Source organism: Staurois parvus, unplaced genomic scaffold, assembly GCF_062004578.1.
Source record: "Staurois parvus isolate SC_StPar_1 unplaced genomic scaffold, SC_StPar_1.0 ptg001149l, whole genome shotgun sequence".
Classification (NCBI taxonomy): Eukaryota; Metazoa; Chordata; class Amphibia; order Anura; family Ranidae; genus Staurois; species Staurois parvus.
Genome location: NW_028318945.1, coordinates 240,957 through 313,045, shown reverse-complemented (window position 1 = coordinate 313,045; position 72,089 = coordinate 240,957). Strand labels below are relative to the sequence as shown.

Below are 72,089 nucleotides of genomic sequence, written 5' to 3'. Positions count from 1 at the left end.
CTATTCTCCAGTTCCCTGGTCTCCTCCTCCCATGCCCGCCTCCAGGACTTCTCCAGGGCATTGCCCATCCTCTGGAACTCCCTACCCCAACCCATCAGACTATCACCTACTCTCCTCTCCTTTAGGGGCACCCTGAAAACTCATCTCTTCAGGGAAGCCTACCCCGCCCCCTGCTAATTGCCGATCTCCTCCACTCTTCCTACCTCTCCAACCCCCACAGCTATCTCCTCCTGTACCATTATCCCCCCCTTCTAGATTGTAAGCTCCAAGGAGCAGGGCCCTCAAACCTCTCGTGTATCGCACTGTATTGTTATTTACTGTCTCATGTATTGTCTCCCTTTGTAATGTACAGCGCTGAGCGAACTATTGGAAATTTATTAATACTGTATGATAATAATAATAATATAGCGCCGTCAATTTACGCCGCGCTTTACATATATATTGTACATTCACATCAGTCCCTAACCCTCAAGGGGCGTACAATCTAAGGTCCCTAACTCACATTCATACATACACATACTAGGGACAATTTAGACAGGAGCCAATTCACCTACCAGCATGTCTTTGGAGTGTGGGAGGAAACTGGAGTACCCAGAGGAAACCCACGCAGGCACAGGGAGAACATGCAAACTGCAAGCAGGTGGTGCCGTGGTTGGGATTTGAACTGATGATCCTAGTACTGCCAGGCAGAGCTAACCATTTAGCCAGTGTGCTGCATTACAGTGCTGCCTTACTTTAACTGACAATTTCCCAGTCATGCAACGCTGCACCCAAATGAAATGTATGTCCTTTTTTTCTCACAAATTCAGTGGTATTGAATCGCCTGTGCGGTTTTTGTTTTTGGCACTATAAAAAAAGCGACAATTTTAAGAAGAAAACAATATTTGTGACTTTTTGCTGTTAAACATGTCCAATAAAAAAAATTAAAGAATCAAATTTCCTCAAAAAATTTAGGCCAAAATGTATTCTGCTCCATGTCTTAGCTAAAAAGAAAAATCCCAATACATGTAAATTAATTGGTTTACATGAAAGTTATAGCATTTACAAATGGTGGTATATATACTGGGCTTTTTTTGTTTTTTAATTTTTACTAGTAATGGTAGTGATCAGCGACTTATAGTGGGACTGCAGCGGGCATTCTGACACTGGGGGGAGCTGACTTGGTGTCACTGACATCCCCAGTGACACCAATACAGTGATCAGTGCTAATAAAAAGCACTGACACTGTACTATTGACACTGGGCATGAAGGGGTTAACATGTGGGGTGATCAAAGGGTTAACTGTGTGCTGTTTTACATCATGTTCTGTGTTTGTGCTTCACTGCAAGCACACTGATTTGCATGCCTGTGCTGTGCAGAGCCGTGCAAAGCAGTGTGCAGGAGCTAACAGGGGTGACAACAGTTTTGTTTACTAACAGTTCTCCCCCCCATCAGAGATCCTCAGCAATCACCGGGCGCCGGCGAGTATTCACCGGGCCCCTGGTGATTGATAGCCACGGCCGCAAAGAGAGGCAGAGGTAGGGCGCGCGCACGCCCTCTACCCGGAAGTACGAAATCAAGTATATATATGTGATTGTGCGCACAGCTGCAGCCTTGTAGCAGTATTTCTGCTATGGGGCGAAGCTAAAGCGGTTAACTGGCAATTGCTCAGTCATGCAACATTGTAAGAAAATGTAATTTATATAATTTTTTTTTCACACAAATAGAGCTTTCTTTTGATGGTATTTAATCACCAATGGGTTTTTCAATTTTTTTAATTATATTAAAAAAAAAAAAAATTTTGAAAAAAAAACTGTATTTTTTACTTTCTGTTATAAAACATATCCAATATATGACTGTATATGAGACATGTGCAAAGCAAAAAAATTAATTTTGTTTCATTTCGATTCGAAATCCAACAAATTTCATGCAGTTGGATTCGGTAAATTCGTTGAATTCGTTTTCGGCATTCGTATCGGTCATTCGTATTCTAATTCAATTCAAAAACATTTCGACCAAATTCGAAACGTCATTCACATTCGAAGTTTTTTCAGCCAAATTCAAAATTGATTCAACAACATTCGAAAAGTCGTTTGAAATCAAGAAGATTTCAACTGAATTTGAAAACATTTGACCGAATTCGAAAAGTTAAGCTGGCCATGCATGTGTAGATTTGAAAATAAACAAAATAAATAAAAGTCAGCAGCTACAAAAACTGTAGCTGCTGACTTTTAAAAAATGGACACTTACCTGTCCCTCGATCCCGCTGTGTCCCCCGTTAATTGTTTTTACTGGCAACCAATGTAAGGGGGGCATCAGTTCCACTGACCAACACTCTAAGGGTCACATTCTTCCCAATGAACATCATTGTAAGGGAGGCATTCTTCCCACGGACCACTAATGTAAGGAGCATTCTTCCCCACTGACCAGCGATGTAAGGGACACTCTTCCCACTGACCACCAATGTAAGGGACACTCTTCCCACTGACCACCAATGTAAGGAGCATTCTTCCCCACTGACCACCAATGTAAGGGACACTCTTCCCACTGACCACCAATGTAAGGAGCATTCTTCCCCACTGACCAGCGATGTAAGGGACATTCTTCCCACTGACCACCAATGTAAGGAGCATTCTTCCCACTGACCCCCAATGTAAGGATCATTCTTCCCACTGACCCCCAATGTAAGGATCATTCTTCCCACTGACCCCCAATGTAAGGAGCATTCTTCTCACTGACCACCAATGTAAAGAGCATTCTTCCCACTGACCACCAATGTAAGAGGTATTCTTCCCACTGATCATCAATGTAAGGATCATTCTTCCCACTGACCACCAATGTAAGGGACACTCTTCCAACGGACCACTAATGTAAGGAACATTCTTCCCATTGACCCCTAATGTAAGGAGCATTCTTCCCACTGACTACTAATGTAAGGGTTGCACTCTTCCCATTGACCCCCGGTATAAGGTACATTCTTCCCACTGACCACCAATGTAAGGAGCATTCTTCTTACAAACCACCAATGTAAGGAGCATTCTTCCCATTGACCACCAATGTAAGGAGCATTCTTCCCACTGACCACCAATGTAAGAAGCATTCTTCCCATTGACCCCCAATGTAAGGAGCATTCTTCCCATTGACCACCATTGTAAGGAGCATTCTTCCCATTGACCACCATTGTAAGGGTTGCACTCTTCCCACTGACCCCCGGTATAAGGGACATTCTTCCCACTGACCACCAATGTAAGGAGCATTCTTCCCACTGACCACCAATGTAAGAAGCATTCTTCCCATTGACCACCAATGTAAGGAGCATTCTTCCCATTGATCACCACTGTAAGGGTTGCACTCTTCCCACTGACCCCCCCCCCCCCCGGTATAAGAGACAATCTTCCCACAGACCACCAATGTAAGGGTTGCATTCTTCCAACTGACTACCAATGTAAGGATCATTTTTCCCACTGACCATCACTGTAAGGGTTGCATTATTTTCAATGACCTCTGATTAATTTATTGTAGTTGAGGTTCCCTGAGACTTGAAAATAATTTAAGGTGTCCTCTGGGTAAAAAAAATGAAAAAGCAAAATACTCCAAATATTAACAAATGTATAAAAATACAGGAATGAAATAGAGATTATTGATTCATTTTGTAAAGCGCTGCACAAGCTGTTGGCACTATATAAATCCTATATAATAATAATAATTTTTATCATGGGAAAAATAACATGTACACACAGCTACCAGAAATACAGTCTACTGGCTATATAGAGCAGGGGCGCACTGACCATTTGGAAACTCGGGCAGTGCCCGAGGGCCCGGGGTCAGTAGGGGGCCCCATGAGAGGCCCCTGGTAGCTTTTTCATAGGCTTTTTTTGAGTTTGGGCAAGGACACAGGGGCCCCATGATCCCCTATTGCCCGGGGGCCCCATGAGTTGTCAGTCCGCCCCTGATATAGAGTATAGTTTATTGTGGAGTGAGCTGGTCTACATCGATGGGGCAGAGACATTAGAATGTAGGTTTATTGGGGCAGGGGGTGATGTTCTCTGTATATGCTCTGCAGGAAAATGTTGTTATACATGTTAATACACGTAATTGTGTAAATCATTTTACTGCGATAACCTGACAACATGAGTGCTGGTTAGGTCTATCATAGAGGGTCAACAGGATCTCTGCTCCGTGCTCCGGCGAGCCCCGCTGCCTCATTCTGTCACATGGGGTTTTTGTCACTTTCTTACTCACCGGAATCTAATTGGATCTGCTTAGCAACTAAAGCAGCGATGGCTATGCAAAATCAAGGAGCACATTCATGCAAATGTATGCAGTACCCATGCATGAGAATTTCTGTTTCACCCATGTTTGGTTTTTTACACTGTACCATGCTGTTAAGTCAGGTAGGGTTTAGTCACAGAAGACACTGAAAACTCCCTATTGAGTGAAACAATTAAAAAAATGTGTTTGAAAACTATAGAAGAAAAATATTTTAGGGCAAGCCCAAGCAACAATGAAGTCAATCACTGAACTGCTGTTATCCAGGAAATATCGCAGCTTTCCTAAAGTAAAAAGATCCATTTAAGTTATTTTGTAGGTGAACCTTAACTCAAAAAGTGGAGTTTAGCCACCTTATAGGGAATATAAAGATTTAAAGGCAGCTTAATGTTGCCTAAGCAGTACCCTGCCCAACCCTGAGTAGGCATGTGCAGTCTAGTTTCTCCACTATATATCTCTATGGCTCCCTAGATCCTCTGGAGCAGCATTTTGGTTGGCTACACTGAATCCAGGTGACCCTGGTAGCCATCTTGGGTCTTCCCCTCTGCTTTTGGCGCTCTTTGGTAAAGTGGGTCTTTTTAAGTCTCTTCCCCTCTGGTTTGTGCACATTTTGGCAAAGTGGCTAGTGTAGAGACAGAACTAGCGACAGAGAGTCCTACCTCCTTGATAGGTGCTGTCTTCAGTTCAGGCCTACTCTCCACTGACTCTTTGCTCCATTGACTGTATGTTCCCAGTTGGGTGCATCCAGATGACCCTGGCCGCCATCTTGGGTCTTTATAAAGTCTCTTCCCTTCTGGTTTTGGCACACTTTGGCAAAGTGCCTAGTGTAGAGACAGAACTAGCGACAGGGAGTCCTACCTCTGCAACTCCAGTGAGCTCCTTTTTGGGTTGGGCCGCATTCCGTGCTCCTTGATAGGCGCTGTCTTCAGTTCAGGCGTACTCTCCACTGACTCTTTGCTCCATTGATTGTACATTCCCAGTTGGGTGCATCCAGGTGACCCTGGCCACCATCTTGGGTCTTTTTAAGTCTCTTCCCCTCTGGTTTTGGCACACTTTGGCAAAGTGCCTAGTGTAGAGACAGAAGTAGCGACAGGGAGTCCTACCTCTGCAACTCCAGTGAGCTCCTTTTTGGGTTGGGCCGCATTCCGTGCTCCTTGATAGGCATTGTCTTCAGGTCAGGCCTACTCTCCATGGACTGTTTGCTCCATTGACTGTACGTTCCCAGTTGGGTGCCTTCTCCCATCGGGCTGTTGTACTGTTGCAAGTTCTTCAATACATCAGTTACTGTACTCAGGGTCTCTGTGTGTTTACTGCCACCGCACCATGCTGCACCTACCCAACACCTGTAGCACCCTCCTAGGCTAAGAATGCAAGGCAAATTTATCATGGCTTGCTCTGTAATCAGAGGAGCTGTGACCTTGTTATGTTCTAGCTCCAAAGTCTGAGGATTTAACTGATTCCCCTTGGCTCTGTTAACAACCTTCCAGAGCTCAACATGGCAAATTCAAATATTCAGCCTGGGCTTTTACCACACTCTAGCAAATCCCCAGTGAGGTATGCCCAGATGGTGGGTGAGAGGCAAGTAATAAGCTGGGGGCCTGAGCAGATCTGTTCTTCCTTTGGAGGAAGGAGGCCATGTCTTTCAGGGGGCTGCTAACCCCTGAAGCCTTCCTGACTGGCTACTGGACGAATTCCTCTCTGGATCGAGCTCATGGACTTCCTTCTTCTGGGACTTATGAGCAGAGCCCAATCTCCTGAGCTGCAGTTTAGCTATGGTCCCAGCTATAGATGACACAAACTGCTACAGTATGTCTAGTGTGCTATCCTATCATGTGGTGTTCACCTGCAAGAACCCAGACTGTTCCAGTCTGCTCTTATAAGTGCCCAAACCTATCCTGTGATTGTCAGCTGCTGGAAACTTAGACTGTTGCAATCCACTTACATGTCCTACCAATAGTCTCCCTGGTATATAGCTGGGAGTGAAACAATGTGTTGCTATCACCTCGGGAAAGTGTCCTCTGCCAATTTATGCTTTGACATTTTGGAGTATTCCATGCCCCATAGTCCTCCCCAGTTTCAGCAATAAATACAAAAATGAAGATATCCCATGGACTGATCATTGAGCCAGAGAGAGTGAACTGTTGCTGTGTGTCTGGCTGTCTCTGTACCAGGGACGGACTGACAACTCATGGGGCCCCTGGGCAATAGGGGATCATGGGGCCCCTGTGTCCTTGCCCACACTCAAAGCACACCCAAAAAAGCCTATAAAAGGTACCAGGGGCATTTCTTGGGGCCCCCTACTGACCCTGGGCCCTGGGGCAGTGCCCGAGTGCTCGAATGGTCAGTCCGCCCCTGCTTTGTACTAACTTTGGGGGAAGAGCTGTGGAATCCTTGCGGGGGTGAGTGCTACATATCCATTGTCTACAATTCCTTCTGAAAAATATGACATGTGACTGTGCCTAGGCATATCTGTTCTTCAGCCAAATAGCAGTTTATCTGCAGTTTGAGATCATGCAAGGCACTGCTGCCTCTGACTGCCAATCTCAAGGGATTTAGACTGAGATTTGTTGACAGCAACTATTGTACTGCTCACTATTCTCCTAAGGCACTTCTGGAAAGGAAGCTGTAACTGAGGACCTGCAGTGCAAGGATGTCCCTACCTCTTCTTTGATCATTCTCTGGATCTGTAATTCTTCGACCTCTCCTGCTGTTTCTTGTTTTCGCCTTACCAGGCATCAGATCACCAGTCTTGAGAGAAGGGTAGCTCTGACATGAAGAAGCAGAGCCCTGGTCCTCTACTAATATGGCCACCTCCACACATAGACACAGGGCAGAACAAGGGTATCATAGGTCATCAATGATGAAAAGGTCAGCTAAAGGGAGACCACAGGCACATATTGATGACTGAACTCCCTAGGAAAAATCGGCAGGTAGGAGTTATTTTGGTAGTACCCTGAATTTGCACTCCAGGAAACCTAAAAATTCTCCCTTGGAGTGGGACCAGGCCCACATTGCAAGGGTTGCATGCTCGTTTCTGTCTATTTGTCTAAAGCAAATTTACTTACCTGCTCCGCCACTCCGACAGGCTCCTCTGCATTGCTAGACCAGTCTCCAGAGCTTCTATTGCTATAGGCTTCGGCCATCTAGTCCTCTGACATCATCAAGACAATTGAAAGGAGCACACTGGATGGAAGGACGGTTAAGGACAGACCACCACCGAGGCGTAGGGAACACTGTCTGCTGGGGGAGCGGAGGATTTAGTAAATAAAAGTGCTTCTTGCAGTTAACCCTTGCCATGTGGCTGCAGCCTAACTTTAAGGCTAGGTTCACACCTCTGTGGATGGTGCCACTGCAGGACCCACGTAAATACCTGCAGCCTCAACCCCCCATACAGAGAAATGCGAGACCCGCAGCAGGGTGCCATTAATACTGCACTGGGTATTGCACTTGTACTGGGAACCTATGTTCTGTGCAGGCTGCGACTTCAAAAATAGTGCAGGGACTTTTTTCCTGCCTTCAAATGAATGGGCTCTCATGCCTGCGCACAGCCTCACAGGTGTGAACCTAGCCTAAGGGAGATCTCCTGGATTTGGGCTTTGCAGAGAAGGCAGAACCAGGGGCGGACTGACAACTCATGGGGCCCCCGGGCAATAGGGGATCATGGGGCCCCTGTGTCCTTGCCCAAACTCAAAAAAGCCTATGAAAAAGGTACCAGGGGCATCTCATGGGGCCCCCTACTGTCCCTGGGCCCTCGGGCAGTGCCCGAGTTTCCAAATGGTCAGTCCGCCCCTGGGCAGAACGCTCTCTTTTGATGGCAACAAAACTTTGTTTCTTTTAATGATATTAATAAATGAGTTTGATATTTCTGTGTTATTGTTCATGAATGAATACACCTCATTTTTCAGTCTTGAATTGGTAAGTAGAACATAAAATAACCTTTTCCGATGATCATTATTTGGCAAACTGTAAAGCACTGTTCCTTTCGGCGTCTTTCTTTACCTTTTGTAAGAGGTGGTTTTTAAATTCCTTTTACCAAAAAGTAAAATTATCTTATATTTTTTAAATTCAGAGTTCAGCTGGCATTATATTTATTGCATGGTTGGGGAAGCAGCGTTTTTCCAATTTAGAAGATTAAACCTCCTGGCTTGAAAATGTTTGAGTCTGAACATAGTGTGACTATGAGTACATGGAACCAATTTGTTTAGGATCCCTAAGAGACAAACTTCCAGGGACTTTGGGGCCTAAAGACCCAAGTGGTTTCTATTATAGAATATTCCAGAAGGTGGTAATTTGTGAGCAGGACCAGAACATATGCAACGTATCCACTGGAGCAACCTCACTCCTGGGACAACAAGCAAGAGTCCCAATTCCCATCTGAAATAAGTTAGCTGAAAGTGAAGGGTTTGGGTGGATTTAAATTGAGTAAACTTGTCTTCAGTACTGATCACATCATGAAATTGCATATCATTAATGTCATCCTGTCCATCCTCCATGAGGTCTAGTATGTAGTGGAGCAGGGGCGGACTGACCATTTGGAAACTCGGGCACTGCCCGAGGGCCCGGGGTCAGTAGGGGGCCCCATGAGATGCCCCTGGTACCTTGTTCATAGGCTTTTTTGAGTTTGTGCAAGGACACAGGGGCCCCATGATCCCCTATTGCCCGGGGCCCCTATGAGTTGACAGTCCGCCCCTGTAGTGGAGCCTTTTCTGATAGGAGGCCTTGAATGGATCAGACTTTTTGGCTTGTAGACATTTGTAAAAGGTAGTGAGTTTGGTGTGGGTAAAGGCAGTGGTGTATTTTGGTTTTCAGGCAAGACTAAAATCTGAGCCCCTGCACCTCAAATAAATTTGCCCTACCCCTTCCTGTTTAAGATCCACCCCTTCAGGACAGGACAGTAGGGGGGCAGCGTGACAGGAGGGGGGTAGAATGAGGGGGGGGGGGGCGTGAGACAGGTGGGGGGCAGCGGGATAAGAGGGGGTCAGTGTGATGGGGGGCATGGGACAGAAGGGGGGCAGAGGGACAGAACGGGGACAGTGTGATGGGGGGCCACAGAACAGAAGGGTGGAGGGAAAGGAGGGGGCAGTGTGATGGGGGGTCAGTGTGACTGGGGGCAGTGGGACAGGTGGGGAGCAGTGGGAAAGGAGGGGGGCAACGGGACAAATGGGGAGCAGAGGGACAGAAGGGGGTAGCAGAAGAGGTGGGGGCAGCGGGAAAGGAGGGGGGCAGCATGACAGGTAGGGGACAGCATGAAAGGGGGCAGCATGACCGGGGGGATATTTTCTTTAAGTGTCTCAAAGGATATAGACTGGTATAGCCAGCAGCCATTTTCCCGAATAGTAAACTTTATTGAGCAAGTAAAATGTGCATATAAAATGGCTGATGCGTTTCGGCAGTCATTGCCATGATGGTTATCACTAATGCTTATTGCTGAAACGCGTAAGCCATTTTGTATGTACATTTTACTTGCTCAATCAAGTTTATTATTTGGGAAATGCCCACCTGCCGTGACCACCACCATTGGCCACTGCCTACCAACACCTCCCCTCCCAAACACAAGGGAATTGCAGCATGTGTTCAGCGGTGGTGAAGAGGGCAGCTCTGAGTTCTGGGTGAAGAGTGGCTCTGGAGAGAGAAGATGGGGCAGAGAGCAGTACCTACTCATGAAGGATGTGACTGTAAGAGCAGCCGGGTCCTCCTCAACTCCAACCAAGGGGATGGCTTGCTCCTGCTGGGGACAGGTGAATTGGCCTGGTGTGCAGGGGCAGAAGTGGGGAACATGCAGGAAAGTCGCCAGGGGAATCAGGAAGCTCAAATGAGCTTGTTGGGGAAGCCGCTGTCTTATGACAGCAGAGGGGGGATGGCACCACCCCTCTGAAAATTGCCACCCCAGGCAAACGCCTTGCTTGCCTCATGGTAAATACGCCGCTGATTTCTCAACAGTTGGAACTTACTGTTTATAGTACCCAAAGATATTTATTTTTCAATTTTATTAATTCTGACCAGATGAAGAGATGATCATCTTGTCTTTCTTCAACTATGGTTGAACCTTGTTGGGCAAATGGTTGACTCCCCTAATTAATTTTTTTGTGAGACTGCTATTACTGTAATTCTCCAGGATTGGCTCTTCAAATGTTTGGGTTCAGGGGCGGACTGACCATTTGGAAAGTCGGGCACTGCCTGAGGGCCAGGGGTCAGTAGGGGGCCCTATGAGATGCCCCTGGTACCTTTTTCATAAGCTTTTTTGAGTTTGGGCAAGGACACAGGGGCCCCATGATCCCCTATTGCCCGGGGGCCCCATGAGTTGTCAGTCCGCCCCTGTTCAGGTTTGATTGTTTATGGCTCGGTCACTTGACAAAATGGTTGTAGGATGGTCAAGTAGATCCAGGTCTTTCTGCCACCTCACGTCTATGGCTAACTTTAAATCTTGTCTAGAGGGAATCAAATATTTGTTTCTTCCTCCATCCTTTGATGTCAGGAACATTTGTAGTGCTTTAGATTACACAAGAGACACGGCGTCTTCCTAATATTCTGCAGCAATTCTTTCTGTGATCAAATGAGATGCCTTTGAACTAAGCTGAATGCTTAGCAAAGCAAGTCATGGTAATGAGACTGTGACAGGTATGGTGGAAATACTTTATTCTAGTGAAAGTTCTGCTAGTCTTCTCACCAGAATAATATGAACTGGTGTGTGGAAACATAAACAGGACTTAAAAAAATGAAATTCCAAGCAAAGCTTGTTGGTCCAGTCATCGTTTTTTCCCAGTGAGTTGGTGGCAATGCCACAGCGGCAGGGGCGGACTGACCATTTGGAAACTTGGGCACTGCCCAAGGGCCCGGGGTCAGTAGGGGGCCCCATGAGATGCCCCTGGTACCTTTTTCATAGGCTTTTTTTGAGTTTGGGCAAGGATTCAGGGGCCCCATGATCCCCTATTGCCCGGGGGCCCCATGAGTTGTCAGTCTGCCCCTGCGCAACAGGCATAACGATTGACAATGGATTTACAAAAGACATTTTTCTAGTTTTATTTTTTTAATTAAGTGCTCTAGGCAACAACTTTTTTTTGTGATTGAGTAGGGTTACTATGTACCCCATAACCATTTACATGGGGAAAGGAGGGGTGGCATCAGAGGATCCACTTATTATTAAATGGAGCTTTCAGATTGTGATAAGCCCCTCACTTGATGACCCCACAACAACTGGGGGAGGGTTGTGGGGAAGAGGCCATTGTCCTCACCAACATGGGGACAAAGTGCTTTGCCAGGGAGGATCCCCCTTGGAAAGGCAACTGTTCATATTGAGGGTATATGGCCTGGTATGGTTTAGGAGGGGGGCCACACACTTGGCTGAATACTGGGATTAAGGACCTTGTACGGATTTTTAGGTGGAACTCACGCTTTTTTTTCACATGATGTGCCCCCTTAGAATCCATACCAGAATCAAAGGGTCCAGTATGCATTTTTTTTAGGGGGGGGGGCTTTATTAAATTTTTTAAATTCTAGCTGTAAAATGTGCTACAGCAAACATGGCATTTAAAAAAAATGAGTTTACATTGCTGGCAAAGAAAACTTCATTGCAGGCTTAACAACAACAAAAAAAAACCACAGCACATAGACCACTCTAAGGTTTTCTCATGACCTTATAGGTCTGCTTCATCTTTTTGGGGACCTTTGGAGTTTGTGTGCTGCATTTTATTAATAATAAAAAAAAAAATAAAAGAAAAAAAGAAGCAAGTAGGAATTTGCTCGAAATATCATGTTTTTTTTTATTTGTGAATGTCAGTGTTAAAAAAAAATCACTTCTCTGCATAGAATTTGAAAAACTAAATTTTTTTCATTGGTACATGTTCTGCAGGGTAGTGCCCACCCACCTGCCCATGCAATTTTTGAATACCCCATTGCATATTGTCCCCAAAAATGGGTGTTTTCACAGGCTGGGGTCCCGTTGATTTCAATGGGGTTCAGGTGTGGCATCCAAAATTTTTTGAAGTTTGGCAAACCCCTGCCAAACCGAATCCAAGGCCAGTGAGGAGACACGAAGGACGGGGCCAAGCTGTGCTCTATGTGTCAATGGGCTCACGCAACCGGCTTGGGAGTGAGCCTACATGAGTGTGTCCACAGCAAGTGGCTTGCTCAAGGGGCACTAGGCAGAGGGGAAGAGCCAGGAGCACCAGCGGGGGACCTCAGAAGAGGAGGATCAGAGCTACTCCAAAACCATTGCAGGTAAGTTTAACATGCTTGTTATTTAAAATAATTAGGGTTTACAATAACTTTACCATGAAAGTCCACCCTTGCAGGAGGTATTAGTACACAACACACATCTTTAGTCTCCTAGCTGTTTGGTCAGCTCCCTCTCTAAAGTTGGCCATACACATCAAAATCTGGCCTGTTCAGTAGGGACAACCCAAATTTTGATCAGTGTGTAAAGAAATGGCAAACCCAAATACTCCTGCGCATAGGGATGGACTCCAAAAGGATGGGACCACATCGGGAATTTCTTGGAATACACACGTCTTGCTGCCCTCAAATGACCGGGGAAGTCCAAATATAATGAGTAGAGAAAAACAAAAAGAGGGTGCATCGGCCTAGTGCATTACCTTAAAAAATGTATTTATGAAATGATAAAAGTAGGTATTGTACTCACAAAATGGCAATACAGTCAAAGGTAGATTGTATAGGAACAGCTCGGTCCAATCCGCACTAAGTGTGCGTCCATGATGGCAACTCTGGACCTCCAACAGGCTGATGCATTTTGAGGACCTGCCTCTTAGGGCTCTGAGGAAGAGTTGGAGGTCCAGAGTTCCCATCACGGGCACACACTTTGTGCGGATCGGACCAAGCTGTTCCTATAAGATTGTCAAGGTCTTACCTTTCCTCAGGGCTTGTGCTGCTCCATGTGCTGGCATCCATCTTAGGTGTCTGCAAAGCATTGTGGGATCCTTTATGCTTTCAGCCCTCTGCGGCTCCTCCCCAGGAGGTGGCGGCTTATCACATATAAGTCTGCTGGTTGTAGCTGTCCATTGCATTCGTGTCCTGTCTGTTGCACAGCAGCAAGCTCCTGTTTAGTTTCTCATTGCTCTCCTGGATACCGACTCGGCTTTGGCAAGACTCCTTCCTGGCTTCTGACCCCGGCTCTGGCGACCATCCTTCCTGGCTTCTGACCCCGGCTCTGGCGACCATCCTTCCTTGCTTCTGACCCCGGCTCTGGCGACCATCCTTCCTGGCTTCTGACCCCGGCTCTGGCGACCATCCTTCCTGGCTTCTGAACCTGGCTCTGGCGATCATCCTTCCTGGCTTCTGACCCTGGCTCTGGCGACCATCCTTCCTGGCTTCTGAACCTGGCTCTGGCGATCATCCTTCCTGGCTTCTGACCCCGGCTCTGGCGATCATCCTTCCTGGCTTCTGACCCCGGCTCTGGCGATCATCCTTCCTGGCTTCTGACCCCGGCTCTGGCGACCATCCTTCCTGGCTTCTGACCCCGGCTCTGGTGACCATCCTTCCTGGCTTCTGACCCCGGCTCTGGCGACCATCCTTCCTGGCTTCTGAACCTAGCTCCGGCGATCATCCTTCCTGGCTTCTGACCCCGGCTCTGGCGATCATCCTTCCTGGCTTCTGACCCCGGCTCTGGCGATCATCCTTCCTGGCTTCTGACCCCGGCTCTGGCGACCATCCTTCCTGGCTTCTGACCCCGGCTCTGGTGACCATCCTTCCTGGCTACTGTTCTACCAAGTCATCTGCTGTTGCTGTTGGACTTGCATAGACTCTGTCTTGTTATTGTATAATAAACCTACCTTTAATTGCACCTTCTTGTGTTTGGCTCCTCGCTCCCTGACAAAGATGTACCTTGGTCTGTATTTTCATTATGTGAGTACAATACCTACTTTTATCATTTAATAAATACATTTTTTAAGGTAATGCACTAGGCCGGGGTGCCCTCTTTTTGTTTTTCTCTATTCAATTAGTGTGTGTCTGTCCTTGTTCGATACAAGTCAACCGTTTGATTGACCTCTGTTGAAAGGAAATGCTGGAAAACATTTCTTAATCAGTTTATTCTAACAGCAACGGATCCTGCTGTTGGAATACAAGGTCCCAGTGGGGTGGAATACCTACATCCACCTTGTTTGGGTGAATGGAGGAATCTGTTAGTAAATGGACCCCCTGCAGGTTTCACATCTACTGTAGTTGCCTAGTGGCCTAGTTGCCAACATCCCAATAGGTATGAAGCAAAGAGTTTTCCCCACTTGGAAAATGGGACTTTTTAGGCAACATACACACATGTAAAATATAAATTCATTTTTATTAGAGAAAAGATCAGATCAACAAATTTGGTACATACAGCCAAAACATGAATAAACATTGTATAGGCGATTTCAAAGAAACATGCTGTGAAGATAAACCTTCTGTCTGCGAGATGGTAAAGAGGGAACGACGGCAAGTGTTTCTTCAGCTAGAAGACCAAAAAGTAGAAATAATAATAGTAATAATAACCTTCTGGCTGTGAATCCTGCAGTGGTATAGTATCGGGGAAGAGGGTATTTTCTACCCTGGATCTGGAGTAAATGTACCCACCAGGGGTGGACTGACAACTCATGGGGCCCCCGGTCAATAGGGGATCATGGGGCCCCTGTGTCCTTGCCCAAACTCAAAAAAGCCTATGAAAAAGGTACCAGGGGCATCTCATGGGGCCCCCTACTGACCCCGGGCCCTCGGGCAGTGCCAGAGTTTCCAAATGGTCAGTCCGCACCTGGTACCCACTACAGGTTTCGCTGCCTAGTTGCCAACATCCCAATAGGTATGAACCAAAGAGTTTTCCCCACTTGGAAAATGAGGAATCTGTTAGTGTATGGGCAGTTTTAGCCTGGTCCAAGCAGAGTTAAAGTGATTGTAAACCCATATTTTCTTTATTAAATAACAACCATGTCATACTTACCTGCTATGTGTAATGGTTTTGCACAGAGCAGTTGTGATCTTCCACATCTCAGGTCCCCGGCCAATGCTCCTGGCTCCTCCCCCCGTCTAGTGTACTACATAGCAAGCTACTTGCTATGGGGGCACTCGTGCGGGCTTGCTCTGTCCATAGACTGGATGTGATTGACAGCAGGGGGGGTGGGCAATGGCTCTCACTGCTGTCCCTGAGCCAATGAGGAGAGAGGGAGCCAAATGAGCAGCTTCTCTCATGCACAGCGCTGGATAGAAATTGGGCTCAGGAAATTAAAAGGAGGGGCTGCACGCAAAGGGTTTTTTTTTTACCTTAATGCAGAGAATGCATTAAATTGAAAAAATCTTCAGCCTTTAGAACCACTTTAAGCCAGCCATACGTTATTAAAATTTTGTTAGAAAAGCAAATGAACGTTCTTAAAATTAAAGATTTCTAACTATTACATGGGTTGAATTGACATTAGTTTTTGACTGCAGTGATGAGAAAATTGGAAGGAGCCAGATGGACAATTTTTCTTGAGCTAATTACTACCAGTGAATGTGGCTTTTATTTGGGAAATTACGTTCATTCCAAAATTGAATTTTAACCTCTTCACGCCAGCCGAACACAAATGTGCGGCCTCCCGGAGTCTGGGCCTAGACGCCGAGCGGCCGCACATTTGCGTTCTATTAAAAAAAGAACATATGTGCTGAAAGCGTGTGCCCTGCGCGCTCCCAGCACACATTTCCGGTACTCACGGAAAGGTCCCGATCTCCTCTTTAGATCGGGACCTTTCCCGATCATGTGACCACCGTGACAGCGTGTCACGGCGGTCACATGACCCTAAACCCCGCCCTGCCTTCCGGCTTCTGAAACCCTTAAAGGGCCAGGAGGCGCCGGCGTGAAGGGGTTAAACCAGAGTTCCACTCACACTGTAAAAAAATAAAAGTCAGCAGCTACAAAAACTGTAGCTGCTGACTTTTAAAAAAACAGCCACTCACCTGTCCCTCGGTCCCGCGATATCCTCCACGCAGCCCGGTTCACCAGCTGTCTGGTGTTCCAGGCGCCGGCATCTTCAGTGGGGGCACCCGGCTGTGACAGCTTGCGGCTTCACAACCGGGTGCCCACTGCACATGTGTGAGAAGTGCTGGGCTTTGTGAATGGTCCCGCAGTCTTCTGGGACCTGTCACGTGTCCCAGAAGACTATGGGAAGGGAGGGATTGTGCTCGCAGCAGAAGACAGACCGGGTTCATGTCAATTTCGGGTGTCAATCCTTAATAGGGAATGGGGGACCAGTTTTTGGGGTTGAGCTCCGCTTTAAGAGCAAACAAAATTTTTAGATATTTTCAAATGATATTCCTTAAATATTGCCAAGTATTTTTGTACAAATGTTCGCTCGAACATCTGCTAGTATATGGCCAGATTGAGTCTCTCTATCTTCTCACTTCTACATTATGGGGTTGATTTTGTAAAACTAGAACGTGCAAAACTGGTGCAACTCTGCAGAGATACCAATCAGCTTCCAGGTTTTATGGCCAAAGCTTAACTGAACAAACTGCAGTTAGAAGCTGATTGGCTACCATGCACAGCTGCACCAGATTTTGCACTCTTTAGCTTTAGTACATCAACCCCTTTGTCTACTGCTAAACAGCCAGAAGACAGGGAGCCAACCTGTCTACCTGATAAAATGCAGAAGTCTGGGTGACACATACAGTACACTCCATCCCAGACCATGTCCCTAGAAAGCAGGGGCTGCCTGTCACACTAGCATTAAGCATCTATCAATGGAAACATGTCTTTATATCTTGCCTAACCTGCATTCCAGGCGTGATCAATACATATACCACTTAAGAGACATAATGCAACTCACAATCACATTCATAACTGTCTGTAACTCATAAAAAACATGCAACATTAATTAATTTAAAAAATTAATCTTTAATGCTCTGGGACTAGGAAACAGTATCGTATATTTAATGTCTATTGAGCTCTGGTCCCTCGCTCATGTCAGCGCTATGTATTTCATATTTCAGAATTTTAATACTTACCTTTCAACAGATGTACATAATTTATCTTCTGTTTTTGTATGATAGAATGATTTGGCCACTAGTTCTCATCTTAAAGTAGAATTCCAGCCTCAATGTTTTTTCCAGAGTAAGAAGTATTAGGACCTCTGTCATGTTTTATATTTGTCTCCCACATGGAAGAAAAATATATTTGAAATATATTTTTAGAAATATTCTCCCCAAATATATTGACATATATTTGAAATACTACAATTTTAGTCGTATTCAATATATTTAAAAAAAAAATAAAAATATATATATATTTCAACACATTTCAACATGTAATATATATATATATATATATATATATATATATACTACATGTTGAAATGTGTTTTTTATATATTACAAAATATATGATTGTAAGCTCGAAAGAGCAGGGCCCTCGAACCCCTCGTGTATTGTATTGTTACTGTATTGTCTCATGTTCTGTCCCCCTTGCTACTGTAAAGCGCTGAGCAAACCCTTTGGCGCTATATAAATACTGTATAATAATAATAATAATATGAAAAATATTTTTTAAAATATATATTTTTTAAATATATTCTTCAGATTTGTTTTAACATATAAAAAAGCCATTTTAACATATATTTTTACATATACTTGTAAATGCATTCCAAGAATGTAGATTAAATGTATTTTTAAAGACATTTTTCATATATTGTATATGTAATAAAAAGGCATTTCAACATTTTATATATCTATATCTATATCTATCTATATCTATCTATCTATCTATCTATCTATCTATCTATCTATCTATCTATCTATCTATCTATCTATCTATATATATGTGTATATATATATATATATATATATATTTATTTATATATATACTGTATATATTGTAGTATTTCAAATATATGTCAATATATTTGGGAAGAATATTTTTTAAATATATTTAAAATATATTTTTCTTCCATGTGGGCTGTAACCCCATTTGGGAAATTTCCAACTACTTTCTGTCTAAGAGATTAAAAAAAAAACACCTCTCAAAAGTGAAGAGAAATCCCACACTAACTGCTGTCCAGGGGCGTCCCTAGGGTTGGTGTCACCCGGTGTGATAACACTTAGTGACACCCCCTCCGACAATCCCCACAGAATGGATCGAATCTGCGGATTGAGCATAACGGATCGGAGTCCGATCCATTATGCTCCCCAATCCGCAGATCCGATCCATCCTGCGGGGATCATCAGCATGCAACCTATACGGGGTGAAACCGGACCCTCTCCACGAAAAGGTAAGTTGTAAAGCAAGCCGACGATCCTGCAGGATGGATCGGATCTGCGGATTGGGGAGCATAATAGATCGGAGTCCGATCCGTTATGCTCAATCCGCAGATCCGATCCATCCTGCAGGGATTGTCGACTTGCTTTACAACTTACCTTTTCGTGGAGCGGGTCTGGTGTCACCCCATGCAGCGCGCACCTCCCGCACCTGCCTAGGGATCAGGGGCGGACTGATCATTTGGAAACTCGGGCACTGCCCGAGGGCCCGGGGTCAGTAGGGGGCCCCATGAGATGCGCCTGGTACCTTTTTCATAGGCTTTTTGAGTTTGGGCAAGGACACAGGGGCCCCATGATCCCCTATTGCCTGGGGGCCCCATGAGTTGTCAGTCCGCCCCTGCTAGGGAGGCCACTGCTGTCACCTGGACAGGTGTTCCCATCAGAAAAATTTTATTTTTCTCCTACATGAAGTGGAACTTAACTTCCAACTGCTTAACTCCTAGCACATGAATGTATTGATGTCTTATGTCTGAAAACAGAGAAGCCCTACATAGTTTAATCACTAATCATTGGCTATGTTCTAGTAATGCTATCTAGACTAAAATGTCCATAATGAAGATCTTTCGGTGGCTGTTGGTGACACTGGGGATTTATTGCTGTCAATGCAATACTGATATTTGCTGAGTGTGTAGAATAGCACATATGGGCTCATGCTACTGTGGACAATTGCATTACCTCCCCTTGCATTTGTGTTTTATTGGGGGGGGGGAAAAAATCTTAACATGACCCTGTCACCACAGGGTCACTTTTCTAAAAAAAAAAAAAAAAGGTCACTTACAAAAGAAGTGTTTATCTGCTCACCTTTCTTGTGGCCCTGATATTGAAAAGCTGCCGCATCTTCACTCCAAATCTGCTGCTAAATTGAATGCGCTGCTTGCAATGGGGATTTGTTTTACATAACCTCTACCGTTATGTTAACTATTGTGTTTCACTTGATCCAAGCATACTCATGTCCCATTCAGAGGCATTTATCAGAAGATATACAGGAGGTGGACAAAAATATGGAAAAACGACATGATTTACCAAGATGACCATGCTCCGATTCACAGAGCTGGTGTTGTGAAATCGTGGTTTGATGAGCATGCAGATGAAGTCTTGCACCTTCCCGGGTACCGCAGTCGCTGGACCTCAATATCATAGAGCCACTATGGTCCATTTCGGAGACCAAGTTTTAGGCTTTTTTTCCACCTCTGGCATCTCGGCGAGCACTGGAATGGATTTTGCATGAAGAATGGCATACTTATGTTCCATTCAGGGGCATTTATCAGAAGATATACAGGAGGTGGACAAAAATATGTAAAAAAACTACATGATTTACCAAGATGACCATGCTCCGATTCACAGAGCTGGTGATGTCAAATCGTGGTTTGATGAGCATGCAGACGAAGTCTCACACCTTCCTGGGCACCGCAGTCTCTGGACCTCAATATCATAATAAAATTCACTCCCTTGTCATATCACGCCTCGAATATTGTAACTCCCTCCTCATTGGTCTACTTCATCGCAGGCTATCCCCCCTCCAGTCTATCATGAATGCTGCTGCCAGACTCATCCACCTCACTAACCGTTCTGTATCCGCCACCCCTCTCTGCCAATCCCTCCACTGACCTCCACTCAGTGTCCTCCACCCCTCTCTGCCAATCCCTCCACTGACCTCCACTCAGTGTCCTCCACCCCTCTCTGCCAATCCCTCCACTGATCTCCACTCAGTGTCCTCCACCCCTCTCTGCCAATCCCTCCACTGACCTCCACTCAGTGTCCACCACCCCTCTCTGCCAATCCCTCCACTGGCCTCCACTCAGTGTCCTCCACCCCTCTCTGCCAATCCCTCCACTGACCTCCACTCAGTGTCCTCCACCCCTCTCTGCCAATCCCTCCACTGACCTCCACTCAGTGTCCTCCACCCCTCTCTGCCAATCCCTCTACTGGCCTCCACTCAGTGTCCTCCACCCCTCTCTGCCAGTCCCTCCATTGGCTCCCAGTTGCTCAACGGATAAAATTCAAAACTCTAACAATGACATATAAAGCCATCCACAACACTTCCCCCAACTTACATAACCGATCTTATCTCTAAATATCACCCAAACCGTACACCCAGACCTCTTACTCTCTAGCTCCCTTATCTCCTCCTCCCATGCTCATCTCCAAGACTTCTCCAGGGCGTCACCCATCCTCTGGAACTCTCTACTCCAATCTATCACACTATCACCTACTCTACTTGCCTTTCGGCGATCACTGAAAACCTTTCTCTTCAGGGAAGCCTATCCTACCCTCTGCTAATTCTGGAATCCTCCACTCTTCCAACCACAGTGACTACCTACTGTACCATTCACCCCTCCCTCCTAGATTGTAAGCTCCAAGGATCAGGCCCTCAAATCCCTCTTGTATTGAACTGTATTGTTACTGTATTGTCTCCCACTATAATGTAAAGCGCTGAGCAAACTGTTGGCGCTATATAAATCCTGTATAATAATAATAATAATCATAGAGCCACTATGGTCCATTTTGGAGTACAAGTTTTGGGCTTTTTTTCCACCTCGGCATCTCGGCGAGCACTGGAACGATTTTGCCTGAAGAGTATTAGATTCCATTATCCACCATCCAAAGGCTTAAATTTGTAAATTCCCAGGAGAATTCAGGTCGTATCGGATGCCAAAGGCGGTCCAACACCATATCCGTTAATGATTTTGTTCTTCTACCTGGTTTTTCCATAATTTCATCCAGCCCCTGTATGTATTAGTGCGTTCTGCACCGGCATTCAAAAATATAGAAAAAATATCTTCAAAGAAGCGCACAAGGAACAAACAAATGCAATGCAATCACAATGCAGTCTGGCTAGCCGCATGCACCTTCTCTATGGCTACCTTAAGCCAATATGAACCTAAACCAACTTCAGCGTCTCTGAAGGCATCTTTGTCCACCATTTGCTATATTCCACAGTGGATGCAGGTCAGACTAGGAGTCCACACTGACTCCATGTACTCCCCAGAAAAAAGAGAGACATCTCAGCCACAGCACACCATACCTCCATAATGGACCTCCATGCATCCATCATGGACTCCCCTGACTAGAGGGTGTGAACTGGATGGAGTTAGACTGAGGTTGCTATCACCTATTGTACCCTGAGCTTGCATGGTGTGCGGAGGCTGAGATTTCTCTCCTTGTTCTACCTTAAGTCAATAGTTACGATGTCCTGTATATAAGAATTTTTGGAGAATTAAACAGAGAATGATTTATGAAAGTAGACTTTATTTAATGCATGCAAAGCCTGAATTAGAGGAAGCCTCTTTTGACACTATTAGACTTATTTGTTACAATTTGCTCCAAAGAGCTTACAATTAATTTTTAATGCCTAGCATCTATTTGTATTTTCAGAGGGTTACATGAAAGCAGCTTGGTTATTTAAAATATTTTTGCAAAGGGTCTGCAGCAGTCATTATTTTATTTATTTCATTTGAGTCATTTGCCATTGACGAATTCAACATAAGCAAGCTTATTATATCTCTACTTGAATCTCTGATACATGCCTCCATGTTGCCCACTTCTTCATCTTGTCTTCTATTTTTTCATACAATTTTTCCACCAACTTCTTTTTTTTGGTTTGTAGACCATGTGAGCACTTCCTTAGATTTCCATTTTCAAGTACCGCTGTAAGCACCCTTTTTCCTTTTCTTTCCATTTTAGGAGAAGTCAAACAGGAAGCAGCATGACCTGTGATGTCAAATAAAGTGAACCTGACCTGTACTTGACTTTTCACAGATGAAGATTAAACCTCCCCTCATGGAACCAGTTCCAACTTCTTTTATTAAATGGTTGAATGTCAAAACATTAGAAGCAGCAAAGGTTCTGGCAGTTAACATTGGAATAACAGAAGGTGTTGCTTAGCATCCAGAGGGGCATGCTTACGTAGTCCCAACTTTGAGAGAAATTCAGACCTTGCATATAGCCTGCAGCTAGAATACCAGGGCATGCAAAAGGAAACAAGGATGGATGTGAGGACAAATATAAGTTCCTGTGGGCTCTTCAGAACTGTTATTTCCTTAGGAACCTTGTAGACCAGGTCAGTTCACTTTAAGGTAGTGGGATATCTGATTGGACTCATACGCTAAATGATATATAGATACCTGTGGGCTCTTCAGAACTGTTATTTCCTTAGGAACCTTGTAGACCAGGTCAGGTCACTTTAAGGTATTGGGATATCTGATTGGTAAATGATATATAGGTACCTGTGGGCTCTTCAGAACTGTTATTTCCTTAGGAACCTTGTAGACCAGGTCAGTTCACTTTAAGGTAGTGGGATATCTGATTGGACTCAAACGTTAAATGATATATAGGTACCTGTGGGCTCTTCAGAACTGTTATTTCCTTAGGAACTTTATAGACCAGGTCAGTTCATTTTAAGGTAGTGGGATATCTGATTGGACTCATACATTAAATGATATAGAACTGATAGGAGAGGACTTATAGAAAACTGAGCAAAGCTTCCAAAGCTTGCAGCTTCCTTTCAATTTCCTTAATGTTCAGATTACTTTCCATGGTTGTCTATTTCCAATTACGAATCTTTGGGATCTAGATATGGACATGGAGCTTCTGGGGCTCTGGCAACTAGGGATTGGTCACTTCCCAGAAGTTCTAATGTAAAATGGCAACTAAAGAAGGTCCTGAACCATAACTTTTCATTAGGGTCTGAACTACTGTATTCATGGAGGTATTAATGCTATGGAAAAAAACTGAAGTATTAATACATCTATGATCAGAGACACCAAAACATGGAAGTAGGGGCTCACACAAAATAAAAATCCAAGTAAATAGCTAAAGGGGTCTGGATTAGGAAGGAAAACCGTATTCTGAAACTGAATATTTTGTACCTGGTTGCCATGCCACTACTTTGGTCAGATGGACAAAACATAAGACAGTTCCAGTTGTCTTCCATTCTGTCCATTGTCAGCACAGTAGGCATTAAGCTTTCATTTTTCCAACCAAGCTCATTATCCTCTTGATCTTGCAAAGCCAACCTGATTGGTGTCTCGGTCAAACACTGTGTAGTATCTCCCAATAAAGACATCCCCAATAATCCAGAATGGTCCTGCAGGTGTGGGGATGTCCAATCCCATGAATCCGCTGAGACACAAATTTCTGCCCATCTTTGATATCTATATGGAAAAAAGAATTATTAGTGATAAAAACATCACAGAAGATCAAACAGAGATCCAATATCTATAAACTAAGCTACAAGCTGGGGTGACTATTCTAAAAATACATTTTTTGTTATTGTTAAATAAAATGTTTTTGTTCATTTTAAAATCTTTTAAAAGTTACAATTTAAAAGTTACAATTTTTACAGAAAATTTAGGTAAAAAATACTAAAAACACAACAAAGCTAGAAAAACATCTTAAAGTATTCTGTATATTTATATGTAACCATGTTACAATTTTTACAGAAAATTTAGGTAAAAAATACTAAAAACACAACAAAGCTAGAAAAACATCTTAAAGTATTCTGTATATTTTTATGTAACCATGTTACAATTTTTACAGAAAATTTAGGTAAAAAATACTAAAAACACAACAAAGCTAGAAAAACATCTTAAAGTATTCTGTATATTTATATGTAACCATGTTACAATTTTTACAGAACATTTAGGTAAAAAATACTAAAAACACAACAAAGCTAGAAAAACATCTTAACGTATTCTGTATATTCATATGTAACCATGTTACAATTTTTACAGAAAATTTAGGTAAAAAATACTAAAAACACAACAAAGCTAGAAAAACATCTTAAAGAATTCTGTATATTCATATGTAACCATGTACATGTGATGTTACCAGCACTGAACAATTGGGTCAAGGGCACACAAGATGCACAGATACAGAATTTAAAATTTTACCCGGTGATTGTTAATAGGCCCCGAAACGTTCACTGCATGACAATTTTGATAATATAGTGTTACTACTGCTAGTATCACCATGATACTATTTATCTTAATAAAATGATAGTATTATCAGAAAATCTCGCTTGAGGTGAAGTCAAGGGGTTTATCGGGGGTGATAAATAAATCAATTTTTTGTTTTTTAAATATTTGATAGACATGTCCACACCGGAAATCTTCATTTTGTTTTGATTGCATTTGTTCATTGAAGAATTTGGTTTTGTAATATTCGTTATATTGAATTCATTTGCAGAATTTGATTCATATCTTCAGCTTTTGTTTCGTATATTTGTTGGCCCAAGAGGATTCCAAAAATTTTGGAGTTTTCCAGGCGCTTGCTTTATATATTATCAAATAGGACAAATTTGACATTTTCGGAAGCTAGTCTAAATCAGTGTTTCTCAACCTTTTTTCAGGCAAGGCACCCTTGCCTGAACAGTCCTGAGGCACCCTTTAAAATTATGGACAGTCTTGAGGCACCCCATTTTGAAATGGGGTGCCTCTAGACTGTCCTTCATTTTAAAAGGGCACCTCATTCTAAAATTCTAAAAACAAATAACTGTGTTACTTAAACTGACAATTGCGCGGTCATGCAACGCCGCACCAAGATGAAATGTACGTCCTTTTTCCCCCACAAATTGAGCTTTCTCTCGGTGGTATTTGATTGCCTCTGTGTTTTTTATTTTTTGAGACAAAAACAATATTTTTGCTATTAAACATGTCCAGTAAAAAAATAGAAAAAATCAAATTTCATCATAAATTTAGACCAAAATGTATTCTGCGACATGTCTTTACTAAAAAAAATCCCAATACGTGTAAATTAATTGGTTTACGTGAACGTTATAGCGTTTACAAATAGCGGTATAGATACTGGGATTTTTTTTTCCTACTAGTAATGGCGGCAATCAGCGACTTTTAGCGGGACTGCAGCGGGCATTCTGACACTGGGGGGAACTAACGTGGTGTCACTGACATTCCCAGTGACACCAATACAGTGATCAGTGCTAAAAAAAAACAGCACTGACACTGTACTAATGACACTGGGCAGGAAGGGGTTAATGTAAGAGACGATCAAAGGGTTAACTGTGTGTAGGGAGTGATTTACTAGGGGGTGTGTGCTTCACTGTAATCACACTGCTGTGCACAGCCATCCCGAGCAGTGTGCCCAAGCGGACAGGGAGGAAGACTGTTTGTAAAAAAACCAGTCTTCCTCCCCATCAGTGATTGTTGGTAATCACCAGGTGCCAGCGGGTAATCACTAGCTGGGACCCGGTGATTGACATATGCGCCTGTGAACGGCGGCGCGGGTAGGGCACGCATGTACCCTACCTAGAAATGCAAAATCACGTATATATATACAAAACAGTCTTCCTCCCCATCAGTGATTGTTGGTAATCACCAGGTGCCAGCGGGTGATCACTAGTTGGGACCCAGTGATTGACATCCGTGCCTGCGAATGGCAGCATAGGTAAAGCACGCACACTCCCTACCTGGAAATGCAAAATCACGTGATTTTGTGCACCCATGCAGCCGTGTAGCAGTATATCTGCTATACGGCGGCAGGTAAGTGGTTAATGATTTATCTCATGGTTTTTTTTTCTAGTATTTATCTCACTATTTTAACAAATGTACAGCATTTACCTTACATTCCATATTTTGCTATGATGAATTGACTCTTAAATTATCTCATGCGATATTTCTGAAAAATGAGTCACGTGACCTTCATAACGCATGCAGTAACCTTTAGTGAATTGACCCCACTTTGCTGAAAAGAGCTATGAGTTATTTTATCTCAGATTTTAGGAGGAAAATAACTCTTCGAGAATTGAGCCCCTTTTGTGCGCCAGTTTTGAAGATGACAAGCCAGTTTCAATGACTGGGATACCACCAATACCTAAGCAGTGCACCATCGGTTGTTGTTGGTTGGATAGTTGGTCTAATAATCCCTGTTTCACAATATCACATTTTCAATTTTTGGCCAGCATGCATGTTCCTCTCATAGACCAGCATGGCCAGGATGCAGATTTGTATTAATGCTCCAGTGGCGCACACCCACGGCAAAAGCCAGATATCCAACCCCAGAGGCAACAGTTATAAAACATGCAGGATATATACCTTTAGGACATATTCTTCTCCTGTAAGGTTGTATTGCACTCCTCCCAGAATGAAAGAAATAACAGGCAGCGATTGTATTTTACTGCAGTTCACCATATACTAAAAAAAAACCACACAACATAGTTAAGTAACACAAATGGGCAACAGAAATAATCTAAAGAGTCAGCAGAGGCAGGAAGTGCTCAGATCTCCCTGATGAAGCCACGTCACCCTGTGGCGTAACGCGTAGGGTAGGGGCTTACTGACGTCACAACACTTGAAATCCTAGGTGGTGTTTGGTAACTATGCACTGGAAACAGCGATGTCAATGTAAATACTGTATACAACTGTGTGGAATAGTGTGGTGTGCTGAGGCACTGTATAAATGTGAGTGTAATACCGAAAGAATGTTTTTATGGTGAATAAACGTTTTTTATAAGGATAAAGCACTATGTTTGGCGATTTCTCACTCTATATGTAAGACTGAGGAGAAGTGGAGCGCTAAATGGAGAAGGAATTACAGAGGAGTGTATAACATCTAAAGAAGTGGATACATCTGATCCGTTGGGGAATTATTATGTGAGTCCTGTGAGAGAGGACACAAGTGCTATATGACGGTTCGGTCATGTACCCCAGGGGAGAGCACATCTGGTGGAGGGCTTCACTATAACAGCATTTGTGGCACAGAGTGGTGATGATAACATGTGAAGAAGCAATGTCAGATGTGTTTCACTATTGAAACTAAAGATATACATCTAAGATTATTGTTGGACTGAACAATCACATTCATATTTTTTTATTTTACTTTTTTTTTTTAGATTGGATGCTGATATTATGAAAAAAAGGTTTGTTTAAAGTGAAGGATGGATTTTTCTCCCCAGCTTCTAAGTGCTACAGGGCTGAGGATGGGTCTTTATTTATTATAATAAATGTAATATATATATATATATATTACATTTATTATAATAAATATATATAAAATATATATAAAATATATACATATATATATATATATATATATATATATATATATATACACACACACACACACACACTCTATTGCCAAAGGTATTGGGCCGCAGGCCTTTCCACACACATGAAGTTTAATGACATCCCAGTCTTAGTCCGTAGGGTTCAATATTGAGTTGGCCCCGCCCTTTGCAGCTCTAACAGCTTCAACTCTTCTGGGAAGGCCGTCCACAAGGTTTAGGAGGGTGTCTATGGGAAGGTTGGACCATTCTTCCAGAATCACATTTGTGAGGTCAGGCACTGATGTCGGGGGAGGAGGCCTGGCTCACAGTCTCCGCTCTAATTCATCCCAAAGGTGTTCTGTCGGGTTGAGGTCAGGACTCTGTGCAGGCCAGTCAAGTTCCTCCACCCCAAACTCACTCATCCATGTCTTTATGGACCTTGCTTTGTGCACTGGTGCGCAGTCATGTTGGAACAGGAAGGGGCCATCCCCAAACTCTTCCCACAAAGTTGGGAGCATGAAATTGTCCAAAATGTCTTGGTATGCTGACGCCTTAAGAGTTCCCTTCACTGAAACTAGGGGGCCAAGCCCAACCCCTGAAAAACAACTCCACACCATAATCCCCCCTCCACCAAACTTTACACTTGGCACAATGCAGTCACGCAAGTACCGTTCTCCTGGCAACCATCAAACCCAGATACATCCATCGGATTGCCAGACAGAGAAGCGTGATTGGTCACTCTAGAGAACATGTGTCCACTGCTCTAGAGTCCAGTGGCGGCGTGCTTTACACAACTGCATCCAACGCTTTGCATTGCACTTGGTGATGTAAGGCTTGGATGCAGCTGCTTGGCCATGGAAACCCATTCCATAAAGCTCTCTACACACTGTTATGCTAATCTGAAGGCCACACCAAGTTGGGAGGTCTTTGGCTATTGACTCTGCAGACAGTTGGTGACTTCTGCGCACTGTGCGCTTCAGCATGCGCTGACCCTGCTCTGTCATGTGATGTGGCCTACCACTTGGTGGCTGAGTTGCTGTTGTTCCCAGTTGCTTCCACTTTGTTATAATCCCACTAACAGTTGAGCGTGGAATATTTAGTAGCCAGGAAATGTCACGGTTGGACTTATTGCACAGGTGGCCACCTATCACGGGACCACGCTTGGAGTCACTGAGCTCCTGAGAGCGACCCATTCTTTCACCAATGTTTGTAGAAGCAGTCTGCATGCCTAGGGGCTTGATTTTATACACCTGTGGCCATGGAGGTGATTGGAACACCTGAATCCAACGATTTGTAGGGGAGTCCCAATACTTTTGGCAATATAGTATATATATATACCTGTATACCCATTTTCATTTCTCTCTGAAGCCAGCTATAAAGCTGCCATTGAAGTCAACAGTTGTTCACTTCCAACTATGGTGTCCTGGGGCATTCTGGAGCATTAGAGGTGCTCCACTCAGCCCTACTGCCGCCAGCCCATCAAGCTCTATATATGAGACTCCCTAGGCTGAATGGTGTACCTAGTGATAGTAATGTTTAAGGCAGTATGCACACAAGGATGAATGCTCAGAACACAAGCTGTCTGCACATACATGCACAGGGCCTTAAAGGATTCCAAGGCTATTTTTCTCACACTACATAAGTGGTTATAATGAAGGCAGACTTGTCCTCGGTCAAGCAGAGGAGAGAGAATAAATCTCCTTAGTCATCTCTTCCAGGAATGGCAGCCAAAAGGTTGACTATTTGCTCAAGTAGGGATCTGAATGTGCAAGGAGGAAAGCATCAAAAGCAGGACATACAAAGTCCAGATTAAATTTTATTCATTTTTATGTCATAAAATTCCAAAATATTTTTTAGGAATCAAAGAGTCACCGTTCATAAGTACTGGACTGCTTGGCACTGGACTGGTAAAATTGGAAGGATTATGGAGGGTAACTAGTATGACTGCACCAGGCACCCATCTTTTTTTTTAGTTCTGCCCCCTATGGGTAGTACCAGGGGCGGACTGACAACTCATGGGGCCCCCAGGCAATAGGGGATCATGGGGCCCCTGTGTCCTTGCCCAAACTCACAAAAGCCTATGAAAAAGGTACCAGGGGCATCTTATGGGGCCCCCTACTGACTGTGGGCCCTCGGGCAGTGTCCGAGTTTCTAAATGGTCAGTCCGCCCTTGCGTAGTACTTTGTCCCATGTTTCTATCCTTAGTTATGAAGTCCGACCTGCACTCTCTCCCCTCCTGCCAAGGATAACCCAATAACAGCTATGAAGGAGATGGATGATTCATAGGTTCAAGCTGTGAACATTTTTTTTTAGACAAGTAATGGCAAGAGGAATGCAGAGACTGGAATGCACCCCATCCACCTGAATTCCTCTTGTGGTTTCTTGATCAGCGCTGTACATTACAAAGGGGGACAGAACAATAACAATACAATGCAATACACAAGAGGTTTGAGGGCCCTGCTCTTTCGAGCTTACAATCTTGGAGGGAAGGGATGGTGGCACAGGAGGAGATAGCTGTGGGGGATGGAGTGGTAGGAAGAGTGGAGGAGGTCGGGAATTAGCAGGGGTGGGGTAGGCTTCCCTGAAGCTATGAATCAGCTGTCTCCTTCATAGCTGTTTTCGAATGCAGCAGGAAAGGAGAGGTGCAAGTTGGGCTTCATGACTAGGATTGGAAAAAACTTAAAATTGGGGCAAATTATCACATGTACTTTGTCCCATAAATAAAATTATGATGGATCTTTTTTTGGTGCTTTCCTTCTTGCTCACCATTTTCCCACTTAGCAGTCAATTTCAAAGAGCCTACAGAGCCTATCAATTGTTACAGACCTGAGAAAGGTAAAAATTTGCAATAAAGTTTGCTAAAATATTTGCAACCCTTTCCATGTATATTGTACACCTATGGAGTACATTAACTATAGTCCTTACCTCACCACCCAAAAGTGGAAAAGCACCCATTGCTCTGTGGAGAGCACTTATTTCTGCAGTCGGTCCTGTAATCAGAGAAGTCCCAGTGTCTACTATGGCTTGGCAACCACCTTTGCAGAGGGTGAGTTGACTACCGACTCTGACCCTGAGGAGAGGAAAGAAAAATCTTCAGCCTTGAGGTCTTTTTCACAGTGCAGTTGAAAGTAGAAGATAAAGAATAAGTCCATCCAAAACTAACATTTCATTTTCTCAAAGCTCAAAGCTACCTTTTATATACAGTATATCTTGGTAAGTCTGGTGAAAATCTCTGTGATTTCGTTTCAAGGTCTGCTCATTCACCATGATAAGGGGTGGACTGACAACTCATGCGGCAATAGGGGATCATGGGGCCCCTGTGTCCTCTCCCACAACCAAAAAAGCCTATGAAAAAGCCAATGAAAGGTACCAGGGGTATCTCATGGGGCCCCCTACAGAGCCTGGGCCCTCGGGCAGTGCCTGAGTGCTTGAATGGTCAATCCGCCCCTGACCAGGATCGTTATAAGAGGTCCTCAGAACTTTCCTGTAGAAGTTTTATCAAATTTTTATAAAGAATCCAAAAGGAAGAGTGACAATCTACCACCTCCTTTACTGCTGAAGGAGAACTGAGATTCCAACCTAGAGGTGCTGGAAACCATGGTGGACATCAAGCGGTCTTTAGATATCACACCTGAATTAGAATGTTTTTTTGTAAAAGCGCCACCCATTGTGCAATACACATAAATATCTTAGTAAAAACTACTTTTACTACCAACCCCTACAGCTCACTCCCGAACCCCGCTCCCTTTGTATATAGACACAGACAGCGGGGCCTTGCCCTGATCTCTGCTCCCCCATCATAGGATTTGATTGACAGCAGCAGGAGCTGATGGCTGCCCTGTGAGGAGGACAAGAGTGTAGAGGATGCAGTAAGGTAAAAAAAAAAGCCTTAAAGCAGAGTTCCACTCACCCTGTCAAAAAATAAAAGTCAGCAGCTACAAAAACTGTAGCTGCTGACTGTTAAAAAACAGCCACTCACTTGTCCCTCGTTCCCGTGGTGTGTCCCCCGCAGCCCGTTTCACCGGCTGTCCTGTATTCCAGGAGGCCGGCATCTTCAGCGTGGGCACCCGTCTGTGATAGCTTGCGGCTTCACAGCCGGGTACCCACCGCGCATGCGCGAGTAGCTCTGCGCTTCATGAATGGTCCTGTAGTCTTCTGGCACCTGTCACGTGCTCCCAAAAGACTACAGGGAGGGAGGACACCTTCCGCTAGGCGATCGGACTGGAAGTGGGAGCGGGTACCCGTCAAATTCAGGGTACCCGTCAAATTCAGGGTACCCATCAAATTCAGGTGCCAATCCCTAATGGGGAGCAGGAGAGCAGTCCTTAAAGCAGAACATCCCCTTTTGGGTGGAGCTCCGCTTTAAGGATTTAGAACCACTTTGACCAATAAATGATAGCCATTGGACTCTTACATACTGAGGGTGATTTACTAAAACTGGAGCACACACAATCTAGTGCATCTGTCCATGGTAGCCAATCGGCTTCCAGGTTTTATTGCCGAAGCTTAATTGAACAATCTGAAGTTAGAAGCTGATTGGCTCCCATGCACAGCTGCACCAGATTCTGAGTGCTTCAGTTTTAGTAAATCATGTTGTAAAGCGTTGCACAAACTTCTTGGCACCCCGCGCGGGCGTTGGGGAAAACTAGGAGCTCAGTTTTGGAAAGATTTAGTTTGAGGAAGTGAAGTGACATCCAATCTGATATGTCGCTCAGTAGGCTTGTATGTACTAATGTGTTATCCCTGGATCATACAGCCAAAATAACATGAAGGGGTGATATGGATCTGCTAATCACAAAGGGTAAGGAGTAACTGTCAACTGGTATCTCCGCACATTTCCCAGCCAGCGGCACGGACACTGTCCCGGGGTTCCCAGGGTAGTTCCCAGAAAAGCATGGGCAATGAATGGCACCTGTAGTTGCCCCCCACCCCCACACTTTTACATTTCCGACACCATGTATCTTGAGACGAAGATACTATATAATGCAAGGGATTATCGGATGATCAGTGAGACACTTACTCGTCAGTCTTGATTTGCCAGTATCCCATACGGGTCACATTTAAATAGTGAAAATCTCCAGTGAAGTATTTTGGGTCTGTGCCTCCCAAGAGAAGTTCTCCTCCAACTGCGGCACTAGGATCTCTTTAAGTAAAACACATGACATACCAATAGAATTTATTTCGTTCTGTGGGACTTTTCGTATTGCGAAACATTTGTAAACTGAAACGCGGTTTCCCATAGGAATGCATTGAAAACCAATTAATCTGTTCTGGAGGTCAGAAAAAAAGTTAAAAAAAAGTCTTTTATCTGTTCAAAACTCTTTATAAAGTGAACATTAAAGGCATAAATACTGTACAGGGACATGATTAAAAAGAAATTTGTGAATGCATTGAAAACCAATTAATCCATTCCGGACATCAGAAAAAAGTAAAAAAAAGTTTTATCTGTGCAAAACCCTTTATAAAGTGCACTTTAAAGGCATAAAGGGACACGATTAAAAAAAAAATTGTAAATGCATTGAAAACCAATTAATCCGTTCCACAGGTCACAAAGAGTAAAACAAAAAATGTATCTGTTCAAAACTCTTTATAAAGTGCACTTTAATAGCATAAATACTGTACAGGGACATGATTAAAAATTAATTCGTAATTGCATTGAAAACCAAAAGTAAGAAAAAAGTTTATCTGTTCAAAACTCTTTATAAAGTGCACTTTAAAGGCACACAATTAAAAAAAAAATGTAAATTGAAAACCAATTAATCTGTTCCAGAGGTCAGAAAAAAAGTAAAAAAAATGTTATTTGTTCAAAACTCTTTATAAAGTGCACTTTAAAGACATAAATACTGTACAGGGACACGATTAAAAATGAATTCGTAAATGCATTGAAAACCAATTAATCAATTCTGGAGGCCAGAGAAAAGTAAGAAAAAGTCTTTTATCCGTTCAAAACTCTTTATTTAGTGCACTTTAAAGGCATAAAGGGACATGAGTAAAAATGACTTCGTAATTGCATTGAAAACCAATTAATCCGTTCTGGAGGTCAGAAAAAAGTTAAAAAATTTTTATCTGTTCAAAACTCTTTATAAAGTGCACTTTAAAGGCATAAAGGGACACGATTAAAAAAAAAAATTGTAAATGCATTGAAAACCAATTAATCCGTTCTGGAGATCAGAAACAAGTCAAAAAAATTCTTATCTGTTCAAACCTCTTTATAAAGTGCTCTTTAAAGGCATAGTACTGTACAGGGACATGATTAAAAAAAATCATAAATGCATTGAAAACCAATTAATTCTTTCATAGTGTGAAAAAAATATGTAAACCGAGCCATTATTTTCAATGGATTTTCATTAATAAACCGAAAATTACGTAAACCGTTACGTTTCATTCGTAAACCGAGGATCGCCTGTACTGTGAAAGGGCAAAGATGGAAACTGGTAGACTACCATTAACTCACTAGTACTTCTATTCCAAGACTTTCTTCTCTTGATGTGTGTTGTCAACAATTCATGTTTTAGTTGATATAAGCAGCTAGGGGATGATTTACTAAAACTGGAGCGTGCAAAATCTGGTGTAGCTCTGTATAGAAACCAATCGGCTTCTTTTTCAAACTCACAGATTCGCAATGCAGGCTAGATATTATGTGTTCCTATTGAGTTGGTTCACACAGATACAATCCACATGCATTGTGTTTTGAGTGGCATTATGAAAATGCTCCTGTGTGAGTTTGTAGCAGAGCCTCCAGAGTCACAAGTGATAAAGTAGAGTAGCATGCAGACTTTTTCCACTGAAGTCAATGGGAGGTGTTTTTGCATTGAAGTCAATGGAAGGCAATTTTGCACTGAAGTCAATAGGAGGCATTTTTGCATTGACGTCAATGGGACATTATTTTGCCTTGAAGTCAGTGGGACGTGATTTTGCATTGAAGTCAATGGGATGCAGTTTGCAAATCCTCGATTTGTCGGGTTCTGTCATACTGCAGCAGCTTGATGTAATATGTTGCTGCTGGCATATGGAATATAGATCTGCAGCGTCATATAATATACTGCTGCTGGATAATATACTTTTATACTATTACCTAATATAGGATGCTTTTGCTGCTGCTAGTTGTTGCTGTTGAAAATTATTTTTAGGATGGTAGAGATAGAGAATAGATAGATAGATAGATAGATAGATAGATAGATAATAGATAGATAGATAGATAGATAGATAGATAGATAGATAGATAGATAGACAGACAGACAGACAGACAGATAGATAGATAGATAGATAGATAGATAGATAGATAGATAGATAGACAGACAGACAGACAGACAGACAGACAGACAGACAGATAGATAGATAGATAGATAGATAGATAGATAGATAGATAGATAGATAGATAGATAGATAGATAGATAGAAAGATAATAGATAGATAGATAGATAGATAGATAGATGATAGATAGATAGATAGATAGATAGATAGATAGATAGATAGATAGACAGATAGATAGATAGATAGATAATAGATAGATAGATAGATAGATAGATAGATAGATAGATAATAGATAGATAGATAGATAGATAGATAGATAGATAGATAGATAGATAGATAGACAGATAGATAGACAGGCAGGTCTGTTACATAAAGTTGACTAACCTATTCAAGTAAAATGAGAAGACATTCTTTTCCAGTAGTTTCTGCTGCATCATATTGTCAAACAAGGGAAGAACCCCATCCACAGATATACTGGGATACCCCAGTCCAAGAATGCCATCAAATCGGGCAGCAAGAAATACGATCCCAGGCTGCTTCAGTGCCTCTGCGAATGTTTGGTTCTGGATACGCAGACCACCAATCTGTGGGAATACAGCATGATGACGTCACATTGATAATGCAATACTACACAATGAACTCAGGATTAAAGGAGTACGGGTCAGGGACAGGTATATATTTTAAAATTTATGAACCTTAAAGTATATTGTTTCTCATATAAAGGATTTCATAAGTGTGTAGAATATCTGTGGGAATACAGCATGATGACGTCACATTGATAATAGAAAACTAGACAATGAACTCAGGATTAAAGGTGTACGGGTCAGGGACAGGTATGTATTTTAGAATTTATGAACCTTAGAGTATATTGTTTCTCATATAAAGGATTTAATAAGTGTAGCTTTTTGGATTTTTTTTTTTTTTTAGTTGAACTTAGGACCAGATGCCCCACCTATTCATAGGCAAACAAGCCTTAAAAAAGGCTGCCATACATGGTTCAAATTTTGTTTTCAGGTGAAATTCAAGATGTGGGTGCTCCTGTTGCACATTGGTGTCAGTAATTATAGCCCATTGTTGGTGTCAGTGGGAGGAATAGTACCCCATCATTGGTGTCAGTTGATGGAATAATTAATGGAATGATGCCCCATCATTGGTGTCAGTGGTAGTAATTATACCCCATTGTTGGTGTCAGTGGGAGGAATAGTACCCCATCATTGGGGTCAACTGATAGAATAGTTAATGGAATGATGCCCCATCATTGGTGTCAGTGGAAGTAATTATACCCCATTGTTGGTGTCAGTGGGAGGAATAGTACCCCATCATTGGTGTCAGCTCATGGAATAGTTAATGGAATGATGCCCCATCATTGGTGTCATTGGCAGTAATTATGCCAAATTGTTGGTGTCAGTGGGAGGAATAGTACCCCATCATTGGTGTCAGCTGATGGAATAGTTAATGAAATGATGCCCCATCATTGGTGTCAGTGGCAGTAATTATGCCCCATTGTTGGGGTCAGTGGGAGGAATAGTGCCCCATCATTGGTGTCAGCTGGTGGAATAATTAATGGAATGATGCCTCATCATTGGTGTCAGTGGCAGTAATTATGCCAAATTGTTGGTGTCAGTGGGAGGAATAGTACCCCATCATTGGTGTCAGCTGGTGGAATAATTAATGGAATGATGCCTCATCACTGGTGTCATTGGCAGTAATTATGCCAAATTGTTGGTGTCAGTGGGAGGAATAGTACCCCATCATTGGTGTCAGCTGATGGAATAGTTAATGGAATGATGCCCCATCATTGTGTCATTGGCAGTAATTATGCCAAATTGTTGGTGTCAGTGGGAGGAATAGTACCCCATCATTGGTGTCAGCTGGTGGAATAATTAATGGAATGATGCCTCATCATTGGTGTCATTGGCAGTAATTATGCCAAATTGTTGGTGTCAGTGGGAGGAATAGTACCCCATCATTGGTGTCAGCTGATGGAATAGTTAATGGAATGATGCCCCATCATTGGTGTCAGTGGCAGTAATTATGCCCCATTGTTGGGGTCAGTGGGAGGAATAGTACCCCATCATTGGTGTCAGCTGATGGAATAGTTAATGGAATGATGCCCCATCATTGGTGTCAGTGGCAGTAATTATGCCCCATTGTTGGGGTCAGTGGGAGGAATAGTACCCCATCTTTGGTGTCAACTGATAGAATAGTTAATGGAATGATGCCCCATCATTGGTGTCATTGGCAGTAATTATGCCAAATTGATGGTGTCAGTGGGAGGAATAGTACCCCATCATTGGTGTCAGCTGATGGAATAGTTAATGGAATGATGCCCCATCATTGGTGTCAGTGGCAGTAATTATGCCCCATTGTTGGGGTCAGTGGGAGGAATAGTACCCCATCATTGGTGTCAGCTGGTGGAAAAATTAATGGAATGATGCCCCATCATTGGTGTCAGTGGCAGTAATTATGCCCCATTGTTGGGGTCAGTGGGAGGAATAGTACCCCATCATTGGTGTCAGCTGATGGAATAGTTAATGGAATGATGCCCCATCATAGGTGTCAGTAATTATACCCCATTGTTAAGAGAAATAGTTCCTTGTATTGTTGGTGTCAGTCATTATGGTTAATATTTGGTGTCAGTGGGAGGAATAGTTCCTTGTAAAAGGGTTAGAAATGGTGCCCAAGGTTCAGATAAAGTCAAGCAATGGGGCACATCTGGCTCCCGGGCTGCAGTTTGGAGACCACTGGTCTACAGGATGTGAAACTAAGCCTTCCCTCCTAAAAACCTTCCGTATTCCTGGCTAATCTAATCTTTCAGTAGGAGGAATGTGCCCCATCATTGCTGTCAGTGGCAGGAATTATGCCCCATTGTTGGTGTCAGTGGGAGGAATAGTACACCATCATTGGTATCAACTGATGGAATAGTTAATGGAATGATGCCCCATCATTGGTGTCATTGGCAGTAATTATACCCCATTGTTGGGGTCAGTGGGAGGAATAGTACCCCATCATTGGTGTCAACTGATGGAATAGTTAATGGAATGATGCCCCATCATTGGTGTCAGTGGCAGTAATTATGCCCCGTTGTTGGGGTCAGTGGGAGGAATAGTACCCCATCATTGGTGTCAGCTGGAGGAAAAATTAATGGAATGATGCCCCATCATTGGTGTCAGTAATTATACCCCATTGTTGGTGTCAGTAAGAGAAATAGTTCCTTGTATTGTTGGTGTCAGTCATTATGGCCAATATTTGGTGTCAGTGGGAGGAATAGTTCCTTGTAAAAGGGTTAGAAATGGTGCCCAAGGTCCAGATAAAGTCAAGCAATGTGGCACATCTGGCTCCCGGGCTGCAGTTTGGAGACCACTGGTCTACAGGATGTGAAACTAAGCCTTCCCTCCTAAAAACCGTCCATATTCCTGGCTAATCTAATCTTTCATGGGAGTTATGCATTTAAAGGTGCAACGTCCCCTCCTAGTTTGCTCATTTAACAACATTTCTTCACCAGTGTTTATTCTAAATAGCTTCTTGGCTAAAAAGCAAGGTTTCAAGCCGTGTTTTATTCTGAAGCTGCTAAAGCATATCATGTAGCATAATCATTACAATTAATAATGCATGACAGGCAGCCGACCATTGTAATTTTCACCACCTCAGCCTTGGAAGAAAATATCCATCTTTATTTAATTATGGGAAACTAGCATCGGCCACAGAGACCAGCGCCGTACCGCAGAGGTCTTCGGTGCTGCAGCTGAAGCTCCGGTTTGGATAAAATACACCAATTATTATTATTATTATTATTATTATTATACAGTATTTATATAGCGCCAAAGGGTTTGCTCAGCGCTGTACAGTAGCAAGGGGGACAGAACATGAGACAAGACAGTAACAATACAATACACGAGGGGTTCGAGGGCCCTGCTCTTTCGAGCTTACAATCTAGGAGGGAGGGGAAGGTGGTACAGGAGGAAGTGGCTGTGGGGGATGGAGTGGTGGGAGAAGTGGAGGAGATCAGTTGTTAGGTGAGGGTGGGGAAGGTGGTACAGGAGGAGATGGCTGTGGGGGATGGAGTGGTGGGAGGAGTGGAGGAGGTTAGTTGTTAGGTGAGGTTGGGGTAGGCTTCCCTGAAGAGGTGGGTTTTCAGGGTGCGCCTGAAGGTGAGGAGGGTAGGTGATAGTCTGATAGATTGGGGTAGGGAGTTCCAGAGGATGGGGGAAGTCCTGGAGAAATCCTGCAATTGGGCATGGGAGGAGGAGACCAGGGAGCTAGAGAGTAGGAGGTCCTGTGAGGAGCGAAGGGCACGGGTAGGGTAGTATTTGGGTATTGGGTTGGTTAGATAGTTTGGGGCGGCGTTGTGAATGGCTTTGTAGGTCAGGGTTAGCAGTTTGAATTTGATGCGTTGGGCAATCGGGAGCCAGTGAAGGGATTGGCAGAGGGGGGAGGCAGAGGTGGAGAGCTTGGTGAGGTGGATGAGTCTCGCTGCGGAGTTCAGGATCGACAGGAGCGGGAATAGCGTTTGTTTGAGTAGGCCGGTGAGAAGGGAGTTGCAGTAGTCCAGAGGTGAGATGATGAGGGAGTGTACGAGTTGTTTGGTGGTGTCTGGGGTGAGGAACGTACGTATCTTGGAGATGTTGCGGAGGTGGAGCCTGCAAGATCTTGATAGTAATTGGACATGAGGTTGGAAGGAAAGGTTTGAGTCCAGGGGGACACCCAGGACTTTGGCATGTGGGGTGGGAGTGATGGTGGCGTTGTTAGTGGTGATGGAGATAAACTCACAAAATAGCAGGTTGTGTTTACTGGTTTTTGGAAGCTGCAGCACTACCTACACACGGCATTTTATTGAATTATATTTTCTAAGTGTTAGTAGTGGAAAGGTTCAGTTCCTGATGGAAGTAGTTTGTGCCATGGACAGTATGTTGCCTAAATCCTAAGCACCTGGTGATGGTGTCAGGGGTGTATTTAGGTTTTGTGCTGCCCTAGGCAACACAAAAAGTGGCTTCCCCCGCTTCTCAGAGAGACCCTGACACCGACCAACACCTCCCTCCCCCACAAAGGGAGCCTGACATTGACCAAAAACACCCCAGCCCCCCCAAGGAGAGCCTTCCATTACCACTGCTCCCCATACAGTGGCAATCTCCCCCTATCCTGGGGAGAGAGAAGAAACTCCCAATCACAGCTCTGGACATCCCCAGGAACAAGAGTCAGGCTCTGCATACACCATCAAGCAGCCCGCAGCCCCTTTCAGATACCACCTGGTCCCCATGCTGCATTTGTCCCATCTTCCATCCCTTCTTTTGGGGGGTGGTGCTGCCCCCCTGAAAAATGCTGCTGCCCCCCTGAAAAATGCCATCCTAGGCAAATTCCTTGTTTGCCTTGTGGTAAATACGCCCAGGGGCGGACTGACTATTTGGAAACTCGGGCACTGCCCGAGGGCCCAGGGTCAGTAGGGGGCCCCATGAGATGCCCCTGGTACCTTTTTCATAACCTTTTTTGAGTTTGGGCAAGGACACAGGGGCCCCTTGATCCCCTATTGCCCGGGGGCCCCATGAGTTGTCATTCCGCCCCTGAATACGCCCCTGGATGGTGTGCTGGATAGGGGCAGCATGGTGCAGCAGCAGTAATCACATGGAGGCCATGACTGTAGTAACCAATGTATCGCAGATCTTGTACAACAGCTCAGAAGAGGAGCCACCCAACAGGGGACTTACAGTCAATGGAGCCAGGGGTGTATTTACCAGAAGGCAAACAAGGCATTTGCCTAGGGCGGCATTTTTCAGGGGGGCAGCAGCATCTTTCAGGGGGGCAACGCTGCCCTCCCGAAAGAAGGGATAGAAGAAGGGACACGCAGCATGGGGACCAGGTGGGATCTGAGAGAGGCTGCGGACTGCTTGATGGTGTATGTAGAGCCTGACTCTTGTTCCCGAGTATGTCCGGAGCTGTGAAGGTGAATGTCTTCTCTCTCATAGAGGTTGTGGGGGTTGCCAGTGTATGGGGGGAGGTGGTAGTGGAAGGCTCTCTCGAATGTGGGTGGAGGGGGCTGGGGTGTTGTTGACCAATGTCAGGCTCTCTTTGTGGGGGTGTTTGTCGGTGTCAGGGTCTCTCCGTGGGTGGGGGATCTGATTTCTGTGTTGCCTAGGGCAGCACGAAACCTAAATTACTACTGAATGGAGCAAAGAATCATCAGAAAGTAGGCTGAACCAAGGACGGACTGACAACTTGTGGGGCCCCCGGGCAATAGGGGATCATGGGGCCCCTGTATCCTCACTCACACTCAAACCACACCCAAAAAAGCCTATGAAAGGTACCAGGGGCATCTCATGGGGTCCCCTACTGACCCCAATGGTCAGTCTGCCCCTGGACTGAACTGAACACAACACCTGTCGAGAAGGGCGGATTGCAGCCTGGCTGGACCAACCCAAGCAGGAGCTCATTGGTGTTGCAGATGTAGGATCTGAGCTTTCCCTACTCCTCGGGGACCTCTTCCTGTTGCTGGTGCTGTCCCTGACAGACAGGTGTGCTCTCCCTACACCAATTTTTTTGACAAAAACAGGGAGACTTAAATAGACTCTGCGTGGCCCAAGATGGCTACCAGGATCACCTGGATGCAACGTAGCCAACCGGAATGCTTCTCTTGGGAACCAACGGAATCATAGAGAAACCCAGTTTCTCTTGAATTCCCCCTCCAGCTGCACTGCTGCTCCTGACGAGCGCCACCTACAGTGGAGAAACTAGAGTGCACCTGCCTACAGGTGTGTGATAACTTGTCTGCCACAAGCCCAAACGTTTATGGAACATTATTTTTTCTTCCAAAAAGACTTAGGCAGCAGGTGCTAGTAAATGAGAATTCTCTGCACCTGAAATGTTTTAAGACCAATAGCACCTTCTTGGACAACCCCAAGGTACCCCACGTGGAAGAAAAATATATTTTAAATACATTTTAAAACTATTCTTCCCAAATATATTGACATATATCTGAAATTCTACCATTTTGGCCATATTCAATATATTTCAAAAATATATTTCAATTTATATACAGTATACTAGATGTTGAAATGCATTTTTTATATATTAAAAAATATATGAAAAATATTTTTTAAAATACATTTTCAAATATATGTCTTTGCAAATACATTTAATACATTTTTGGAATGCATTTACAAATATATGTAAAAATATGTTAAAATTAATTTTTTAGATGTTAAAAAAAATCTTAAGAATATATTTTAAAAAAATATATTTTTAAATACGCCTTTTAGATAATACATTAAAAAATTTTTAGGATACATGTTAAAATATATTAGCGTAGGCCAATATATTGTAAATATATGTCACATATATAATTTTTTTTCTAAATATATTGAAAATATACATCTCTTCCATTTTTTTCATCATCAGAGATGCATGCAAAGCATTTTCCATGTATTCAAATGGACCCGGTACACCAGTGCAGTCAGTTCCAGGTTTTGCGTGAAGGAAAAAATGGTAGAACGTGACGCATTATGCTCATGATGGAATCCATAGTGAATACAACCAGAAAAGACAAGTCATCTCAACACATACTGCTCTCTCTCTGCTTCTGCTCTCTCTATTTCTTTCAAAATGTTTGAAATAGTTAATTGTTTACTATTTTTCAGTGCATTCTGGGCATTTGGAAGGTCTCCTGAGGTTATCTTTTAAAAAACGCAAACGCTCATAAACGCGGTATGCAAACGTGGCTAAACTGACTTTTTTAACCTACGTTTTCCAGCAGTCAGTTTCCATCAGTCAGAAGAGTTTTCCAAATGCCCCGTGTAAATGAGCCCTTAACCACTTCCCGACTGGCCGTTGTATATAAACGGCCGGACGGTGGCACTGCAGGGTCGGGTGGCCGTCTATAAACGGCCTCCCCGCACCCTGCTTGTGCGCGCTCCCTGGGAGCGCGCAGCACCGCGATCCGGTGCCCGCTGTGTCCTCCGGACACAGTGAAACACCGATACTCGGACGGGACCTCTGTACGAGGTCCCGATCATGTGATCACTGATTGGCGAATCAGTGATCACATGCAAAGTAGTAAGCAAGATGTCACTTGTGACATCATTGCTTACTATGTGTGAAATCTGTGAATGATCACAGAGGTCACATGGTACAAGGCTATTCACAAAAGCCTTGTACCATGTGACAAGCTGTGACCAATCACAGCTCACTCTGTATTTCTCAATGAGTGCAGGAATGCACACAGAGAGAAAGAGAAATGATTGCTTTTACATCCTATATGGGTGTAAAAGCAATCAGTGTAAAAAAAAAAAAAAAAATCTTTATCACCCCCCCACAAGTAGTACAGTGTCACCATGGTGACACTGTACTGCTAGGGTGACAGTATGTAAAAAAAAAAAATAAAAATAAAAAATAATAATATAAAAAAATAAAATAAAAATGTAAAAAATTTTTTTAAAAATTATAATTTTTGCTTATAAACTAATTTGGTTTTTTTTTTTTTTTACTAAAAAAATAACGGAATAAATTTTGGCTAAGATTTATGATGAAATATTATTTATTTGCAAAATTTTATATAAAAAAAACACTTTTTTAAAAAAATTTTTGACATTTCATTTACATAGCAAAAAAAATACAAATTCCAGTGGTGAATAAATACCACCAAAATAAAGCTTTATCTATCTAAAAAAAATGGTAAAAAATTCATTTGGGTACAGTGTTGCATGACCGTGCAATTGTCATTCAAAGTGTGATAGCGCTAAAAGCTGAAAATTGCCCTGGTCAGGAAGGGGGTAAAAGTGTCCGGTCTGGAAGTGGTTAAAGGCACGAGGAATCTTGTGAAAATTGATGGCAAGGTAAATGCAGCCTGTTATCAGAAAATACTGGAAGGACAATTTCCATTCTTCTGCATGAAAGCTGTACATGGGACGCTCTTGAACTTTCCAGCACAACAGTGACCCTAAGCACAAGACTAAGTTGACCCTCCATTGGTTACAGCAGAAAAAGGTGAAGGTTCTGGAGTGGCCATCACAGTCTACTGACCTTAATATCACCGAGCCACTCTGGGGAGATCTCAAATGAGCGCTTTATGAAAAACAATTAAAGACTTTGCATGGCCTGGAGGCATTTTGCCAAGATGAATGGGCAGCTCTACCACCTGCAAGAATTCAGGGCCTCATAGACAAGTATTACAAAAGAATGCACACTGTCATTGATGGTAAAGGGGGCAATACACAGGGTTAAGAACTAAGGGGATGCAGACTTTTGAACAGTGGGGTGTTTCATTGGTTTACATTTTTATTTTATGATGGTTCCATTCTATTATGACCTACAATTAAATATGAATCTCATGAGAAATAAAGGAAATGGGTTTTGCCGGCTCACTCATATTTTCTTTAAAAATGGCACATACTGTATATTACCAATCCTCCAAGGGGATGCAAACTTTTAAGTACAACTGTATGTTTCTGTTGCACAGAAGGCATCTAACTATGGGTGTGCGGTGGGGGTTGTTTGAGGCGGTCAGCAGTTTATTTATTTATTTCAGGTACATATATAGTGCTGTCAATTTACACAGTGCTTTACATATATATAGTGTACATTTACATCAGTCCCTAAAACAGTCCCTAAAACAGAGCCTTTGCTGTGCTGAGGTGCCCCTAGGTGGCAGTGCACCCTATGTAGCCGCCCAGTTTGCCTAGTGGAAGCAGCAACCCTGATTGTACAATCAAATACATCCCTGCCTTCAAGGGGCGTACAATCTAAGGTCTCTAACTCACATCCATACATACACATACTAGGGACAATTTAGACAGGAGTCAAATAACCAGCATGTCTTTGGAGTGTGGAAGGAACCGGTGTACCTAGAGGAAACCCACTCAGGCACAGGGAGAACATGCAAACTCCAGGCAGGTGGTGCCATGGTTGGTATTTGAACCAACTACCCTAGTACTGCCAGGTGGAAGTGCTAACCATTTAGCCACTGTGCTGCCCAGTTAAGAAGTTAAAGCAGAGCTCCACCCAAAAGGGGAGGTTCCGCTTTAAGGACTGCTCCCCCGCTCCCCATTAAGGACTGGCACCTTTAGGGGGTGGGGGGGGGGGACGGGTATCTGAATTTGACAGGTACCCGCTCCCACTTCCAGTCCGATCTTCTAGGCGATCGGAAGTGGAAGGTGTCCTCCCTGTAGTCTTTTTGGGACACGTGACAGGTTCCAGAAGACTACAGGACCATTTAAGAAGCGCAGCGCTTCTCGCGCATGCGCAGTGGGTACCCGGCTGTGAAGCCGCAAGCTATCACAGCCGGGTGCCCACACTGAAGATGCCTGGAATACATCCATGGAATACAGGATGCCCAATGAAACGGGCTGCGTGGGACACACCGTGGGACCGAGGGACAGGTAAGTGGCTGTTTTGTACAATTTTTGTAGCTTCTGACTTTTATTTTTTGACAGTGTGAGTGGAACTCCGCTTTAAGAAGCTTAACTGTGGGACATTCCCAGACATACTGAACTAAAAACCTGAGATTGTTTGTGTATCTTGGCTTCTATTACAATGGGTAGGGCTTCTACTTGCATCAAAATTCCATTTTAGTTTAGTACAAAAAAAAAAAAAGAATTTATTGCACAATCTCTAATACAGACATGAGTGTAAACTTACAGTGACTGTATCTTGGCTTAAGAATCCTTCAAGACTCCCGCTTCCATAGTGGATTGAGAACGCGGTCCCATTCTTTTTGAAGGTGCTGGATGCCCCGGAGTTGTATTTTTTGTGAAACCCTAAAAGATGCAACAGAAAAACACCAACATTCCAACATGACAAACTTTGAAGGTGCAATAACCCATCATAAGCAGTCTGCATTCCATGTTCTGAGACCTAAGGGCTTTAGAAGGACAAAAGGTGATAGCTGGTTGGTAGCGGCACAATCTGTCACTGGCTGTGTCCACGGGACACAGCCGATGACATATCACTACACCGGCCCGTTGCCAGTGCAGGGACGGACTGACAACTCATGGGACCCTCGGGCAATAGGGGATCATGGGCCCCTGTGTCTTTGCCCAAACTCAAAAAAGCCTATGAAAAAGGTACCAGGGGCATCTCATGGGGCCCCCTACTGACCCCGGGCCCTCGGCCAGTGCCCGAGTTTCCAAATGGTCACTCCGCCCCTGTGCCAGTGTCATGTGACCACTGTGACCAATCACAGCAGATTATGTCAAAGTGCAGCATTTATACAGATTTTCAAGGTTCAAAAAAAGTGGGCGGAGAGCTGAAATTACACACTGCAGAGCTCAGTGAGAAAGGCTTTGAGAGCTGATTGGAGAGAAAAGACAACCCCCCACCTTCACACACCACACAAGTGAGAGAGGTTATGACCTTAAAGGGACTTGTCCTTAGTACTGTCCCTGAATTTTAAAGCTTGTCTGAAAATTCAGAAAAAAGTGGGCGGAGAGCTAAAATTACACTCTGCAGAGCTCAGTGAGAAAGGCTTTGAGAGCTAATTGGAGGGAATAGACAACCCCCCCCCCCCCCCTCCTTCACACACTACACAAGTGAGAGAGGTTATGACCTCAAAGGGACTTGTCCTTAGAATTGTCCTTGGATTTTAAAGCTTGTCAGAGAGTTCAGAAAAAAGGGGATAGAGAGCTAAATTTACACTCTGCAGAGCTCAGTGAGAAAGGTTTGAGAGCTAATTGGAGGGAAAAGACAACCCCCCCCACCACCACGACCACACAAGTGGGAGGGGTTATTATCTCAAAGGGACTTGTCCTTAGTATTGTCCCTGAGTTTTAAAGCTTGTCTGAGAGTTCAAATAAAGGGGGCGGAGAGCTGAAATTACACTCTGCAGAGCTCAGTGGGGAGAGCTCTGAGAGCTGATTGGAACGAAGACACACCCCCCCCTCCACGCAGAACATTGGAACAGAGCTGAGGCTGTCAATCTAGTGGAGATCCCTCCCCTGTCACCATTTTTCTCTTGGTGTCAGAAAAATGTGTCAGAAGTGATTCATGCTGACAACAGAGGAAGGAAGCAGCAGACAGAAATGACACTTAGTGCTCTTAACTGAGACAAGTACACACTATAGAGGGATATGCTTTGTTCATATTTCATGTCTGAGCTTCACAACCACTGAAAGGCCAGGTAAGAAAATACAGGTTAGTTACACCCAGGGATGTCCCTAGGGTTGGTGTCACCCGGTGCCGGAACACTTGGTGACACCTCCTCTGACAATCCCCACAGGATGGATCGGATCTGCAGATTGAGCATCCTGCGGGGATCATTGGCTTGCAACCTACTGTATATGGGGTTAACTGATCTCTCCATGAGCTCCACGAAAAGGTAAGTTTTAAAGCAAGCCGACAATCCCCGCAGGATATATAGGATCTGCAGGATTGGGGAGCATAATGGATCGGACTTCGATCCATTATGCTCAATCTGCAGATCCGATCCATCCTGCGGGAATCGTTGGCTTGCAACCAATACGGGGTTAACTCATCTCTCCACGAGCTCCACGAAAAGGTGAGTTTTTTAAAGCGAGCCGACGATCCCAGCAAGATGGTTCGGATCTGCGGAATTGGGGAGCATAATAGATCGGACTCCGATCCATTTTGCTCAATCTGCAGATCCGATCCATCCTGCGGGGATCGTCGGCTTGCATCCTATACGGGGTTAACTGATCTCTCCATGAAAAGGTCAGTTTTAAAGCAAGCCAGCGATCCCCGCATGATGGATCAGATCTGCAGATTGAGCATAATGGATCAGAGTCCAATCCATTATGCTCCCCAATCCCGCAGATCCGATCCATCTTGTGGGGATCGTCAGCTTGCTTTAAAACAGATCTTTTCGTGGAGCTCCTGGAGAGATCAGTTAACCCCGTATAGGTTGCAAGCCAACGATCCCCGCAGGATGGATCGGATCTGCAGGATTGGGGAGCATAATGGATCGGACTCCGATCCATTATGCTCAATCTGCAGATCCGATCCATCCTGCGGGAATTGGCTTGCATCCTATACGGGGTTAACTGATCTCTCCACAAAAAGGTCAGTTTTAAAGCAAGCCAACGATCCCCGCAGGATGGATCGGATCTGCAGATTGAGCATAATGGATTGTAGTCCGATCCATTATGCTCCCCAATCCGCAGATCCAATCCATCCTGCAGGGATCGTCAGCTTGCTTTAAAACTTACCTTTTCGTGGAGCTCATGGAGAGATCAGTTAACCCCATATAGGTTGCAAGCCAACGATCCCCGCAGGATGGATCGAATCTGCGGATTGGGGAGGATAATGGATCGGACTCCGATCCATTATACTCAATCTGCAGATCCGATCCATCCTGCGGGAATCGTCGGCTTGCAACCTATACGGGGTTAACTGATCGTTCCACGAAAAGGTAAGTTTTAAAGCAAGCCGATGATCCCCGCAGGATGGATTGGATCTGCGGGATTGGGGAGCATAATGGATCAGACTCTGATTCATTATGCTCAATCTGCAGATCCGATCCATCCTGCAGGGATCGTCGGCTTGTTTTAAAACTTACCTTTTCGTGGCGCGGGTCCGGTGTCACCCGGTGCAATAGGTGTCACCCGGTGCGGCACGCCTGCCTAGGGACGCCCCTAGTTACACCTCCAAGTTTCCCCTGACAGGAGCTATATAGTTTCTGACTGCTAGATGAATTTTTATTATAGAGCTTACTAAGGAGAATTTAAAACTAAGTGCTAAAGGATTATACTGCTTTGATATCCTGAGTTCCCTTCAATATTTTTTATTTTTTTGCAGAGGCTGCACCATTGAAATGGAATTTAAATGAACCTCCGGATAGTATCTGATTAATATATCTAAACAATCATAGATCAGACAGGGAGAGATGCAAGGCCAAGTTCCAGACTGAAGCCTACGCTGGCTCTGTGAAGTGGCCCCTGTGGCTCCTACAGATGATCTATTCCCCCGCAGACTTGTAAGATCATAATAATATGCAGAGTAACTCATATGAAGGTGAATACCTCCTAAGTGTTTCTACGGCAAGATCGGGTTTAATTGGCCCCTGGAGATGCCAGGCATTCCTAAGAACAATTGATGGCACTGATTAAGCTCGGTAAATAGATAATTCATTAATAAATGAAGGCATCAGAGGAGAGAATTACAATACTAAGCATGACCCAAAAGGTGCCGGGGAGGGTTCGTTCTGATACTCACAACAGGCGATGTCAAAGAAGGAGCAGTGGATGGACGGCACCCAGAGGTTGGAGGAACCGGTGTCAAAAATCACAGTAAAATTCTGTGGAGGGGTCCCGACGGAGATTTCCCCATAGTATTGGGCCTGTAAGGGGACACAATACACACGTCTTCAACAAGGCTCTCAGTTTGAACGTATTTGCAGAAAACTGGATATTTAAAAAAAATATATATTTTTAAATTTGAAACCTAATTCTCACACCTGTCTCTCTCTTTAAAGTGTTACTAAACCCACAACAGTATGAATGGCAGGCATGTCCAGACAGAGGGTCAGGGGCTCTGCATCCTACTAGAGCAGAATGAAATCTCCTCCTGCAAGCTTTAACCAGTGCTCTGCTAGACACTGATAATTATTAAAGTGTTACTAAACCCACAACAGTATGAATGGCAGGCATGTCCAGACAGAGGGTCAGGGGCTCTGCATCCTACTAGAGCAGAATGAAAACTCCTCCTGCAAGCTTTAACCAGTGCTCTGCTAGACACTGATAATTATTAAAGTGTTACTAAACCCACAACAGTATGAATGGTAGGCATTTTACACATGCTCACTTTGGTGTGTATTGCTAGAGAGTTTTGTTTTTTGGTTTTTTTCTTGGCAGAGTGCATGTGATTAGCACAGGGACAATCAGCGCTGTCCAGACCAGATATAGTGAATGGAGGGTCCAGGGAGAGCAGATATAGTGAATGGAGGGATCCAGGGAGACCGGATATAGTGAATGCAGGGTCCGGGGAGAGCAGATATAGTGAATGGAGGGATCCGGGGAGAGCGGATATAGTGAATGCAGGGTCCTGGGAGACCAGATATAGTGAATGCAGGGTCCGGGGAGGGTAGATATAGTGAATGCAGGGTCCGGGGAGACCGGATATAGTGAATGCGGGGTCCGGGGAGACCAGATATAGTGAATGCAGGGTCCGGGGAGAGCAGATATAGTGAATGCGGGGTCCGGGGAGACCAGATATAGTGAATGCAGGGTCCGGGGAGAGAAGATATAGTGAATGCGGGGTCCGGGGAGAGCAGATATAGTGAATGCGGGGTCCGGGGAGACCAGATATAGTGAATGCAGGGTCCGGGGAGAGCAGATATAGTGAATGCGGGGTCCGGGGAGAGCAGATATAGTGAATGCGGGGTCCTGGGAGACCAGATATAGTGAATGGAGGGATCCGGGGAGACCAGATATAGTGAATGCAGGGTCCTGGGAGACCAGATATAGTGAATGGAGGGATCCGGGGAGACCAGATATAGTGAATGCAGGGTCCAGGGAGATGGCATATAGTGAATGGAGGGATCCGGGGAGACCAGATATAGTGAATGCAGGGTCCTGGGAGACCAGATATAGTGAATGGAGGGATCCGAGGAGACCAGATATAGTGAATGCGGGGTCCGGGGAGAGCAGATATAGTGAATGCAGGGTCCTGGGAGATGGGATATAGTGATTGCAGGGTCCGGGGAGAGCAGATATAGTGAATGCAGGGTCTGGGGTGACCAGATATAGTGAATGCAGGGTCCGGGGAGAGCAGATATAGTGAATGCAGGGTCCTGGGAGACGGGATATAGTGATTGCAGGGTCCGGGGAGAGCAGATATAGTGAATGCAGGGTCCGGGGAGACCAGATATAGCTAATGCAGGGTCTGGGGAGAGCGGATATAGTGAATGCAGGGTCCGGGGAGACCGGATATAGTGAATGCGGGGTCCGGGGAGACCGGATATAGTGAATTCAGGGTCCAGGGACACCAGATATAGTGAATGCAGGGTCCGGGGAGACCAGATATAGTGAATGCAGGGTCCGGGGAGGGCAGATATAGTGAATGCAGGGTCCGGGGAGGGCAGATATAGTGAATGCAGGGTCCGGGGAGACCGGATATAGTGAATGCAGGGTCCAGGGAGACCGGATATAGTGAATGCAGGGTCCAGGGAGACCAGATATAGTGAATGCAGGGTCCGGGGAGACCAGATATAGTGAATGCAGGGTCCTGGGAGACCAGATATAGTGAATGCAGGGTCCGGGGAGACCAGATATAGTGAATGGAGGGATCCTGGGAGACCAGATATAGTGAATGGAGGGATCCGGGGAGACCTGATATAGTGAATGGAGGGATCCGGGGAGAGCAGATATAGTGAATATAGGGTGCAAATGGAGAAACAGAAAAAGGGCGCACCGACCTAGCTGCATTATCTTTTAAAACATTTATTGAAGAAACAAAGTAAGTATCATACTCACAATAGACATAAAAACACAGGCATGTCAAACTGAACAAGATGTATGATCCAAACAACATCTGAGTCCATACAATGGAAGTTAGCCAACCTCAGGTTGGCTCTGAGGAAGAGGTTGTTGTCCTTGAAACGCGTTAGCCAGTTGGGCATCCAGGGTTCCATCATATGGACTCAGTTTTTTGTAAAAAAACAAATTATATAAATTTTGTTTGGGTACAGCGTTGCATGACCGCTCAATTACTAGGTAAAGTAGTGCAATGCTGATTAGCAAAAAATTGCTTTGGTCGTAAAGGGGGTAACATTTTCTTGGAGCTGAAGCGGTTAAAGTGATCAGTGATAATACTGTACACTGTACTAATGGCACTGGTTTGAAAGGGGTTAACATCTAGGGGCAATCAATGGGTTAACTGTGTGCCTAACAATGTGTAATCTGTGCTGCTTTTACTAAGAGATCTGGCTGTTTTTTCCTCCCACCTTTTCAGGGAGAAGAAACAGCCAGATCACTGTTCCGTGTACAGAGTCCTTTGTAAACACCGAAAACTGTGCTGTGATTGGCCACAATCAATCGGCAGGTTTCAGCCAAAATCAGAGCCCCCTACCCGAAATGCAAAATTACGCATATATACGTGATTTTGAGCAGCGGTGCCGCCCTGCCACAGTATCTACTGTGGCTGGTCGGCAAGTGGTTAAAAAATAAAATAACCTTGTCTCTAAATATCACCCAAACCGTACTCTCCGCTCTTCGCAAGACCTCCTACTCTCTAGCTCCCTTGTCTCATCCTCCCATGCTCATCTCTAGGATTTCTCAAGGGCTTCACCCATCCTCTGGAACTCCCTACCCCATGCTATCAGGCTATCGCCTACTCTGCTCACCTTTAGGCGCACTCTGAAAACCTATCTCTTCAGGGAAGCCTACCCCGCCCCCAGCTAATACTGGAATCCACTACTCCTCCTACCACTCAATCCCCCACAGCTAATTACCTCTTGTACCACTATCCCCTCCCTCCTAGATTGTAAGCTCCAAGGATCAGGCCCTCTAATCCCTCTTGTATTGAACTGTATTGTTGCTGTACTGTCTCCCTTCATAATGTACAGCGCTGAGCAAACTGTTGGCGCTATATAAGTCCTGTATTATAATAATAACAAACATGTTATACTTACCTGCTGTGTAATGGTTTTGCATAGAGCAGTCCCGATCCTCCTCTTCTCGGGTCCCCTGCCAGCGCTCCTGGCCCCTCCCCCCACTGAATGCTTCCATAGTTAGCCACTTGCTTTGGGGGCACTCGTACAGGCGCTCTCCAGAGCCAGCTTTATGTGTCCATTGACACACAGAGCGCAGCTTGGCCCCGGCCACCGCTGCCTCTTCACTGGCTGTGATGGCCAATGGCTCCTACTGCTGCCTCTGAGCCAATGAGACGGGAGAGAGCAGGGAGAGCATCTGCTCTCGTGTACATTGCTGGATTGAGATCAGGCTCAGGTAAGTAAAAAGGAGGGGGGGGGGGGCATGCCAAACCAACACAGCTGAACCAACTCACATAAAGTATTGAACAGCCACATGCAGATCATTTTGACCAAAACGGTTATCTGCAGAGGCATACACTTCGACCTTGTAAAACGTGGAAAGCGTGTGAAGAGGAGGCCGGGTCGCAGCCTTTCAGATCTGAGTCACAAAGGCGCTGTTCTCATGGAGTGGGCTTTAATGGGATAGAAGCACTCTCCCACGCAACTCAAAGGCCTGAACAACAAATTGTCTAATCCACTTGGAAATAAAACCTGGAGAACAGGTATTCCGGCAGCCTACAAGAAGCCACGTCCTTTGCTGCCCTCACCAACCCTGGTGAAACCAGCCCTCTTGAACCTCTCCAAGCAGTCAATCACGGTGTAGTTTTATTTGGTATCTGCCCATCTGAGTCCTAAGCACAGAATTCCTAAAGATTAAACCCAAAAGCAGGGGTGGTCTGACCATTTGGAAACTCTGGCACTGCCCGAGGGCCGGGGGTCAGTAGGGGGCCCCATGAGATGCCCCTGGTACCTTTTTCATAGGATTTTTTGAGTTTGGGCAAGGACACAGGGGCCCCATGATCCCCTATTGCCCTGGGGCCCCATGAGTTGTCAGTGACACCTATTGCATGGGGTGACAACGGACCCGCTCAAGGAAAAGGTCAGTTTTAAAGCAAGCCGATGATTTCCGCAGGATGGATCAGATCTGCGGACTGAGCATTATGGATCGGAGTCCGATCCATTATGCTCCCCAATCCGCAGATCCGATCCATCGTGCAGGGATTGTCAGCTTGCTTTAAAACTGACCTTTTCGTGGAGCTTGTGGAGAAATCAGTTAACCCCGTATAGGTTGCAAGCCGATGATCCCCGCAGGATGGATCGGATCTGTGGATTGGGGAGCATAATGGATTGGACTCCGCTCCATTATGCTCAATCCGCAGATCCGATCAATCCTGCGGGGATCGTCAGAGGGGTAAAACCAAGTGTTACCGAACCAGGTGACACCAGCCCTAGGGACACCCCTGGGGAAGGGGGGGGGGGGAGATTACTGGAACCAGGGGAGGACTGACCATTTAGCCACTCAGGCACTGCCCAAGAGCCCAGGGTCAGTAAGGGGCCCCATGAGATGCCCCTGGTACCTTTCATAGGCTTTTTTGGGTGTGGTTTGAGTGTGGCCGAGGACACAGGGGCCCCATGATTTCCTATTGCCCGGGGGCCCCATGAGTTGTCAGTCCGCCTCTGACTGGAACCGATCCCCTGTATGGCTCTCTGCAGCAGCTGAAAGCTGGCTTCTACTCTCCCTCCCACTGGCTTTCAGCTGCTGCAGAGAGAGCCATACAGGGGATCAGTTCCAGTAAATTGTCCCTCGTTGCCACACACATCACCCACCCTGTGCACCATAAGTTTCCTCCTGCTGCCCTGGCTCCCCACCGCCGCAGTGCTGCTGGCTTCCCACCTTTCCTTCCCACCGGCATCTGCAAGCACACAATAGGATCCTTCTGGATGGAGAGTGGAGGAAAGATCCAGTAAAGACGTCACATTTACCAGCCCCTTCCTTTACTGAATGAACACCACAAATCAAGCACTAATCTGCATGCTTACTCCATAAGCATAAATTCTCTTTGCAAGCCAAAATTTTCCCCAAACAAAAATCCCCCCAAATACAAATTTCCCCCCTGATAAAATCGCCCCCAGCACAAATCTCTGCCCCTTTTATCCCCCAAGCACAAATCCCACCCACACCACTCCTTCTAGCACAATCCCCCCCAAAATCCCCCTCCCAGCACAAATCCCGTACTCCCCACTTTCAGAACAAATCCCCCCCGCCTAGCACTAATCCTCTCCCTCCCCCTCCTGCGACAACACTTCTAACAAAATTGACAAGCAGCTGGCAGGGAGAGATGCTGCTGCAGGGCTCGGGGACACCACTGGCTGTTAGATCGGGACTTTATAGAGTTTGCTTACATGTCCCCTACCCACATTCTCTGCTGGGAGGAGATGAGGGCAGGTAAGCAAACCTGCACAGTCCCGAGGTGACAGTCCTGATCTGGGAGAGCTGCAGTGGCAGGAGTGTGAAGCTGGAGGGGAGAGAGAGCACAGCCTGCACCTCCTCCCGGCTCTCTCCCCCTCTACAGGTTTTGTTTGTTGCATCCAGTGCTAAGCTGACAGAAGTAGTGATGCCACTGTCGCTACTCCTTTCAGCTTGTAGAGGCAAGAACATTCCTCACAGCCCCCTGTCCCATCTCACGTGATACCAGCGCCCTGGGCAGCCGCCCCTCCTGCCCACCCTCTTGTCCCTGCCCTGCTGACACGATAAGGTGCAGTGTTCTCCGTGAACAGCTATTTAATTTAGTAATAGTTTGCAAAGTAAAAAGTAAATACTTTGAAAGAATGTTTTTTTAATGATTCTTCAGTCTTACTCACATCACTGGCTGTTAGATCAGGACTTTATAGAGTTTGCTTACATGTCCCCTACCCACATTGTCTGCTGGGAGGAGATGAGGGCAGGTAAGCAAACCTGCACAGTCCTGATCTGACAGTCCTGATCAGGGGAAGACTGACAACTCATGGGGCCCCCGGGCAATAGGGGATCATGGAGCCCCTGTATCCTTGCCCAAACTAAAAAAAGCCTATGAAAAAGGTACCAGGAGCATCTCATGGGGCCCCCTACTGACCCCGGGCCCTCGCGCAGTGCCGAGTTTCCAAATGGTCAGTCCGCCCCAGGTCCTGATCTGGGAGAGCTGCAGTGGCAGGAGTGTGGAGCTGGAGGGAAGAGAGAGCACAGCCTGCACCTCCTCCCGGCTCTCTCCTCCTCTACAGGTTTTGTTTGTTGCATCCAGTGCTAAGCTGACAGAAGTAGTGATGCCACTGTCGCTATACTCCTTTCAGCTTGTAGAGGCAAGAACATTCCTCGCAGCCCCCTGCCCCATCTCACGTGATACTAGTGCCTCCTGCCCACCCCCTTGTCCCTGCCCTGCTGACACGATATGTTCTCTGTGAACCAGGGACGGACTCACAACTCATGGGGCCCCTGGCAATAGCAATCCATGGGGCCCCTGTGTCCTTGCCCAAACTCAAAAAAAGCCTATGAAAAAGGTACCAGGGGCATCTCATGGGGCCCCTCACTTACCCCGGGCCCTCGCGCACAGCCCGAGTTTCCAAATGGTCAGTCCGCCCCTGGTCCTGATCTGGGAGAGCTGCAGTGGCAGGAGTGTGGAGCTGGAGGGAAGAGAGAGCACAGCCTGCGCCTCCTCCCGGCTCTCTCCTCCTCTACAGGTTTTGTTTGTTGCATCCAGTGCTAAGCTGACAGAAGTAGTGATGCCACTGTCGCTACTCCTTACAGCTTGTAGAGGCAGGAACATTCCTCACAGCCCCCTGCCCCATCTCACGTGATACTAGTGCCTCCTGCCCACCCTCTTGTCCCTGCCCTGCTGACACGATATGTTCTCTGTAATCCAGGGGCGGACTCACAACTCATGGGGCCCCCAGGCAATAGATATCCATGGGGCCCCTGTGTCCTTGCCCAAACTCAAAAAAGCCTATGAAAAAGGTACCAGGGGCATCTCATGGGGCCCCTCACTTACCCCGGACCCTCGCGCAGTGCCCGAGTTTCCAAATGGTCAGTCCGCCCCTGGTCCTGATCTGGGAGAGCTGCAGTGGCAGGAGTGTGGAGCTGGAGGGAAGAGAGAGCACAGCCTGCACCTCCTCTCGCCTCTCTCCTCCTCTACAGGTTTTGTTTGTTGCATCCTGCACTAAGCTGAGCCCCTGTGTCCTTGCCCAAACTCAAAAAAGCCTATGAAAAAGGTACCAGGGGCATCTCATGGGGCCCCTCACTTACCCCGGGCCCTCGGGCAGTGCCCAAGTTTCCAAACCACACTCAAACCACACCCAAAAAAGCCTATGAAAGGTACCAAGGGCATCTCATGCGGCCCCCTACTGACCCCGGGCCCTCGGGCAGTGCCCAAGTGGCTAAATGGTCAGTCCGCCCCTGCTGTGAACAGCTATTTAATTTAGTAATAGTTTGCAAAGTAAAAAGTAAATACTTTAAAGGAATGTTCTTTTTTTTAATGACTCTTCAGTCTTACTCACATCCAGGTAGTTGATGAGCTTTTCAGGGACCTGTTCCAGCATTTGGTTCGGGACTTCATTTTCCATCGATCTGCTTCGAAGTTCTTCTATGGTCATGTGTTCACTCAGCGTATGTCTGATTGACTGGAACTTCTTCAGGGGGATCCTGAAACGAAGAGTAGTTTAGAGTGGTATAGTTAATTCATGAGCTTGCATTTTAAAGTCAACGAATTGCATGAAGACAATTACTGGCAGAGCGTATTATTCCTGAGTGCATGATTCAGGACTATTTCTGAAACGAAGGAAGGGAAGAGAGAATTTCACTTTAGGTAGCTTCTCCTTTGGGGTTCTTGTAGATCTTTTTGGTCCCCCAGCTTTTCCTAGCAACCCCTTTGTAGGAAGACCGTCTTGGGGGGGACCCCCCGGAACAGTTTGTCAGTGGACCTTCCAAAGGATTTGTATTCCTGCCAGGTTGTTGTCATGCAGGATCACCGCCTAATATATCAGAATACGTTGTATTGAAATGTCTCATTTGATTCTGTGAATTCAGCAACTGTGAGATGTAGGCACTCAACAACCATCACAATAGATCAAATGAGTAGAAATGCAATGTGATCGGTAATAGCAGCGACTTTTTTTGCAAAGCTATTGAGAGTCTGCTGACTGGAGCCTAAAGAATATCCCTTGATTGTGGTCACTGGTATTTTTAATTGTGGAAGGGCCCCTGTTATTTAAGGGCCACCCCTGTTATGCAGAATACATTAGTAATGCCCAATAGTTTGGTAGAGGCAGGGTCGGGACAAGGGGTAGGCAGGAGAGGCAGCTGCCCTGGGCACAGTGGGGATTTGTGCTCGAAGGGGTGATTTGGAGGGGAGATTTGTACTAGGAGGGTGGATTTGTGTTAGGAAAGGGAATGGGGGGGGTGCCAGGAGAGGGGATTTGGGGGGGATTTGTGCTAGAAGGGGAAATTTGGAGGTGGATTTGTGCTAGGAGAGGGGGGGGGGGTTGTACTGGGACCAGGGGATTGAGAAGGGGATTGAGGATGTATGCTCAGAGGGGAAATTTGAGGGGTAGAGGATTTGTGGTAGAAGGGTGGAATTTGGGAAAGGAGAGGATTTGAGCTGGGGGGGGGGGTTGTACTGATTTGTGTTAGGAAGTGGAACTTTGGGGGAGGGGGGATTTGTGCTAGGAGAGGGGTTTTGGGGGGATTTGTGCTAGGAGAGGGGATTTAGGGGGGTTGCATGGGGACCAAGGGTTTGAGAAGGGGATTGAGGATATATACTTAGAGGGGACATTTGAGGGGTAGAGATTTTGTGCTAGGAGGGGGGAATTTGGGGAGGGAGAGGATTTGAGCTTGGAGGGGGTGGGGGGGATTTGTGCTGGAAGAGGAGAATTTTTGCTTGGGGAGAATTTGGGCTTGGAAAGGAAATTTCGCTTAGGGGGTGAGTGTAAAGATTAGAGCTCAAATGTTTATTTTTTTGGGAGGGGGGGGAGTGTGGGATGTTTGCTGACACATAATGCTCATACATTTGGGGGGGGGGCAGCATTTGGCATCTTCGCCCTGGGCACTGGTTGCTTTTGTGCTTTTTTAGATGCATCTCCACATTCACCGCGGTTCGGTGCCCACTGTGTCTTCACAGTGGAACACCAATCGCTGTACGGGACCTCTGTGTGAGGTCCCGATTCATGTGATCCCTGATTGGCCAATCAATGATCACATGAATAGTAAGCAAGATATCACTTCCTGACATCATTGCTTGCTACGTGTGAAATCTGTGAATGATCGGTACAGGGCTATTCACAACAGCTTTGTACCATGTGCAAGCTGTGACCAATCACAGCTCTCACAGTATTTCTCATTGGCTACAGGAATGCAGCCAGAGAGAAGGAGAAATGATTGCTTACAGCCTTTTTGGCTGTAAAAGCAATCAGTGTAAAGAAAGAGAAAAAAAAATCTTAATCACCCCCCACAACTAGTACAGTGTCACTAGGGTACTATGGTACTATGCCACTGTACTGCTAGGGTGACAGTATGTTAAAAAAAACAAATAATAATATAAAAAAATTAAATAAAAATGGAAAAAAAAAAAAAATTATAATTTTTGGTTATAAACTAATATGGTTGTTTTTTTTACTAAACATAAATGTATAAATTTTGGCCAAGATTTATGAAGAAAGATTATTTATTTGCAAAATTTTATAAGAAAAACACTTTTTTTTCAAAATGTTTGGACTTTTTCATTTATATAGGAAAAAATAAAAATCCCAGTGGGGAATAAATACCACCAAAATAAAGTTGTATCTGTCTCAAAAAAATGATAAAAAGTTAATATGGGTACAGTGTTGCATGACCGCGCAATTGTCATTCAAAGTGTGATAGCGCTGAAAGCTGAAAATTAGCCTGGAGAGGAAGGGGGTGAAAGTGTCCGGACAGGAAGGGGGTGAAAGTGTCCGGACAGGAAGGGGGTGAAAGTGTCCGGACTGGAAGGGGGGTGAAAGTGTATGGACTGGAAGGGGGTGAAAGTGTCCGGAGTGGAAGGGGGTGAAGGTGTCCGGAGTGGAAGGGGGGAAAGTGTCCGGACTGGAAGGGGGTGAAAGTGTCCGGAGTGGAAGGGGGGAAAGTGTCCGGACTGGAAGGGGGTGAAAGTGTCCGGAGTGGAAGGGGGGAAAGTGTCCGGACTGGAAGGGGGTGAAAGTGTCCGGACTGGAAGGGGGTGAAAGTGTCCGGACAGGAAGGGGGTGAAAGTGTCCGGACTGGAAGGGGGTGAAAGTGTCCAGACTGGAAGGGGGTGAAAGTGTCCTGACTGGAAGGGGGTGAAAGTGTCCAGACTGGAAGGGGGTGAAAGTGTCCTGACTGGAAGTGGTTTTAGTGCATCAACCTCATAGTCTTTCATCTAGCCAGCAGTGGGAGCTTTAGGCTGCTTTTCTTGCCTGTTGTACACAGAGCTCAATAACTGAAGCTGAAATTTACACTCAGGAATTTTTAAAATTTTGGACAGCTCACCCGGAGATGTGGTTCTAACAACAAGTTAAAGTGGAACTTCAACTTCGCCAAGTATATTATATTTACTTGTTTAAAACTTTTTTTTACATTTCTTCAGTTACTTCCAGGTTTCCAGGCCTTTGCAAATGCCTGTCATCCACTTCAGCAGGGGAGTAAGGATTTTCTCAGCTAAGCACACCCTCCTGACTGCATGCCCGAGCTAAGGGCAGATGGATTCTAGCAAGTAAATGCTACATGAATCATCTGCCCTTACTCAAGATGGCCGAGCAATGCTAGGAGGTGTTTTTCAAAGTGATTTTTCAGCAAATAAAGCATGGAGAAATGGATGGAGGGAGGGGTTTGCTTTGAATATAGAAAAGGAATGAAATGGAATTTTTGGTTTGTGGTGCTCAGATGCAGTGTAGTTCTGCTTTAAAATGTAATGCTCCATTAAATGTCCCTAACTTGTAATGTATCTGATATAATAAAGCACATCCTAACACTTAAAGTGTTACTAAACCCCCAACAGTACAATCAGTCTGTAGATGCAGTAAATCATGCTTGTTATACTCACTGTGGAACCTAAGGGGTTAAGACCTAATGTATAAAAAAATGATGTTTGATCCTGTCTTCTCTGATCCTCCCCTTCTTTTACTGCCCCAATCCATCTGCTGATAGAGCAGAGTCTTGGGGGCAAGCCACACATGCTCAGTTTGGTGTGTATTGCTACAGAGTTTTTTTTTTCTTAAGAGAGTGTATGTGAGCATCACAGGGCCAATCAGCACTGTCCAGACAGAGGGTCAGGGGTTCTGCATCATCCTAGAGCAGAATGAAAACTCCTCCTACAAGCTTTAACCAGTGCTCAGCTAGACACTGATAATTATGAAAGTGTTACTAAACCCACTCAGCAAAATCAGTCTGTATATGCAATAGGGGATCATGGGGCCCCGGTGTCCTTGCACAAACTCAAAAAAGCCTATGAAAAAGGTACCAGGGGCATCTCATGGGGCCCCCTACTGGCAGTGCCCGAGTTTCCAAATGGTCAGTTCGCCCCTGGTACCAATGCAAAAAAAAAAGTATTTTGGCTTAAAGTGTTACTAAACCCACAACAGTACAATCAGTCTGTAGATGCAGTAAAGCATGCTTGTTATACTCACTGTGGAACCTAAGGGGTTAATCCTCTGCATTGTGTAAAAAGTCTGTTTGATCCTGTCTTCTCTGATCCTCACCTTCTTCCACAGTCCCCAATCCATCTGCTGATAGAACAGAACAGGGGCGGACTGACCATTCGAGCACTCGGGCACTGCCTGAGGGCCCGGGGTCAGTAGGGGGCCCCATGAAATGCCCCTAGTACCTTTTTTGGGTGTGCTTTGAGTGTGGGCAAGGACACAGCGGCCACATGATCCCCTATTGCCTGGGGGCCCCATGAGTTGTCAGTCCGCCCCTGGAACAGAGTCTTGGGGGCAAGATTTACTGTTGTATATTACACTCAGAGCTGTGGATAAGGGGGTACCACCAGTCCTCCTGTACGGGGCCCAGGCCAGCTGGGTGACTCAGATGTGGACAGGGAACGTGATCGGCATGGTGGGGGGGGGGCAATTACTGGAACCGATCCCCTGTGTGGCTCTCTCTGCAGCAACTGAAAGCTTGCTTCTACTCCTCTCCCTCCCACTGGGTTTCAGCTGCTGCAGAGAGAGCCATACAGGGGATCGGTTCCAGTAATTGCCCCCCTGGTGCACCTATCACCCTCCCTGTGCACCATACATTTTCCCCTGCTACCCAGCCCCCCCTGTGTGCCCCCAATCCCCGCAGTACTGCAGCTTCCCTCCTCTCCTTCGCACCAGCAGCTGCCAGCACACAATAGGATCCTTCAGGATGGAGATAGAGGGTCCCCCTAATGTGTCACTTTTACCAGCCCCTTCCTTTTCTGAACGAACACAATGAGTGATCAGTACTCATAATCAAAGCATATTTTTTGCGCTATAGAAAAAAAAAGACTGACAATTTTGAGAAAAAAAACAATATTGATGACTTTTTGCTATTGAACATGTCCAGTAAAAAAAAATTCAAAATCAAATTTCGTCATAAATTTACGCAAAAATGTGTTCTGCTCCATGTCTTTTTTAAGCTTTTTTTTTAATTTATGTAAAGCCTTTATCCCAAAATGAAAAAACTATTATTATTATTATTACCAGCCCCTTCTTTTTCTGAATGAACACAATGAGTGATCAGTACTCAAAATTCGAAGCATAGTCTTTTGCCATATATTTGCAAGAAGGCTTCTCTTTATACAAAGTGCTTATTTGAAAATGATTGCATTATAAATAATAAAAAATGCATAACTAATGTATCTGATAAATGGAAAGGAACCGAGTGTCCTCATTGTACTCTTTAAAAGCAATTTGTCACACACATCCCGAACAACGGACAAAATAAAAGACACCTTCCCTCAATTCGCTGAGTCGGATGTCTGGACCCGGACACAACGGGGGAGATTAACGCAGGCCTAGGGGCGGACTGACTATTCGGGAACTCGGGCACTGCCCAAGGGCCCGGAGTCAGTAGGGGGCCCCATGAGACGCCCCTGGTACCTTTCATAGGCTTTTTTGGGTGTGGTTTTAGCATGGGCAAGGACACAAGGGCCCCATGATCCCCTATTGCCTGGGGGCCCCATGAGTTGTCAGTCCGCCCCTGCGCAGGCGCATACACGGGTCACATTCCGAACAAATTTTCTTTCGAAAAACAGAAATTTAGTGCATTTTGTAATCCGACGGCGCCACCATTGATTTCGAAATTCAACCAACCAAATCTTTAATTTCTCCTCCTGTTGCTACAGAAAAGAATTTTCGTGGCCAAGAATTTTTCTTTCCAGGTCACAGGTCATGCTTGTTTCTTTTTCGTTTATATTTCTCGCACAATTCTCCCATCATTGATTCGAAATTCGTTTGTTTTTAACCACTTGTCCTCCAGAGGATTTACCCCCCCTACCCCGATCAGGCCATTTTTTGCATTACTTCAAGTGACAATTGCGCAGTCATGCAATGCTGCACCCAAATGAAATTTTCGTCTTTTTTTTCCCACGAATAGCGCTTTCTTTTGGTGGTATTTGATCACCTGTGTGTTTTTTATTTTTTGCGCTATAGAAAAAAAAAGACTGACAATTTTGAGAAAAAAAACAATATTGATGACTTTTTGCTATTAAACATGTCCAGTAAAAAAAAAATTCAAAATCAAATTTCGTCATAAATTTACGCAAAAATGTGTTCTGCTCCATGTCTTTTTTAAGCTTTTTTTTATTTATGTAAAGCCTTTATCCCAAAATGAAAAAACTATTATTATTATTATTATTATTATTATTACCAGCCCCTTCCTTTTCTGAACGAACACAATGAGTGATCAGTAATCATAATCGAAGCATAGTAAACTGTGTTTTCATTGATTGGTACCAATTACTCACTGTTTTCATTCATAAATGAAGCATAGTAAACTGTGTATTATTTTTTTTTTTAGGGGGGCCCTGTCAGGTTGACTGTATGGGGCCCCGTGGTTTCTAACAGCATCCCTGGTTGCAATGAATATATAAAAATGACAGAATTTTTTTTTGCGCTATAGAAAAAAAAAGACTGACAATTTTGAGAAAAAAAACAATATTGTTGACTTTTTGCTATTAAACATGTCCAGTAAAAAAAAATTCTAAATCAAATTTCGGCATAAATTTACGCAAAAATGTGTTCTGCTCCGTCTTTTTTAAACTTTTTTTTATATATGTAAAGCCTTTATCCCAAAATGAAAAAACTATTATTATTATTACCAGCCCCTTCCTTTTCTGAATGAAAAAAAATTTTTGTCATAAATTTACGCAAAAATGTGTTCTGCTCCATGTCTTTTTTAAACTTTTTTTTATTTATGTAATGCCTTTATCCCAAAATTAAAAAACTATTATTATTATTATTACACTGTAATACAGGATTTTTTATAGGGCCGACAGTGAATTACAACATATGTAATTACAGTCTTAGCTGAAGTTTGGCCTCAATTTGTTAGTGCATTTAAATCTGCTAGTACATCCAGCACTCCCCTACCCCCAGACTGACAATGCTGCTGTCCAAAACAAGCAACAAACGTGTGTTAAAATATGTGCCGCCATTTTTTGCATTACGGAGCTGCGTTATTTTAACTGACAATTTCGCGGTCATGCAACGCTGCACCCAAATTCAATTTATGTCCTTTTTTTCACACAAATTTAGCTTTCTTTCGATGGTATTTGATCACCTGCGCGGTTTTTTATTTTTTGCGCTATAAAAAAAAAAAAAGACCTAGAATTTTGAGAAAAAAAAACAATATTTTTGATTTTTTGCTATTAAACATGTCCAGTTAAAAAAAAATTCAAAATCAAATTTCGTCATAAATTTACGCAAAAATGTATTCTGCTCCGTGTCTTTGCTAATAAAATCCCAATACGTGTAATTTATTTGGTTTACTTGAAAGTTAGTGTTTACAAATGGCGGTATATATACTGGGATTTTTTATTTAATTTTTACTAGTAATTGCGGTGATCAGCAACTTATAGCGCAACTGTGGCGGACATTCTGACACGGGGGGAGGGACTGACTTGGTGTCACTGATATCCCCAGTGACACCAATACAGTGATCAGTACTAATAAAAAGCCACTGACACTGTACTAATGGCACTGGGCAGGAAGGGGTTAACGTGAGGAGCGATCAAAGGGTTAACTGTGTGCTGGGAGTGTTTTACTATGGGGCGGTGTCTGTGTGCTTCACCGTAATCACACTGCTGTGCGCAGCCATCCAGAGCAGTGTGCCGAGCTGACAGGGATCGTCAGAAAGCACAGGGCGCCCGGCGAGTAATTACCGACCGGGACCCATTGATTGACAGCTAAGGGAACAAAGGGCGATGCGTGTAGGGTGCGCGTGCCTCTCGCACGCGCTCCCTATCCGGAAATGCAAAATCACGTGTATATATACGTGATTTTGCGCACCGCTGCCGCCCTGTAGCAGTATTTCTGCTATAGGGCAGCACGGAAGTGGTTAAAAAAAACTCCCAACATGCCCGATCACTCAAATTTGATGGTCACACGAAAATTGGCCATTTCTGTGACCCAGTAATGGTGAAAAATTTGAACGAAAATTCTTAGAAAAAATTTTCTAAAAATATTTTCAGAATTCGACCCGTGTATGGCCGGCTTTACTAAAATGGGAGCACTCAAGTAAATATAATATACTTTGTGAAGTTGAAGTTCCACTTGTTGTTAGAACCACATCTCTGGGTGAGCGGTCCAAAATTAAAAAATTCTTGAGTGTAAATTTCAGCTTCAGTTATTGAGCTCCGTAAACAACAGGCAAGAAAAGTAGCCTAAAGCTCCCACTGCTGGCTAGATGAAAGACTATGAGGTTGATGAACTAAAACTGGAGAGTGCAGAATCTGGTGCAGCCGTGCATGGCAGCCAATCAGCTTCTAACTTCAGCTTGTTTTATTAAAGCCGGCCATACATGGGTCGAATTCCGAAAGACTTGTTCTTATCTTATCTGGGCAGCACAGTGGCTAAATGGTTAGCACTTCCACCTGACAGTACTAGGGTCCTTGGTTCTAATCCCAACTATGGCACCAGCTGCCTGGAGTATGCATGTTCTCCCTGTGCCTGTGTGGGTTTCCTCCGGGTACTCCGATTTCCTCCCACACTCCAAAGACATGCTGGTAGGTGAATTGGCTCCTGTCTAAATTGGCCCTAGTATGTGTATGTATGAATGTGAGTTAGGGACCTTAGATTGTACACCCCTTGAGGGTTAGGGACTGATGTGAATGTACAATATATATGTAAAGCGCTGTGTAAATTGATGGTGCTATATAAGTACCTGAAATAAATAAATCTGCATGTTTTCACCCGTTGCGTTCTTCGGAAAGGGTCAGGGACTTTTTTTAACGCAAAAAGTTGCATTTTTGTTTCTACAGACTTCAATGGACACGCTGCAGAAAATGCGTTTTAAATCTGCCTAGCAACAAGAAAAAAAAAATGAAAGAAAAAACACAGCAAAACCACGTCAAAAGCGCAGGTGCAAAAGTGCGAAATGCAACGCAAGACGCAATGCAGAAACAGCTCAAACGCAACCTGCATAGGTGTGAACCAGGGGCGGACTGACAACTCACGGGGCCCCCGGGCAATAGGGGATCATGGGGCCCCTGTGTCCTTCCCAAACTCAAAAAAGCCTATGAAAAAGGTACCAGGGGCATCTCATGGGGCCCCCTACTGACCCCGGGCCCTCGGGCGGTGCCCGAGTTTCCAAATGGTTAGTCTGCCCCTGGTGTGAACCTAGTCTAAACGCTAATGTAAAAATGCTGAAAAACCTGAGTTTTTAATGCGACTTTGCACAGCTAACGCTACTGGCATGGTTAAAACGCCCCGTGTGCTTGGAGCCTTAACCCCCCAGTCACACCGATCCCGACTTTGAAATCGTGCAACTTACATTGAAGCCGCATGATTTCAAAGTTGGGGGACATGCTGATTTGAGGTGCGATTTGCATAGACATCTGACACAGATGTCTATGCAAATTGCACCAAAAGTAGTGCATGCGCTACTTTGGAAATTGGTGCGGCTCCGACCAGGGTAGAACCGTGCCGATATGACCGCTGTAATTGCGGACAATAGGGTGCGACTTGGCATGTGATTTGAAAGTCGCAGGGCACGCAAATTGCATGCCAAGTTGCACCCGGGTGTTAGGAACAACTGAGCTGTTCAGAGGAAGGAAGCTGAGATAAGATCACATATGACACATGTAGGCGATAAAGCAGCTTCTCAGAAAGGAACATGTGACGTGTGATCTGCAGGGAGAGCGTGCTAAAATCATTTTCAGAATCAACTACAAAATATCTATCATAACCGCACTGACACCATCACTATGCACAACTTCCAGTTGGTACAGTGCCTACCAGGGGCGGACTGACCATTCAGAAACTCGGGCACTGCCCGAGGGCACTGGGTCAGTAGGGGGCCCCATGAGATGCCCCTGGTACCTTTTTCATAGGCTTTTTTGAGTTTGGGCAAAGACACAGGGGCCCCATGATCCCCTATTGCCCGGGGGCCCCATGAGTTGTCAGTCCACCCTGGTACAGGCAGAACGTGACGCTTTTGTAGAGGATCCTAAAGCCAGCAAAAAGTGGTGACACCTTGTCTGATATTCATAACCACTATAGGCAGGTAGGGCTGCTGTTAGAAACCACAGGGCACCAGGCACCAACCTAACAGCCCCCCCCCCCTTAATAAAAACACAGTTTACTATGCTTCAGTTATGAATGAACACCATAAGTGATCGGTACTGATCACTCATTGTGTTCAATCACTAAAGGAAGGGGCTGGTAAATGTGACGTCTTTACCGGACTTTTCCTGCACTCTCTATCCTGAAGGATCCTATTGTGTGCTTGCAGCTGCCGGCGGGAAGGAGAGGAGGGAAGCCGGCAGCACTGCGGGGGTGGGGGGCCTAGGCAGCAGGGCGAAATTTATGGTGCACAGGGAGGGTGATGGGTGCGGCAGGGGGACAATTACTGGAACCGATCCCCTGTATGGCTCTCTCTGCAGCAGCTGAAAGCCAGCAGGAGGATGAGGAGAAGAAGTCAGCTTTCAGCTGCTGCAGAGAGAGCCATACAGGGGATCGGTTCCAGTAATTTCCCACCCCCATGCACAGTGCTGATCACCTTCCCTGCCCACATCTGATTCAGCCAGCTGCTGGGGCCCCCCTGCTGGCCTGGGCCCCGTACAGGAGGACTGGTGGTACCCCCTTATCCACGGTCGTGTATGCAGGACTTTTTTCTCTCAGAGTACAGGTGCTGGAACCCACCCTTTCACAGTCACTCCTCATATCTGCCTTGTACCCACCTCCAAGCACCACTCCTTGGTTCCATCTTCTACCCACCTACCAGGACCACCCTTTTGGAGTATGCAGAACCAGGCAGCAATAACCCCCCGGCAGCAACAACAGATCTCATTGCAACCAGCATCAACAGACCCTCCAGCAGCCAGGAACAATAGACCCCCCTCCCCTCAACAGTAGATCTCTCCCAGTAACAACTGAACCCCGAGCAACAAAGGACCCACCCAGGGGCGAACTGACCATTTGGAAACTTGGGCACTGCCCGAGGGGCCGGGGTCAGTAAGGGGCCCCATGAGATGCCCCTGGTACCTTTTTTCATAGGCTTTTTTGAGTTTGGGCAAGGACACAGGGGCCCCATGATCCCCTATTGCCGGGGGTCCCATGAGTTGTCAGTCTGCCCCTGGACCCACCCCGAGCAAAAATAGATCCCCCCAGCAACCAGCATCAATAGATCCTTCTGCAGTCAGAAACAATAGACTCTCCTCCCATCAACAGTAGATCTCTCTTAGTAACAACTGAAAATCAAAGTGAAAAATGATGCAGCAGGCGAGTCCATTTTGCTGAAATTTCATTGCAGCAACTCAGAATGGTCCTCAGTAGTTTGTATGGCCCCCATGTGCTTGTATGCATGCCTGACAATGTCGGGGCATGCTCCTAATGAGATGACGGATGGTGTCATGGGGTATTACCTCCCAGATCTGGACCAGGGCATCACTGAGCTCCTGGACAGTCTGAGGTGCAACCTGGTGGCATTGGATGGACCGAAACATGATATCCCAGAGGTGTTCTATTGGATTTAGGTCAGGTGAACGTGGGGGCCATTCAATGGTATCAATTCCTTCATCCTCCAGGAACTGCCTGCATACTCTCGCCACATGAGGCCGGGCATTGTCATGCACCAGGTGGAACCCAGGACCCACTGCACCAGGAGGAACCCAGGACCCACAGCACCAGGAGGAACCCAGGACCCACTGCACCAGGAGGAACCCAGGACCCACTACACCAGCGTAGGGTCTGACAATGGGTCCAAGGATTTCATACCCATACCTAATGGCAGTCAGGGTGCCATTGTCTAGCCTGTAGAGGTCTGTGTGTCCCTCCATGGATATGCCTCTCCAGACCATCACTGACCCACCACCAAAACGGTCATGCTGAACCATGTTACAGGCAACAGAACATTCTCCACGGCTTCTCCAGACCCTTTCACGTCTGTCACATGTGCTCAGGGTGAACCTGCTCTCATCTGTGAAAAGCACAGGGTGCCAGTGGTGGACCTGCCAATTCTGGTGTTGAATGGCAAATGCCAATCCAGCTCTATGGTGTTGGGCAGTGAGCACAAGGCCCACTAGAGGACGTCGGGCCCTCAGGCCACCCTCATGAAGTCTGTTTCTTATTTTTTGGTCAGAGACATTCACACCAGTGGCCTGCTGGAGGTCATTTTGTAGGGCTCTGACAGGGCTCATCCTGTTCCTCCTTGCACAAAGGAGCAGATACCGGTCCTGCTGATGGGTTAAGGACCTTCTACGGCCCTGTCCAGCTCTCCTAGAGTAACTGCCTGTCTCCTGGAATCTCCTGTGCTGGGAGACACAGCAAACCTTCTGGCAATGGTACGTATTGATGTGCCATCCTGGAGGAGTTGGACTGCCTGTGCAACCTCTGTAGGGTCCAGGTATGGCCTCATGCTACCAGTAGTGACACTGACCCTAGCCAAATGCAAAACTAGTCAGAAAAGATGAGTAGGGAAAGAAATGTCAGTGGCCTCCACCTGTAAAACCATTCCTGTTTTGGGGGTCGTCTCATTGTTTCCCATCTAGTGCACCTGTTGTTAATTTCATTAACATCAAAGAAGCTGAAACTGATTAACAACCCCCTCTGCGACTTACCTGACCAGATCAATATCCCAGGAGTGTCATTGACTTGATGCTAGACTCTGATTACAAAGTCTTCCTTTCATTTGTTTGAGCCGTGTATATATTAGATATAGATGTGTATTCATCACTTACCGCATCACGGCTTTAACCCCCAATACCAGAAGCAGACACAGTGCGAAGGTCTGACCCTTCATTGTGCCGGGATTCCCTCTCGTTCGGATGCTGGGACGACGGGCCGGGGCAGGAGTTGACGTCTGTACACAGTTCCCTCTTCTGTGGGTTACACAGTCAACTTTTGCATTTTGTTAAGTGTTTGCTAAGTGGTTTTCGCAAGTCAGTGGGCAGGCAGCCTGTAAGGTTCCTTTGTGTCGTAGAATTGGCCTTGTCACTTGTCAGTCTGTGGTCCAAGCATGGAGGAGATAATTGGTGAGCGCACGACACATGACTAATCATGAGATTAAGCTGCTGACAGTCGGATATAATGAGCTGAAACGGAAAAGGGGGTCAGTTCTATTTAACCATTGCTAGAACAGAGGGGGACATGATACAAAAAGTTCTGCTTGTCGTGTTTTCCTTCTCTTTACAGCAACCTTTTATATATTAAATTTAGTTTAAAAAAAAAAGCACTGATAAGTTTTTTTTTTTAACTTTTGAAAAGTAAATATTTGATCAATAAGCCTTCGTTCACGTGAGTGCTGATGCTTAATGCAGGCCATAGACGGGTCGAAGATCGGCCGATTTTTCAGCCGAAAAAAAAAATCGGCCGATTTTCGCACCATTAGTGGGTTAATTGGTCGGCCGTTTTTCGGGGTTTTGGCACATTTTTGTAGCGGTAAAGTTGGAAAATTTGCGGTCAATTTTCCCGGCAATGATGGGCAAATTGGCCGATCGTTTTACCGATAAAAAATCTGCGCATGAGCCGTGACCTGCAAGAAGCAGAAAAAGAAGAGGAAGGAAAAGAAGAGGAATAAGAAAAAGAAGAAGAAGAAGAAAAAGAAGAAGAAGAAGAAAAAGAAGAAGAAAAGAAGGAAGAAGAAGAAGAAGAAAAAAAAGAAGAAGAAAAAGCAGAAGAAAAAGAAGAAGAAGAAGAAGAAGAAGAAGAAGAAAAAGAAGAAAAAGAATAAGAAAAAGAAGAAGAAAAAGAAGACGAAAAAGAAGAATAAGAAAAAGCAGAAGAAAAAGAAGAAAAAGAATAAGAATAAGAAAAAGAAGCAGAAAAAGAAAAAGAAGAAGAAAAAGAAGAAGAAGAAGAAAAAGAAGAAGAATTCCAGTCCGCTATTATATTTTATATGAAAAGTCTTGTGGTTGCAACAATGTATCCATTTGTATCCGAATAAAAACATCTGTATCCGAAATGGATACAAATGGATACATTGTTGCAACTGCAAGACTTTTTCATGTCAAATATAATCATGGAGCTCTCTGCAGGGACAGAAGTAATTATGGGGTTAAATGCCGGCCGTAGATGGGATGAAAATCGGCCGATTTTTTTTATCATTGGTGGTAACGTCGGCCGATCGGACGACCGATTTTTCTTTTTTTTTTTTTTTCTTTTAAACGGCCGGTTTTTGACCCATCTATAACTTGCATAATTGTGCATTTTTTGTACGTTTTTTTATGTTTTATTTGTAGGAGGACACTGGTTGTTAACCTCTTCACACCGGCCACACACAAATGTGTGGCCTCCCGGCATCTGAGCCTTGACGTCGTGCGGCCGCACATTTGCGTGCAATTAAGAAAAACATATGTGCTGAGAGACCGTGCCCTGCGCGCTCACAGCACACATGTCCGGTACTCATGGAAAGGTCACGATCACCTCTTTCGATTGGGACCTTTCCCGATCATGTGACCGCCGTGACAGCGAATCTCATGACCCTAAAACCTCACCCCACCTCCCGGTTTCTGAAACCCTTAAAAGGCCGGGAGGTGCCGGCACCAAGGGGTTAAAGAAGCAGTTTGTGTTACGGCGCTGCATTACTTTAACTGACAATTGTGCGGTCATGCAACGCTGCACCCAAATGAAATTTACGTCCTTTTTCCCACAAATTGAGCTTTCTTTCAGTGGTATTTGATTACCTGTGCATTTATTTTTTGTGCTATAAAAAAAAAGACTGACAATTTCGAGAAAAAAACCTATATTTTGGACTTTTTGCTATTAAACATGTCCAGTAAAAAAATTTAAAAATCTAATTTCGTCATAAATTTCGGCCAAAATGTATTCTGCTCCGTGTCTTTGCTGAAAAAAAAATCTCAATATGTGTAAATTAATTGGTTTACGTGAAAGTTATAGCATTTACAAATGGTGGGAAAGATATTGGAATTTTTTATATATACTAACAATGGCGGCGATCAGCGACTTATGGCGGCGATCAGCGACTTATGGCGGGACTGCGGCAGGCATTCTGACACTGGGGGGGAACTGACTTGGTGTCACTGACATCCCTAGAGACACCGATACAGTGATCAGTGCTAACAAAAAGCACTGGCACTATACTAATGGCACTGGGCAGGAAGGGGTTAATGTGAGGCACGATCAAAGGGTTAAATGTGTGTAGGGAGTGTTTTACTAGGGGGCGGGGGTGTGTGCTTCACTGTAAGCACACTAAAGGGG

General features: G+C 44.9%; 1 protein-coding gene across 1 annotated transcript; it reads right to left on the bottom strand.

Annotated features, from left to right (window-relative positions):
- Positions 1–21,742: 21,742 nt before the first annotated feature.
- On the bottom strand, positions 21,743–69,897 carry LOC149439195 (cathepsin D-like). Its single transcript, XM_089659334.1, has 9 exons — positions 69,611–69,897; positions 56,760–56,904; positions 48,917–49,040; positions 45,389–45,507; positions 35,150–35,349; positions 32,532–32,654; positions 30,437–30,581; positions 26,562–26,660; positions 21,743–23,666 (listed from the first exon to the last, which is right to left on the bottom strand). Exons 1-9 carry the CDS (start codon positions 69,670–69,672, stop codon positions 23,502–23,504), a joined length of 1,182 nt encoding a protein of 393 aa, XP_089515460.1. The 5' UTR covers positions 69,673–69,897; the 3' UTR covers positions 21,743–23,501.
- Between the last annotated feature and the right edge of the window lie 2,192 nt (positions 69,898–72,089).

Excerpts from the sequence above, each read along its gene's own strand:
- LOC149439195 (XM_089659334.1), bottom strand. The coding sequence starts at position 69,672 with ATGAAGGGTCAGACCTTCGCACTGTGTCTGCTTCTGGTATTGGGGGTT. Across the intron at positions 32,655-35,149 it reads TTCTCATTTTACTTGAATAG|AGATCCTAGTGCCGCAGTTG; the intron begins GTTAGTCAACTT and ends TTTTACTTAAAG. Across the intron at positions 23,667-26,561 it reads GAGAAGAATATGTCCTAAAG|ATATCAAAGATGGGCAGAAA; the intron begins GTATATATCCTG and ends TTTTCCATATAG.